General features: G+C 36.2%; 10 protein-coding genes and 1 long non-coding RNA gene across 12 annotated transcripts; 5 read left to right on the top strand and 6 right to left on the bottom strand.

Moving 5' to 3' along the window:
- Positions 1-1,437: 1,437 nt before the first annotated feature.
- Positions 1,438-2,533, bottom strand: LOC139096320 (serine protease gd-like; the record flags this gene model as incomplete). Its single annotated transcript, XM_070648011.1, has 3 exons — positions 2,202-2,533; positions 2,067-2,143; positions 1,438-2,000 (listed from the first exon to the last, which is right to left on the bottom strand). Coding segments are annotated over exons 1-3 (972 nt in total), but the record flags the coding sequence as incomplete, so codon positions are not given.
- Positions 2,534-10,745: 8,212 nt separating this feature from the next.
- LOC139096313 (adhesin Ata autotransporter-like) lies at positions 10,746-12,561 on the bottom strand. Its single transcript, XM_070648006.1, has 2 exons — positions 12,404-12,561; positions 10,746-12,332 (listed from the first exon to the last, which is right to left on the bottom strand). Exons 1-2 carry the CDS (start codon positions 12,418-12,420, stop codon positions 10,784-10,786), a joined length of 1,566 nt encoding a protein of 521 aa, XP_070504107.1. The 5' UTR covers positions 12,421-12,561; the 3' UTR covers positions 10,746-10,783.
- Positions 12,562-14,079: 1,518 nt separating this feature from the next.
- LOC139096318 (uncharacterized) lies at positions 14,080-14,976 on the bottom strand. Its single transcript, XR_011544964.1, has 2 exons — positions 14,868-14,976; positions 14,080-14,796 (listed from the first exon to the last, which is right to left on the bottom strand). It is a non-coding gene; the product is annotated as an uncharacterized lncRNA (long non-coding RNA).
- Positions 14,977-16,255: 1,279 nt separating this feature from the next.
- LOC139096317 (zinc finger protein ZFP2-like) lies at positions 16,256-22,924 on the bottom strand. The gene is made up of 3 exons (XM_070648009.1): positions 22,590-22,924; positions 16,841-18,249; positions 16,256-16,550 (listed from the first exon to the last, which is right to left on the bottom strand). The coding sequence occupies exons 1-3, from the start codon at positions 22,741-22,743 to the stop codon at positions 16,299-16,301; spliced, it is 1,815 nt and encodes a 604-aa protein (XP_070504110.1). The 5' UTR covers positions 22,744-22,924; the 3' UTR covers positions 16,256-16,298.
- Positions 22,925-29,693: 6,769 nt separating this feature from the next.
- On the top strand, positions 29,694-31,459 carry LOC139096319 (brachyurin-like). Its single transcript, XM_070648010.1, has 3 exons — positions 29,694-30,204; positions 30,613-31,028; positions 31,156-31,459. The coding sequence occupies exons 1-3, from the start codon at positions 29,932-29,934 to the stop codon at positions 31,457-31,459; spliced, it is 993 nt and encodes a 330-aa protein (XP_070504111.1). The 5' UTR covers positions 29,694-29,931.
- Positions 31,460-32,063: 604 nt separating this feature from the next.
- Positions 32,064-35,292, top strand: LOC139096323 (brachyurin-like). The gene is made up of 3 exons (XM_070648013.1): positions 32,064-32,855; positions 33,690-33,768; positions 34,809-35,292. Exons 1-3 carry the CDS (start codon positions 32,108-32,110, stop codon positions 35,023-35,025), a joined length of 1,044 nt encoding a protein of 347 aa, XP_070504114.1. The 5' UTR covers positions 32,064-32,107; the 3' UTR covers positions 35,026-35,292.
- Positions 35,293-36,580: 1,288 nt separating this feature from the next.
- On the top strand, positions 36,581-38,081 carry LOC139096324 (brachyurin-like). Its single transcript, XM_070648014.1, has 2 exons — positions 36,581-37,375; positions 37,833-38,081. The coding sequence occupies exons 1-2, from the start codon at positions 36,643-36,645 to the stop codon at positions 37,997-37,999; spliced, it is 900 nt and encodes a 299-aa protein (XP_070504115.1). The 5' UTR covers positions 36,581-36,642; the 3' UTR covers positions 38,000-38,081.
- Positions 38,082-39,103: 1,022 nt separating this feature from the next.
- LOC139096325 (uncharacterized) lies at positions 39,104-42,204 on the bottom strand. 2 transcript variants are annotated; one of them, XM_070648017.1, is made up of 5 exons: positions 42,054-42,204; positions 41,890-41,993; positions 40,969-41,016; positions 40,377-40,465; positions 39,104-39,763 (listed from the first exon to the last, which is right to left on the bottom strand). In XM_070648017.1, the coding sequence occupies exons 1-5, from the start codon at positions 42,143-42,145 to the stop codon at positions 39,377-39,379; spliced, it is 720 nt and encodes a 239-aa protein (XP_070504118.1). In that variant the 5' UTR covers positions 42,146-42,204; the 3' UTR covers positions 39,104-39,376. The 2 variants fall into 2 exon arrangements, with proteins under 2 accessions (XP_070504118.1, XP_070504116.1); XM_070648015.1 differs by having other exon boundaries at positions 41,890-42,204.
- A 1,496-nt stretch (positions 42,205-43,700) lies between these two features.
- Positions 43,701-46,277, top strand: LOC139096321 (uncharacterized). The gene is made up of 3 exons (XM_070648012.1): positions 43,701-45,026; positions 45,372-45,448; positions 45,514-46,277. The coding sequence occupies exons 1-3, from the start codon at positions 43,804-43,806 to the stop codon at positions 46,140-46,142; spliced, it is 1,929 nt and encodes a 642-aa protein (XP_070504113.1). The 5' UTR covers positions 43,701-43,803; the 3' UTR covers positions 46,143-46,277.
- Positions 46,278-47,312: 1,035 nt separating this feature from the next.
- Positions 47,313-49,177, bottom strand: LOC139096314 (ovochymase-2-like; the record flags this gene model as incomplete). Its single annotated transcript, XM_070648007.1, has 3 exons — positions 47,313-48,022; positions 48,089-48,165; positions 48,396-49,177. Coding segments are annotated over 3 exons (1,485 nt in total), but the record flags the coding sequence as incomplete, so codon positions are not given.
- A 4,278-nt stretch (positions 49,178-53,455) lies between these two features.
- On the top strand, positions 53,456-55,240 carry LOC139096316 (kelch domain-containing protein 4-like). The gene is made up of 4 exons (XM_070648008.1): positions 53,456-53,658; positions 53,718-54,375; positions 54,437-54,582; positions 54,664-55,240. The coding sequence occupies exons 1-4, from the start codon at positions 53,545-53,547 to the stop codon at positions 55,237-55,239; spliced, it is 1,494 nt and encodes a 497-aa protein (XP_070504109.1). The 5' UTR covers positions 53,456-53,544; the 3' UTR covers position 55,240.
- The last annotated feature ends 6 nt before the right edge of the window (positions 55,241-55,246 follow it).

Here is a 55,246-nt window from a genome sequence, read left to right as displayed (position 1 = left end):
TTCCACAGAAAATTATCAAAATATTCACATTCATTTTTGGATTTAAAAAATGGTTTTTTTAACAATTTTTTAATCAAACTCAACTAAAAAACAGCGATCTTAGAGACGGGAGAGCAGCACACAAACTGAGAGAAAATACAGCAAAAAATTGCAAAAACAGAAGATTCAGTCGATCACATGTATCTTGTATAGAGATTCTGTACATAAATTTGGATGTGTTTTTATTGACGGGGTCGTTTGCTAATTAAGTAACAATTTATTTTATTTATTCAATTCGAACCTTAACCATTCTATACTCTCCATTCTCTCCACTTCCCTTCCTTCCACATCCAACATTTAGACACATAAATGGCAAAATTTACATTCTAACAGACATGATCATTGAACCCTAATTTATCACCCAGACTACGTTTTTCAAATGAATGGCATAGCTTGTTTCTTTACCATTGGTCAGATTAAACAGGAATACATGGGATATAGAATGATTCATTTTATCCGTTCTTAAATGGTCATGACTGTGTTCGAATGTTCATTTGACATTTAAATGTCAGAGAATCTTATTCTTTGCAGCAATGCCTTGATCTGTGTTAAATGTAGATTAAAATTGTCAGGTGCCTGTGAATGGGTGCCAAGCTGTATCATGGTAGCTTTTTGCTTTGTCTAGGCTTAATCTATAGTAGGTATGCCTATGCCTAGACTATTCCATATCAAGTATCTACTCAAATCTACGCTAGGTTTTCTTACGAAAAGGCATGCTTATTATAGCCTTGGCAAAACCTAAACTATTGATTTTGACTAGGTAGTGTCTTTGCCTATCTATTGCCTTTGGCTAGACAAGCCTTGAAGGAAGGCAAATTTGTTTGACTTTCAACAGGTAATGCCTGTAATAGACTTTTTACTTTGATAGCAAATCGATAGGTGTTGGAAGGAATAAGAAAGCATCAAATGAAATGGAACAAGAAGAATGTACGATTAAGATTTGGAAATGAAATAATCCATAAGATGTTTGCTCAAGTAGAACATCTTGTCATAGATCAGGTAACGTAGTGGAGCCATAGTGTTCTACTGTAGCACAACTTGGGAATGCAATAATCAAATTACAGATGGATATGACAATAAAAGTGTGAAATTGTTCTCTAATTTGTGCTTATTATCCTGCAAGATTTAAAAATGTCAAAAATAAAGCAATTAATTTATTATTGTAAAATTTTATAACTTTTATTTCTAATCACCAAAATTATTACAAAAATATTAGCAAAAATGACAAGATTAATATACTTATGTCCTTAATATAATAGGCTGGACAGATACTTTATGATATACCATGACAACCCGGCTAATAAGATATAACTCAATTGGATCGATTTCTGACTATTCAAACCGATCAATAGAGACCCCATTGATCCAATCAATGTATTTAGTCACATCCGTAAATACCGAATAAGTGTCAACATTGCATCCATAAGGTCCGCCAATTAATGATGATGACACAACTCCTTGAAGATAATAAGAAGTTCCATCAGACACAAATAATCCACTTCCACTGTCGCCATTGCAAACTCCAACACCTCGTCCAGGTCCACCACAAAATGTTCGTCCACTGGAAAGTGCCGCAAGTGCTTGATTGTTCTCAAAACAATCTTTATTACTGTGAATCGGAGTTTCAATCATTTTTGGTATATTTTCATGGATTTTTGTACCGTCTTCACTTTTTCCATATCCAACAACGACACCAGTTGATGCAGATGAAGCCCGAGTGAGACAAATTGGTTTAATATATCCACTAAATGTGACTTCTGAGTCCAAAACCAGCACAGCAATGTCAGCATCATACGATTCAGTTAAAGTATTCCAGTCAGGATGCATATTGATACTTTGAACGGCATGAGAAGCTCTTCCGACTTCAATTCTCTTGTCCAGGTCGTAAGTGCCAAGTCGAACAATGATTTCACGTGCCAACGTCGGCTTTTCTGCATCTTTCTCTTGAATGCAATGTGCAGCTGCAATGAGTTATGTGAGAAGGATGGTTAAGTGTCTTTTCCCAAAGCTTATATCCTTAGACTTACCTGTCACCACTTTTCGACTAGACACAAGCGTACCACCACAAAATAGTTCACCAGATGATGTAGAAAGGACTGCAATCCTAAGAAGAATGAAGGTCGACATTTTATAAGTTTTGTACATAAAACTGCTGGACCTACCATGGAAATTTACCCTTTGCAACAAATCTGCCACCAACAATATTTCCAACTCCTTTGACAGGCTGTCCACATTGATAGGTACCAACATGCTGATTTTCGGTTGTTTTATAATTCTCAAAACATGTTTTTAGTCCAGCTTTGATGTTTTCAATTCCGAATAAATTTTCATTACTGCATATGTTGTCTTCCAAACCAATCACAGTAACTGCTGTATTATCAATTAATTTCTCATCAATTTGGTTGATTCTGTTGCTTTGCAGATGGATTTCTTTTAATTTCTTATGAACACCAAAGGATGCAGCATCAATTGTAGTTAACTTGTTACTAAGCATGCTTACTTTTACCAAATTTCTTAAAGGTTCAAAAGTATTGCGTGGCAGTTTTGAGATTTCGTTAACATAGAGGTACAGATTTTAGAGGTTATGTAGACCAACAAAGGAATCTGAATTAAGGAGCTTGATTCTGTTATTATAAAGGGCAAGATCCTTCACATTGATCAAAAACTCAAATGACTTATCTGGAACTACAACAATTGAATTTTCACCTAAATGCAACCATTTTAAATTGACCAGATTTTTAAACCATTTTGGATCAATTGACTGTAGCGAGTTATTGTATAGACTAAGATATTCAATCTCAATCAGTGGATTAAAAACATATGATGGTAAAAAGTTAATTTGATTCCCATCTAAATATAATAAAATGAGATTATTTAGGGATAAAAATAAATTTTCTGGCAATGTTGTCAGTTGACTGTCTATAATCCATATTCCTGAAAGATTTGAATTTCTGGCCAACAATTCATTGGGTATGGAGTTAAGTTGAGTACCATTTAGACTCAAAACATCCAAATTTTCACACTTTTCTAATGAATTTCCATCAATTGAGTAAACAGCATCTGATTGTATAACTTCAAGATTTTTAAATTTTTGACAATAAATTGACGAAAATGTGTTGATGCTGCTATCGTTAGGAATGTACAAATATTTGACATCATCATCAGTATATCCAGAGTTATGTCGTCCGTTGATTGTTGTCACTTTGTTAATAGAACTTTTTATATTTGCGCTTAAGTAGCAGGAATAGTATTGTTTATTCCGATTTAGGTAACCAGTATTCTTTAAATATCGTAGGCGATAATCACAGTCAACTGATTGAGCATCAATAAAACATTGTATCCACAAAATTAAACAGAAAATTATCAACATATTAACGCTCATTTTTGGTGGTAATTAATGAATTTTAATAACTTTTTTGTAATTCAAACTCGACTAAATAGCTGCGATCTTTACCGTCGATGAGCAGTACAAAAACTGAGAAAAGACTACAAAAAAATCTCAGAACACAAGATTACAGCAACCACACAGAAGAGTCAATGACATATTGTTTTTGTTTTGCCAATACCATTCGTAAATTTTTGGATACATTTTTTAAGCCGGTTCTGATAAAAAAATATTTTTATTCATGTGGTCACTCACCAGGGAAGGCATTATTTTGAATTAATATTAATCAGGTCTTATGATGCAATGTGAAGAGCTGATAAGTGGTTCGGATCTCACTGAAAATTGTAGATATAAAGGATGTGACAAAAAAGGCAAGCCTAATTGACACCTCAATTCTCTAGCTCCTGATATTGTTCCATCCTCTGATATCACCCAAACCCCTGTCAATCACAGTACATCCATAAACTCATAATTTTCTTATCAAAATCACAATAAATTGAAGATTACTTGCTACAGAGCAGTGGTTCCAACCCCAACCCATCTCATATCCACAACTCTGTCCACAAGAATTAATGGAGCTTCGTCTACAGCACGTCTGAACATGATTTTAACGTTAGATTTGGATTATCAGGTTCCTTCATTTATTTGTCAGTTAGGCCTACAAATCCTGGATTTATTCTGGTTTTTATGCTTTTATAATTGTCACAAATTTCCCTCATTTTTGATCAAAATTCTTCAATTTTCAAGGAGGTCTTGTGTCTATTTACTCAAATTATTCCTGATCTATCCCAACTCAACCTAATCTTCTTTCTTGCTTACTTCGCTGACTGTATATATCAATTGTGATCCATGGTATTACTTAGTTGACGTCTGAAGCTGACTCTATTGGTGGCAACTGCTTGACAATTACTGATGTCAAGTGCATTAACATCCTTAAAGGCATTATTAATTGGAGCTTTGCTAGGTCTCGTAACATTGTGTTCTGTCCATCGGTGTCTATTAATCATTGACTCTAGAAAGGATGATTAGTGATCCTAAAACAATCCTTAATACATTTCCACTGGAACTGCTCATAAAGTAACAAAAACAATAAAATAAGAACAAATTTTTGCACTGATTAAAAATCGTAGCTTTATTCATGTATGTTAAGTGCCTTCATAATTTTTGACAATTTTTGGTCTAATTCATCAAATTTCCGGTCTTGTTCCTTCATTGCCTTCTCAATCTTGTCAGTTCTGAATCTCAATGATGATAAAAGTCCAGCATGATCAATCGTGACTGCATTTTTAATGTTTTGAAGAATTTCTAATTTTGTGTCGATGTCTTCATTGCAGTTCCTTAAGTCATCTTTCAATGCATCGCATTGCTGAGTGTTGGTTCCATTTGTAGCAAGGATCATCAAATCTGCCAAATTTTCTGTCATTTTGTCGACTTTGGACTCTAGTGCTGAGCATGTCTCCAGTTTTGAGCTTTCTGTTGTTGTTGTTGTTGGTTCCGTTGTGGTTGTGGGAGTTTTGGCTTCCTGTTGTGCCTTTTTGACTTGATCAGCTCTTATGCCTTGAAGTTTGTCTCGGAAGAAAATTGGAAATTTTGAATTTTTCACCTCATTTTCCAATTTTTCCAGTTTTTCCTTGAGTTGTTCTGAACTTAATGCTGAAGATTCAGCTTCGAGGTCCTTGACTTTTTGCTCCAAATTTGAATAATTTGAAGTTGTGCATTTATCCTTTGCTGTTTTGATGACGTTTTGAACAGCTGTTGAATTGTTGGAAGCATATATGTTAATACATACATTTGAGGTAAGGTACAAAGTCTTCAGATTAGTCAACTTGTCAAACACATTTGGATCAATGTGCGAAATTTTGTTAGAATATAAATAAATTTCATTTAAATCAGGATTAAACTCGAATAAATCTTTTTCCAATATTTCTAAACTATTTGCTGACAAAGCAAGATACTTTAAATTTGGGAAATGTTTCAAGTCACTCTGATGAATTTCCTTAAGTCCAGTGGATCCAATGTAAATTCCTTTAAGATTTTTGAAGATTTTGTTCAATCCACGTGGAAAAAAATGAATTTGTCCTTTACTACGAACATAAAAAGCCTCAACATTATCATTATTATAGCCAGCCAGATGTGTGCCTGTCACCGAGTTAATTTGTGCTGCATCAAGTGAAGTTATTCTGACTGAATTTTTAACTTCGCAACGATAAACTGTCCCTAAATAGCTCCAATAATCTGATTTATATTTACAATCAAGTGATGCTGATTGTGATGATCCAGGAAGTGCCAAAGTCATGCACAGAAGCAATCTAGTCGAATAAGTTAAAAATAGACAATTAAGCATCAATAAAGCTGAAGTAGATGACAATTCTCCAGTGTTATGCTCCCACGGAGGACAAGGACTTGAATATCAAAGAAGTCTTTTATAGTCAACTTGACCAGGCGCTCGCAAAAGTTCCAAAGCAGGATATGGTGGTCTTAATGGGAGACTTTAATGCCAAGGTTGGAGATTCAAATGAGGATGTGGAACATGTCATGGGCAAGCATGGACTTGGAACAAAGAACGAGAACGGTGAATTGCTCATTGAATTATGTGGAAATCACAATTTAGTGATTGGTGGTACGTTGTTCCAGCACAAGGAATGCCACAAAGTCACTTGGAAGTCACCAAATCGTCGAGACCAAAACCAAATCGATCACTTATGCATCTCACAAAAATGGAGCAAAGCACTCTTAGACGTTCGCAACAAACGTGGAGCTGATGTTGGTTCCGATCACCACCTAATTATCGGGAAAATACGCTTCTATTTTAAACGATTAAAAAAGAACACAAACCCGAAAAGAAGATTCTGCCTCACGAAGCTTAAATCTACAGCGACCAGAACCCGGCTTGTCTCCCAAATTAAGGAAAAAGTCTCGAATGGCAACATCAACTCAATAGAAGACAGATGGAGGCAAATTAAAGAAAGTATCGTGAACACCTGCGATGCTGAGTTAGGGAGGAAAAAGAAGAAAAGTGAGGATTATATCCGAGAAAGTACTTGGAATACCATTGGCCAAAGGAAGGAAGTGCATGTGAAAATCTTAGCAGCCAACGAGTCAAGAGCCGAAGAGCTGAGTCAGCAATACTCTCTGCTGAATAAGAAAGTCAAACGGGAAATAAGGAATGACTGGAGGCGACATCTCAATGAATTGGCCGAGAAAGCGCAAGCTGCCGCCGACGTTGGTAATATGAGGGATCTTTATAGCACCATTAAAGAGCTTGGGATGCAGTCAGGCAGAAAGCAAGTCCCAATCAAATCCAAAGAGGGAAACACACTTGTCACCATCGAAGAGCAAGCGGCCAGGTGGAAGGAGCATTTCGAAGAAGTCTTAAATGTTCGACGTGAAGGCATAAACGTGGAAGCAATTGAAAATCCACCAGCTCTGTCGATTAACACGCGTTCACCGACAAAAAGCGAGATCATCGACGCAATAAAGAGACTGAAGAATGGTAAAGCTGCGGGCATGGATGAGATACCGGCGGAGGTCCTTAAAGCTGATGCGAATGCAATTGCAGGCATATTGAAGCCGTTATTTGATGACATTTGGGCCCTAGAGCAGTATCCGGAGGATTGGAAGGAGGGGCTCATAGTTAAGCTTCCCAAGAAAGGGGATCTGAGTTGCTGTAACAACTGGAGAGGGATCACCCTGCTATCAGTGGTAAGCAAGGTATTCATGTCAGTGATCCTCCAGAGATTGATGGGGCCAATCGAGAGTCGGTTGAGGAAGGAACAAGCGGGATTTCGTCCATACAGATCGTGTATCGATCAAATAAGCACGCTCAGAATCATCATTGAACAGTCAATTGAATGGCAATCAGCTTTATATCTAGTCTTTGTTGATTACGAAAAAGCATTTGACTCGATAGACAGAGAGTGTATATGGACGGAGTTGCGCAACTTAGGAGTACCCGAGAAGATCATCAGGCTAATCAGTGAAGCTTATAGCGGTTTCAGATGTAGAGTAATGCATGACGGTGTGCAATCGGAACCATTTGTGTCACTAACTGGAGTCAGACAAGGCGACTTACTATCACCATTATTGTTCCTTGTGATCATGGACAAAGTAATGAGGGCAACAACGAGAGGCAAACCAAGGGGAATCGTTTGGTCACTCAACGAACGTCTTGAAGACCTTGACTATGCAGATGATGCCTGTCTGTTAGCACACACACACATGGACATGCAAGAGAAGCTCAAGGACCTCGAATCAGAATCAGCAAAGGTGGGCTTAGTGATTAATGTAAAAAAGACGGAAGAAATCCGAGTAAATGCTAGAAACAGAAACCCACTGGTTGTCGGACAACAAAACATCAAGCGTGTAGAACATTTCACTTACTTAGGAAGTAATATCTCAGCAGATGGCGGCGCGAAAAAGGACGTGGGCATGAGAATTCAGAAGGCGAGAGGGGCATTTTCAAAGCTCTCGAATGTCTGGAGATCCACCAGTATAAGCAAGTCCTTGAAGATGAAAATCTTCAATGCATGCGTCAAGTCAGTGCTGCTCTACGGTTGCGAAACTTGGCTTGTAACCAAAGAAATCCAGCAAAAACTTAGAGTGTTTGTCAACAGCTGCTACAGGAGAATTCTTCGAATTTGGTGGAATGGGAATCCAGAAGACTGGCCATCAAATAGCGTTTTATTGAAAAGAGCTGGACAGGAGGACATTAATCAAGAGATTCTCATGCGAAAGTATGGCTGGATAGGTCACACACTTCGAAAACGCAACGCAGTGCAAAATGTCAATGCGGGTGAAGAAACACAAGTTTGTTTTACCGCCCTAGGATGGAATCCACAAGGGAAAAGGCGTCCTGGAGCTCCAAAAGCAACATGGCGTAGGACGGTATTAAAAGAATGTCAGTTAGATGCAAAAACGGAGAATTTGTACAAACTTTGTGATAAGGCCAGCAACAGAGTCAGATGGAAGGCCTTTTGTAGAAACCTAGGCTCCACATCGGAGCATGGTTCCAGAAAGAGAAAGCTGAAGTAGATTAACAAATTTAACTCACATAATTATTTTGAACATTTCCACAATTTTATGTCCAACACAAAGTCCGGATTGACCAAATCAAGGCACAGCTCACAGCTTCTTCAGAATGATCCTCAACTTAAGTCAGATGATTTAAAAGTGAAGCCACAACAGCACAGGAACTGATTTTATACAAAATAATCTCCCAAAAACACACGCGACTAGTTTTTGAGAGTATTACAGCTGTTGATAAGTCAGCGTTGATAAGGATTTTGTGCTGATTTTGATGCTGTTGCTAATCATTAGATGATTTACTTTGTTTTGTATAATTTTTATGAATTTATGGATCACAATTTGGGGTCAAATAACTTTTAATTTAAATCTGACTGATTTTGATGCTTAAAACAATGGCATAGTAATTAGAACAATACTTGAGTGCCACAGCACACTTCAATTGTAGAAAATTATGCAGCACATCTGAGTATCCGTTAATTCATACTATTGTACTGTGTACAGCTTTCGACGACAGCCACCAAAATTATAAATTTATTTTGGATAAAACAGGTCACCAATATACATAATTGTCCAAATTAAGGATTGAGATTAGACAGGCTTTTGATGCTTAAAACAAGAATTCCTGGTCTCCGACTTGTAGGTAACCATTTATAGGACATCATATCCATCATGTCTTGACTGATTTAATGTTACTCATGTCCTTAGCTGATCCGTCACATGATGACTTTGTTATTGTCCTTGATAAAGTCATCTATAAGTCAATAACATTGACAATCTTATTTCATGTCCATAATCTGTTCTTATCATTTAAATTGCGTAATGCTGTATGAATTTAAAGATTATTTCTATATACTCAAATTATTCCTGATCTATCCCAACTCAGCCTAATCTTCTATATTATAAATACATAATTTAATCACTGACTCTACTTACTTACTTACTTCACTGACCGTACATATCAATTGTGATCCATAGTATTACTCATGACTCTATCGCTGGCTTCAATCTGTCAATTCCCTTTACCAAATGTAATGCTGTCACTAACGACAGCTTCCTTCCAGGTAGGGATTTCAATACCGGACCAAAATCTCAATCCCGGGATTACGGTATTGGGAAATTCTGGTATTGGGAAATTCTGGTATTGGGAAATTCCGGGATCCCGGGATTGATACTGATATTATAATTTACTCAAAATCCAGTAACAAATTATACTTAAAACGGCTCAAAACAACTGAAAATAACTAAATTGGAATTAAATTTAGGTTGAATTGCTATTTGAAAATGAATTTAATTCAAAAACTGACTTATTTAGCTCCACTTTAAATAAGTTTCAAGTTCATATTGATTCATATGTAAAGACAGATTCCAGGCTTTCATATTCGGTGTTAATTCCGACTAGGATTTTCAATACCGGTATTGAAATGTATTCAATATCGGTATTGCATATCAGTATTTGATTCCAATCAGTACCGGTATTCCAAACCCTAATCCCGACAAATTTTAACATTTCTATATGAACAGAAAAATTGCTGTTAATCAGTTGATAAATAGCTAATCTAATGAAAATGACTATGATTTGTTTTTGGATTAGTATCTGTCTTGTACCAGTCTTGAATAAGTACAACAAGATATTGTAAATGTGTAAAAAAAGATTTTTAAACGTTTATTAGTCAAAATTTACAATTTTTAATCAAAAAGTAGAGCTAATGAAAAATTTTAGTTAAGGTTTAAATTTTTTTTGCAAAAAAAAAATCAATTTTAAATTTGAATATTTAATAAAAAAAATTGAAAATCCTAGCTCTTTTATCATTCATAAAGTCGGACCATGTTTAATGAAGCTTCTTCAGGTGTTGTACGTGACAGCATGTGTTCCGCATCGAATACCTTATCAAGACTCTATATATAACTTGACTTAAATCAGCATAAAGCGGTCAAATGCCTTCAGTGGATTAAATGGTAGAGCGTTGGTCTTACATGACAAAAATCCTGGATTCAATCTCAGGTCATGTCAAATTAACATTTTCAAATCTATTTATTGGTTCAGATGCCACTATAAACTGCAGATCTAAAGGGTGTGTTGCAACAGATTATTAATTGCAGTGACTCCAGGCTCATAAGATTTGGTCTTTCAAGCATTATATATAAGCCCTGCGTGCCTGTGGGTAGGTGCCTAGCTGTACCATGGTAGATTTTGACTTTGTCTAGGCATTGCCTATGAAAAGCCAAACAAAGCAGACTAGGCAGTGTGACCTTTGTCTAGATATTATTAAAAATAATTTAAAAAAAAGGAATAAAATTCAATTTGAACAAATTTTTGCACTTTTTATTGTTGCTTTATTCATTAATGTTAAGTGCCTTCATAATTTTTTGGTTTTGTTCCTTCATTTCCTTCATTGCCTTCTCAATCTTGTCGGTTCTGAATCTTAATGATGATAAAAGTCCAGCATGATCAATCGTGGCTGCATTTTTAATGTTTTGGATCTCTCTGAGCATTGCTGTTTTGGTATTTTGAACATTTTCATCAAGAATTTCCAATTTTGTGTCGATGTCTTCATTGCGGTTCCTTAAGTCATCTTTTAGTGCATCGAATTGGCTGTTGTTCATCTGTGCAGCAGTTTTGGTCAATTTCTCATCAATTTTTGCAATGATTTGACTCATTTTTGTGTTGATGTCTCCAATTTGGGTCCTTAAGTCATCTTTCAGTGCATCAAATTGGCTGTTGTTCATCTGTGCAGCAGTTTTGGTCAATTTCTCATCAATTTTTGCAATGTTTTGACTCATTTTTGTGTTGATGTCTCCAATTTGGGTCCTTAAGTCATCTTTCAGTGCATCGAATTGGCTGTTGTTTACCTGTGCAGCAGTTCCACTCAATTTCTCATCAATTTTTGCGATATTTTGACTCATTTTTGTGAAATTTTCGTTGATAAGTGCTGCACATTTCTGAGTGTCGGTTCCATTTGTAGCAAGGATCATCAAATCTGTCAAATTTTCAGTCATTTTGTCAACTTTGGACTCTAGTGCTGAGCATGTCTCCAGTTTTGACCTTTTTGCTGTTGTTGTTGTTGGTTCCGTTGTGGTTGTGGGAGTTTTGGCTTCCTGTTGTGCCTTTTTGACTTGATCAGCTCTTATGCCTAGAAGTTTGTCTCGGAAGAAAATTGGAAATTTTGAATTTTTCACTTCATTTTCCAATTTTTCCAGTTTTTCCTTGAATTGTTCTGAACTTAATGCTGAAGATTCAGCTTCGAAGTTCTTGACGCTTTGCTCCAAATTTGAATAATCTGAATTTGTGCATTGGTTCTTTGCTGTTTTGATGATATTTTGAACAGATGTTGGATTGTTTTCAGCAGTCATGTCAATACATGCATTTGAGCTAAGGTACAAAGTCTTTAGATTAGTCAGCTTGTCAAACACATTTGGATCAATGTGCGAAATTTTGTTAGAATTTAGATATATGTTCTCTAAATTAGGATTAAACTCGAATAAATCTTTTTCTAATATTTCTAAACTATTTTTGGTCAAAGAAAGATGCTTTAAATTTGGGAAATCTTTCAAGTCACTTTGATGAACTTCCTTTAGTCCAGTAGTGTAAATGAAAATTGCTTTAAGATTCTTGAAGATTTTGTTTAATCCGCGTGGAAAAAAATGAATTTGTCCTTTACTATGAACCTGTATACCCTCAACATTATCATTATTATAGCCAGCCAGATGTGTGCCAGTCACCGCATCGATTTGTGCTGTATCAGTTGAAGTTATTCTGACTGAATTTTGAACATCGCAACGATAAATTGTCCCTAAAGAGCCCCATCTAGCTGATACATATTGACAATCAAAAGATGTTGACTGTGATGATCCAGGAAGTGCCAAAGTCATGCACAGAAGCAATCTAGTCGAATAAATTAAAAATAGACAATTAAGCATCAATAAAGCTGAACTAGATTAACAAATTTAACTCACATAATTATTTTGAACATTTTCACAATTTTATGTCCAACACAAAGTCCCCAAATGCAGGATATAAATTGAAATTGTTGACCAAATCAAGGCACAGCTCACAGCTTCTTCAGAATGATCCTCAACTTAAGACAGATGATTTAAAAGTGAAGCCACAACAGCACAGGAACTGATTTTATACAAAATAATCTCCCAAAAACACACGCAACTAGTTTTTGAGAGTATTAGAACTGCTGATAAGTTAAATCCGGATTCTGAGTGGAATAAACCAGCGAGAATTTTACCATTGATAAGAAATTTGTGCTGATTTTGATGCTGTTGCTAATCATTAGATGACTTTGGTTATTTGTATAATTTTTATGAATTTATGGATCACAATTTGGGGTCAAATCACTTATTTATTTAAATATGACTGATTTTGATGCTTAACAACATTGACATGGTAATCAGAACAAAATAACAACAGGAACGCAGCCAGGTATGCTGTACATTTATAGGTATTTAGTTCTCCTCATCCCTGAATATATTTTCAATCTAATTTGATGCCGTCACTCTTGTTCTTATCATTCAAATTGTCCACACTGCTGTAAAGTATCATTTTTGAACCCATTGACCATCCACAGATTGTGACTGCTTCTTTATTAATCATATTTTTTATTTAAATTGTCTTTAATGTTGACTGTCATGATTGTGTCTATGTCGTCATGTCCAATCGCTTGTTATGCTTCTTTTTACTTTGATTCCCACTTGTGTGACGTTAATTAAGATGAGGAATGACCGTTGTACATCTGTAAATTAAGGATTGAGATTAGACAGACATTTGATGCTTAAAACAAGAATTCCTGGTCTCCGACTTGTAGGTAACCATTTATAGGACATCATATCCATCATGTCTTGACTGATTTAATGTTACTCATGTCCTTAGCTGATCCGTCACATGATGACTTTGTTATTGTCCTTGATAAAGTCATCTATAAGTCAATAACATTGACAATCTTATTTCATGTCCATAATCTGTTCTTATCATTTAAATTGCGTAATGCTGTATGAATTTAAAGATTATTTCTATTTACTCAAATTATTCCTGATCTATCCCAACTCAATCTAATCTTCTATATTATAAATACATAATTTAATCACTGACTCTACTTACTTACTTACTTCACTGACCATACATATCAATTGTGATCCATAGTATTACTCATGACTCTATCGCTGTATTCAATCTGCCAATACCCTTTATCAAATGTAATGCTGTCACTAACGATAGCTTCCTTCCAGGAGTTCTTTGGTCTACCACGGGCTCTTTTATCATTCATAAAGTCGGACCATATTTAATGAAGCTTCTTCAGTTGTTTTAATAACATGTCCAGCACATCATTACCTGTTCATTTTGACTCTTTTCATACCAGCCTCTCGTTGGAACTTGGTGTGGTTAGACTAAATGCAGTACTTGACAGCATGTGTTTAACAGATAACAGATAATAACAGATAATATTTAAAAACACGTGTGATGACCCCTAAGCTTATAAAATTGTGATCCAAAGTTCTCCTAAATTCTATAAACATTAATTCCAACTGAATATTGTGGATCAATAAATTTATTGTGCCTTTTTAAAGCTGATTAAAGCTGTTCATTATTAAATACAATTAAAAAAAAAGCAATAAAATTCAAAAAATTAAATGAAAATTCGAACAAAATTTTGCACTTTTTATTAGTGCTTTATTCATTTATGTTAAGTGCCATAATAATTTTTTTCATCAAATTTCCGATCTAATTCCTTCAATAATCTGAAGTTGTGCATTTATCCTTTGCTGTTTTAATGACATTTTGAAGGGCTGTTGGATTGTTGTCAGCATCCATGTTAATACACACATTCGAGCTAAGGGTCAAAGTCTTTAGATTAGTCAGCTTGTCAAACACATTTGGATCAATGTGAGAAATTTTATTAGAATGTAAATAAATTTCATTTAAATCAGGATTAAACTCGAATAAATCTTTTTCCAATATTTCTAAGTTCTGTCCATTCAATGAAAGATACTTTAAATTTGGGAAATGTTTCAAGTCTTTTTGATGAATTTCCTTAAGTCCAGTAGAGGCAATTATAATTGCTTTAAGGTTCTTGAAGATTTTGTTTAGTCCGTGTGGAAAAAAATGAATTTCTCCTTTTACATGAATAACAAAACCCTCAACCTTGTCATTTTTAAAGCCAGGCCAATGATTACCAGTCGCCGAGTCAATTTGTGCTGCATCAGGTGAAGTTATTGTGAGTGAATTTTGAACATAGCAATGATAAACTGTCCCTAATGAGCTCCAATAACTTAATGAATACATACAATCAATCGATGCTGATTGTGACGATCCAGGAAGTGCCAAAGTCATGCACAGAAGCAATCTAGTCGAATAAGTTAAAAACAGACAATTAAGCATCAATAAAGCTGAAGTAGATTAACAAATTTTACTCACATAGTTATTTTGAACATTTTCACAATTTTATGTCCAACACAAAGTCCGGATTGACCAAATCAAGGCACAGCTCACAGCTTCTTCAGAATGATCCTCAACTTAAGACAGATGATTTGAATGTGAAGCCACAACAGCACAGAATCTGATTTTATACAAAAATTATCTCCCAAAAATACACGCGACTAGTTTTTGAGAGTATTGGAACTGCTGATAAGTTCAATCCGGATTCTGAGTGGAATAAACCAGCGAGAATTTAAGCGTTGATAAGGATTTCAAATTTATTTTGATGCTTTTGTTGACCCCTAATGTGATTGACGTTGACAATTAAAATGTATTACTTTTTTCTGTGCAGCACCTAGAATAGTCAACATAAAAATATCATCATCTGTACATTATAAGGCATTAAATTAACTGTTTTACCTTACCATATCAGGTGTATCATTGTATCAATAACATGCCATGTCAGCATCACTGCCAGTGTTATTAATACCTGAGCTTAGCTCATGCTATCATAATCCAGTTTTAAGTGACATACAACAAAATATCGGATTTGGATATAAAGAATAAAAAATTTGCTCAAAATGTACAAAATTAATATTTTTATGCCAGACAGTTTTGATGTCAACTAAATAACGCCGACTGACTCTGGAATATAAGAAGAATATTTAATTTGCTTGAATGGGTTTGGGAGTCACACCTTCTCACTATTTGTCCTTAAATTGACGGTTATGGAAGGACACAAAAGGAAACGAACAGAAACGAATCAATATGAACAAATACGATCATAGACGAACTGGCACGAATAGACACGAACAGAAACGAAACAACACAAATGGATAAAGACGGACATTAGCGCATTAATGCTCGTACAGACATTGACGGTTACGAACATATGCAAGCGAAAACAAATGAATGAGAACGGATAAAAATGGATACAAACATAAACGAACGGATACGAGCAAATACGAACAGAAACGACAAGCATGAATGGCTATGAACTGACATCAACTGACATGAACAGACGGACAGAAACAGATTTTCAAGGACAAACTGTCGAGATTTAGCAAGGGTCAGACACTCCAAAAGTACAGTAATGTACTTACTGTACTTGTTGAATTTATATGAAAGGACAGTAAGTATTGTAATGTACCTACTGTACTTACTGTACATATATGAAAAGTACAGTAAGTACAGTACTGTACCACTGGAGTGTCTGGCCCTTGAGATTTAGATAAGAGAGTTGGATTTGTTATGGATGGACATTTATTGAGCATATTGTAAAAATAGTGAACTGTCTGCTCCCAGTGGATAGTTACAGATAGGCTGACTGCTCTAATGGATAATAACAAGATACATGACATGCTCAACATAATAAAATAATAGCTCAGTTCCTTTAATACTTAATTAATTTTATTCTCTTATTCTCATATTTTACATATACTCAATATTCTCATTATTGTAATCATCCTCAATGTCATCCTCAGGAATTTCCTCCTTCCTTCTTATTTCCTTCAATAAATTTGAGTCTCTTTTGTAATGTTCCATTTGATGATCTTTAAGTTGTTTAAATTTAGCAAAGCTCTGTGTGCACATTGTGCATGAATAGACATTTGGACCCAAGTGGACTTTGAGGTGCTTGATGAGATCGTTGGATTGAGCGTAGGCCTTGACGCAGTACTCACACTTTAAAAGAAAGGAATTTAGAAGGCATTTTGTGGTCTGATCACTTATTACGTATCGTAATTCCTTTAAAAGCTTTAACCCGAGCAGCACAAATCGGTTAGTCGATCAACAAGGTACCGGATTCGGTTTGTATGAATCATGCCAGTCTAGTGCTGGGTATTGGATCGATTAACCGACTTGTGCTATTCGGCCACCCCTAACTGGCAAAGAGACCATAAAAGCATGCTTTATGCCTATTCAGGTACGTAACAAGTGGACAGCCCCATAACAAAAAACTACAAGATATTCACCTTATATGGCTTCTCCTGCGTATGAATCCTCAAATGTCGTTTCAATGGACCTGATGCCACAAACTTCATATTACAATATTCACATGAGTAACTCTTCTCATTCCTATGAATCTTCATGTGTAGCTTTAAAGTTTGAATTTTTGTAAATTTTGCCGGACATTCGCCACATGCAAATTTCCTCTCATTTGTATGAGTTGTCATGTGTGAATCAAGTCCAGCCTTAACAGCAAAACGTGCCGGACATAAGGTACATTCGAATGATTTAATGCCCAAGTGTCGGAACAGATGCTTCTTAAGATACTCAATTTCGGAAAATTTCTTATCACATTTATCGCATTCGAAGCATTTTGATGAGTTTTGATTGTGTGTTGACTCATGTAGTCGTAGCTTGTGTGCCTTCATAAATGACTTTTTACATCCAGGATGAGTGCAACTGTGCGGTTTAAATCCTTTATGACGTAAAACATGATCAATAAAATCATCACCAAATCCAAACTTTTTACCACAAAATGTACACTGATTTGTGGCATTTTCAGCATGTAGCTTTGAATGTCGAATGACATTTGCTAATTTTGGATAATTACGATTACACAGTCGACAATTTACTTCCGAATTTTCACCATATTCTTCACGATGTGCCTTCATATGCTCATTACATTCCTCATAATCAGGCAGCTGTGCTAGACAAATTACACATGTAAACATATGTCCAACTGGATGTTTAATCTTTGAATTCTCACAATCATCACTATGGATGTAGCTGTGCCTATCAAGTTTAACTTTATCCCAAAATCGTTGAGGACATTCTAAACATCCAAATGGTCGGTGCTGATTGACGCCATTAAGTCGACTTTTCTTGTCATGAACCGACATGTGACGTTGAAGCTTCGATGGAGTTTCAACTTTTTTGCCACATTCTTGACATTCATGCTTGTATTCACGTGGTGGAAATTTTGGAAGTACTGATGGATCTAAAATGTCTTTGTGGACTAGAAAATGACGTCGTAACTTCCATGGTGATTCAAACTTTTTACCACAAATTTTACAGTCATACTTCCTTCCGATTGTTGTTGCTGAGGATTGCTTGACATCGACTTTCTCAACATCTGCACGATGATTGTTGGCTACATGAATAGCAAGCTGTTCTGATGACTCAAATGCCTCTTGACAAAGTGGACATTGGAAATAATTCTTTTGAAGATCCAAAAATTCGTCGTCTTTGACAGCCTCGATGATGATTTCCTGCTGAGTCTCCTCAATTATTGATTGTGTTTCTGTGATTTCATCGATTTTAGCTTCATTGTCTTTAAGCTCTTGGATCTCTGTGTCTGACTTGATGCAGGTCTCTCGGAAGTCATAGGCTCGCATTGCATTGTCTTTGCATGTGTCGCAGATTGATTGTGGGTAGCCTGGAATCAAGAATTAATGTTAATCTCAGTGTCTCAGTGTCTCAGTGTTTCATTGTCTCAGTGTCTCAGTGTCTCAGTGTCTCAGTGTCTCAGTGTCTCAGTGTCTCAGTGTCTCAGTGTCTCAGTGTCTCAGTGTCTCAGTGTCTCAGTGTCTCAGTGTCTCAGTGTCTCAGTGTCTCAGTGTCTCAGTGTCTCAGTGTCTCAGTGTCTCAGTGTCTCAGTGTCTCAGTGTCTCAGTGTCTCAGTGTCTCAGTGTCTCAGTGTCTCAGTGTCTCAGTGTCTCAGTGTCTCAGTGTCTCAGTGTCTCAGTGTCTCAGTGTCTCAGTGTCTCAGTGTCTCAGTGTCTCAGTGTCTCAGTGTCTCAGTGTCTCAGTGTCTCTGTGTCTCAGTGTCTCATTGTCTCAGTGTCTCAGTGTCTCAGTGTCTCAGTGTCTCAGTGTCTCAGTGTCCCAGTGTCTCAGTGTCTCAGTGTCTCAGTGTCTCAGTGTCTCAGTGTCTCAGTGTCTCAGTGTCTCAGTGTCTCAGTGTCTCAGTGTCTCAGTGTCTCAGTGTCTCAGTGTCTTAGTGTCTCAGTGTCTCAGTGTCTCAGTGTCTCAGTGTCTCAGTGTCTCAGTGTCTCAGTGTCTCAGTGTCTCAGTGTCTCAGTGTCTCAGTGTCTCAGTGTCTCAGTGTCTCAGTGTCTCAGTGTCTCAGTGTCTCAGTGTCTCAGTGTCTCAGTGTCTCAGTGTCTCAGTGTCTCAGTGTCTCTGTGTCTCAGTGTCTCATTGTCTCAGTGTCTCAGTGTCCCAGTGTCTCAGTGTCTCAGTGTCTCAGTGTCTCAGTGTCTCAGTGTCTCAGTGTCTCATTGTCTCAGTGTCTCAGTGTCTCAGTGTCTCAGTGTCTCAGTGTCTCAGTGTCTCAGTGTCTCATTGTCTCAGTGTCTCAGTGTCTCAGTGTCTCAGTGTCTCAGTGTCTCAGTGTCTCAGTGTCTCATTGTCTCAGTGTCTCAGTGTCTCAGTGTCTCAGTGTCTCAGTGTCTCAGTGTCTCAGTGTCTCAGTGTCTCAGTGTCTCAGTGTCTCAGTGTCTCAGTGTCTCAGTGTCTCAGTGTCTCAGTGTCTCAGTGTCTCAGTGTCTCAGTGTCTCAGTGTCTCAGTGTCTCAGTGTCTCAGTGTCTCAGTGTCTCAGTGTCTCAGTGTCTCAGTGTCTCAGTGTTTCATTGTCTCAGTGTCTCAGTGTCTCAGTGTCTCAGTGTCTCAGTGTCTCAGTGTCTCAGTGTCTCAGTGTCTCAGTGTCTCAGTGTCTCAGTGTCTCAGTGTCTCATTGTCTCAGTGTCTCAGTGTCTCTGTGTCTCAGTGTCTCATTGTCTCAGTGTCTCAGTGTCCCAGTGTCTCAGTGTCTCAGTGTCTCAGTGTCTCAGTGTTTCATTGTCTCAGTGTCTCAGTGTCTCAGTGTCTCAGTGTCTCAGTGTCTCAGTGTCTCAGTGTCTCAGTGTCTCAGTGTCTCAGTGTCTCAGTGTCTCAGTGTCTCAGTGTCTCAGTGTCTCAGTGTCTCAGTGTCTCAGTGTCTCAGTGTCTCAGTGTCTCAGTGTCTCAGTGTCTCAGTGTCTCAGTGTCTCAGTGTCTCAGTGTCTCAGTGTCTCAGTGTCTCAGTGTCTCAGTGTCTCAGTGTCTCAGTGTCTCAGTGTCTCAGTGTCTCAGTGTCTCAGTGTCTCAGTGTCTCAGTGTCTCAGTGTCTCTGTGTCTCAGTGTCTCATTGTCTCAGTGTCTCAGTGTCCCAGTGTCTCAGTGTCTCAGTGTCTCAGTGTCTCAGTGTCTCAGTGTCTCAGTGTCTCATTGTCTCAGTGTCTCAGTGTCTCAGTGTCTCAGTGTCTCAGTGTCTCAGTGTCTCAGTGTCTCATTGTCTCAGTGTCTCAGTGTCTCAGTGTCTCAGTGTCTCAGTGTCTCAGTGTCTCAGTGTCTCAGTGTCTCAGTGTCTCAGTGTCTCAGTGTCTCAGTGTCTCAGTGTCTCAGTGTCTCAGTGTCTCAGTGTCTCAGTGTCTCAGTGTCTCAGTGTCTCAGTGTCTCAGTGTCTCAGTGTCTCAGTGTCTCAGTGTCTCAGTGTCTCAGTGTCTCAGTGTCTCAGTGTCTCAGTGTCTCAGTGTCTCAGTGTCTCAGTGTCTCAGTGTCTCAGTGTCTCAGTGTCTCAGTGTCTCAGTGTCTCAGTGTCTCAGTGTCTCTGTGTCTCAGTGTCTCATTGTCTCAGTGTCTCAGTGTCCCAGTGTCTCAGTGTCTCAGTGTCTCAGTGTCTCAGTGTCTCAGTGTCTCAGTGTCTCATTGTCTCAGTGTCTCAGTGTCTCAGTGTCTCAGTGTCTCAGTGTCTCAGTGTCTCAGTGTCTCATTGTCTCAGTGTCTCAGTGTCTCAGTGTCTCAGTGTCTCAGTGTCTCAGTGTCTCAGTGTCTCAGTGTCTCAGTGTCTCAGTGTCTCAGTGTCTCAGTGTCTCAGTGTCTCAGTGTCTCAGTGTCTCAGTGTCTCTGTGTCTCAGTGTCTCATTGTCTCAGTGTCTCAGTGTCCCAGTGTCTCAGTGTCTCAGTGTCTCAGTGTCTCAGTGTCTCAGTGTCTCAGTGTCTCAGTGTCTCAGTGTCTCAGTGTCTCAGTGTCTCAGTGTCCCAGTGTCTCAGTGTCTCAGTGTCTCAGTGTCTCAGTGTCTCAGTGTCTCAGTGTCTCATTGTCTCAGTGTCTCAGTGTCTCAGTGTCTCAGTGTCTCAGTGTCTCAGTGTCTCAGTGTCTCAGTGTCTCAGTGTCTCAGTGTCTCAGTGTCTCAGTGTCTCAGTGTCTCAGTGTCTCAGTGTCTCAGTGTCTCAGTGTCTCAGTGTCTCAGTGTCTCAGTGTCTCAGTGTCTTAGTGTCTCAGTGTCTCAGTGTCTCAGTGTCTCAGTGTCTCAGTGTCTCAGTGTCTCAGTGTCTCAGTGTCTCAGTGTCTCAGTGTCTCAGTGTCTCAGTGTCTCAGTGTCTCAGTGTCTCAGTGTCTCAGTGTCTCAGTGTCTCAGTGTCTCAGTGTCTCAGTGTCTCAGTGTCTCAGTGTCTCAGTGTCTCAGTGTCTCAGTGTCTCAGTGTCTCAGTGTCTCAGTGTCTCAGTGTCTCAGTGTCTCAGTGTCTCAGTGTCTCAGTGTCTCTGTGTCTCAGTGTCTCATTGTCTCAGTGTCTCAGTGTCCCAGTGTCTCAGTGTCTCAGTGTCTCAGTGTCTCAGTGTCTCAGTGTCTCAGTGTCTCATTGTCTCAGTGTCTCAGTGTCTCAGTGTCTCAGTGTCTCAGTGTCTCAGTGTCTCAGTGTCTCATTGTCTCAGTGTCTCAGTGTCTCAGTGTCTCAGTGTCTCAGTGTCTCAGTGTCTCAGTGTCTCAGTGTCTCAGTGTCTCAGTGTCTCAGTGTCTCAGTGTCTCAGTGTCTCAGTGTCTCAGTGTCTCTGTGTCTCAGTGTCTCATTGTCTCAGTGTCTCAGTGTCCCAGTGTCTCAGTGTCTCAGTGTCTCAGTGTCTCAGTGTCTCAGTGTCTCAGTGTCTCAGTGTCTCAGTGTCTCAGTGTCTCAGTGTCTCAGTGTCAGTGTCTCAGTGTCTCAGTCTCAGTGTCTCAGTGTCTCAGTGTCTCAGTATCTCAGTGTCTCAGTGTCTCAGTGTCTCAGTGTCTCAGTGTCTCAGTGTCTCAGTGTCTCAGTGTCTCAGTGTCTCAGTGTCTCAGTGTCTCAGTGTCTCAGTGTCTCAGTGTCTCAGTGTCTCAGTGTCTCAGTGTCTCAGTGTCTCAGTGTCTCAGTGTCTCAGTGTCTCAGTGTCTCAGTGTCTCAGTGTCTCAGTGTCTCAGTGTCTCAGTGTCTCAGTGTCTCAGTGTCTCAGTGTCTCTGTCTCAGTGTCTCAGTTGTCTCAGTGTCTCAGTGTCCCAGTGTCTCAGTGTCTCAGTGTCTCAGTGTCTCAGTGTCTCAGTGTCTCAGTGTCTCAGTGTCTCAGTGTCTCAGTGTCTCAGTGTCTCAGTGTCTCTCCCAGTGTCTCAGTGTTTCAGTGTCTCAGTGTCTCAGTGTCTCAGTGTCTCAGTGTCTCAGTGTCTCAGTGTCTCAGTGTCTCAGTGTCTCAGTGTCTCAGTGTCTCAGTGTCTCAGTGTCTCAGTGTCTCAGTGTCTCAGTGTCTCAGTGTCTCAGTGTCTCAGTGTCTCAGTGTCTCAGTGTCTCAGTGTCTTAGTGTCTCAGTGTCTCAGTGTCTCAGTGTCTCAGTGTCTCAGTGTCTCAGTGTCTCAGTGTCTCAGTGTCTCAGTGTCTCAGTGTCTCAGTGTCACAGTGTCTCAGTGTCTCAATGTCTCAATGTCTCAGTGTCTCAGTGTCTCAGTGTCCACCAAACTCACCATCATCTAGTCCAATATTCAGTCCAGTTATTAGACTCAATATCTCATGAAGTTGCAGTTCTTTGTAGAAGCATTCAAATATGTTGTCCAGTTCATCAGTGTAATTCATGCAACATCGACAGCACTCATTAATTTCTATGTACGACACTTCCATTATTCAACATAAATTATTTTTTTGTCTATTTTGTTACTCAAAAGTTTGTGATTTTTGATGATATATAAGTGACTAACTTATTGATTAAAATGTCTGCAGTATATCCATTTATTATGATAAATACTTGATGATGTCCGGTAAAAAATCTCAAAAATATTTGCAATTTAGTTTTTATTTTGTATACAACATTTGTTGGTTTTTGTTTATTTATTTTGTAATCTTTTGAAATCCCTTTTGGCGCGATCTTGTGTAGCTGCGACTTAGTTTGAATTTGAAAAAACCGTTATTGATTTGAGACATTGGACACAACATGCCGTGGTTCTTCAGTCACACATTTTTTGAATAGCTTTTTCTTATTCAAACTCAACTAAAGAGCAGCAATATTTTGGTAGATAAGCAGCACATAAACTTCCTTAGGTAAACAGCACACAGCAGAAGATGGCAATGATGTGGAATTGTTTGAATAATTGTATATTTTAGCAATATAAAATTCTTAATTGCTGTTTAGTTTATGATGAATAATGACATAGGAACCTCAGAGCTTCAGTTTGAAGAAACCAGAACATTAATATTCCAGTGTGAAGGCACCTGAACCTTAAAAATTCTAGTGTGATAGCACCTGAACCACAAAACGTAAGTGTAAAGGAACCTGAACCTCAAAACTCCAACCTGAAGGCATCTAAGTCTCAAAACTTGATTGTAAAGGCACCTGATCATAATAAGCTGTCATGTATGACTGAACTGTTCACCCAAAATTTTGGTCACTTTATTTATGCAACACCAATTTTAAGTCTTAATAGTAAAACTCTCAAAAACATGAATAATCCAATAAAATTCTGAAATAATTTAACAACATTAAATTTTGATATCTCAAACATGAATCCAATTACAGAAATTCCGCAAGCACTAAGCCACAAAACAAATCCAAACATTAAGTCATTGAGTGTCAGGACTTTTGGATCATTATGAGAATCTGGTACGTATGTCTTATAAAGCATCCATATATGATAATTAATTAAATGCATTGGAATTCCAGCTGGAATTAATTTCTCAAGTAATGCATTTAAATGCTCATAAATAAAGTCATTGTAATTGATGAGTAAAGCTAGAATTGGAAGATCATAATGAAATCCTTTAAGTAATGATGATGTTCCTTGACATCTAGAACTAAGTCCAAAATGCTGTAAACCTTCCATAAAAAATGCTAACTTTGAACTTATTTGGTTATAGTTTTCACAGAAAAGTTGAGTAAAGTAAATACAATCGACAAATTTGATGTGTTTCCTGAAAAAAAAGATAAGAAATTTTGACAAGTTAGTTTAAGTTGAGAATGAGTTCAGTTTGAGGATAAGTTTAGTTCAAGGATACGTTTAGTTAGAGGAAAGGAATAGTTGAAAAATGAGTTCAGTACAACAATAATTTTAGTTGAATGATAAGTTCAGTTTAAGAATGAAATCAGTTTGAGGAGAAGTTTAGTAAGAGGACAAGTTCCGTTTGAGGTTAAGTTCAGTTTAGGGATGGGCCCAGATTAAAGATAGGCTTAGATTGAGAATAGATTCAGTTTCTCAGTTAAGTTCAAATTGAGGATAGATTCATTTCTAGGTTAATTCAGTTTTTGGTTAAGTTCAGTTTGAGGATACGTTCAAGTTGAAGATAAGCTCAGATTGAGGATAGGCTTGACTTGAAAACAAGTTTAGTAAGAATACAATTTCAGCTTGAAGGTTAATTTCAATTTGAGGTTTTGTTAAATTTAAGGTTAAATTCAGTTTGAGGTTAAGATCAGTTTGAGGTTAAGTTCAACTTAAGGATCAGTTTAATTCGAGATTCAGTTCAGTTTGAAAATTAGTTCAGTTTGAGGATGATTTCAGAATTTGTATGAGTTATATTTGAGGTTAAGTTCAGTTAAAGGATAAGTTCTGTTAAAGAATGAGTTCAGTTGAAGGATAAGTTAAAATAATATTTACCAATTACTCTGTTTCGGAATGATTTTCTTGAGTATAGCTTGATGTCCTTGATCACATGACACAATTGTGTAGTTTAATTCAATCAAATCCTCAATAGTACTTGGCGGTGGCTTTCTCATATCCGATGTCATAAATTCAAACAATTTACTTTGATAGCATGTCCGAAAAATAAGACAAAATATGATAAACAGCATAAGAATTAATCGTGGAATTGTGGATGTTGGTAGCTTCATTTGTGATATTCCAAAAAATATGTGAAAAACATTAAGCGTTGGTGTCTCAACTTCTCGTCCAACAAGTGAATACTTTAAAAATTTTGATATAAAATGTGCAATAAAAATGACAAAAAAGGCAACAGCAAATGTAGTAAGCAGAAATATCCAAGTCAGGTAGTCAAAAGGCAGGAACAACTTTTCATAATTTGAGTAAAAGTCAGTCGGAGTAACAGCAAGAATTGCATATTCCTCAAATATCAAGGATGTTATAAAACCCAAATTATTCTCATCAGCATCAAGTGTCGCCTGAAACATCATAAATTGTGGATATGGCATAAAGCTATATGCTGCAGAATCCATAATATCAAATTGAAAAATCGGATAAAAATTCAATTTTTTTGACAACATTTCAAAAATGTCAACTGTAAATCCTTGAACGCCAACTTGTAAGGCTGTATTGACCACAATGCTTGAGCAATTTAACGGATCATTTTTAAGGCATTCCGAAATTTTTGAATTTTCCTCCTTAAAGTACAAAAATGGTCCATAAAGTTCAGTTATTGCGAATGTACAATTGTTGAATGTTTGGAATTTTTTGTGGATTTTTAACTCATTTTGCCATTTTTTGGTGACTTTATCGAATGTATTGAGATGAATGCGGGTAGGCTGATTGCATCGGCTAGGCTCAAAATTGTCATATGTGAATAAATCAATTTCTGTCTTAAAATTCATAAATGTGTAAATAAATGACTGAAAAATTGTCTTTCCACTATTGTATGTCCTCACGACAGGCACAAAATGTAAAATTTGCTCTGAAAAGACCAAAAAAATTAATTCTTTTGGAAATTTAATTTTTAATTTTACATTTTGATGAAATTTTTTGGTAAAAAATTCATCCTGAAAGAATAAAATTGTTGACTTTTGTATTTCATGATTCCAGTTGTGGATGTCCTTTATATGGACAAATGTTAGTGCTGTTTGATTTCCAATTTGACTCAAAAATATGGAAATTATATCTCGAAGGTTGTCTGTCTCATTTCCATAAAGTATCACGTCAAATTCTATTGATTTTTGGATGTAAAATACTTGACACACTTCTGTGATTGCTGTCGATGTCGCTAACGTGTTGGCATGTGAATTATGGCATTCATATAGCTTAAATAGCATTAATATCAAAAAATTATTAAATTTCATTATTTTATTCCTTGCGGCTATAAATCAAACTTTTATATCCTTTATTTATACTCAAATGTAAGAATTAAGAAATATAAAATTGAATTTTGAATTGAATTATTAATTTAGTGATCAAACAAGTAGTAAACACAGAAATGTGGGCATGTAACGCACAACAAAATTAACATTATCAAGATTTAGTATCAAACATCAGGACAATAACCTCAAAAAATACTCTAAAATTGAGAATCTAACCCTAAAATTCAGAATCTAACCTCAAAATTCAAAATCTAACTTCAAAATCCAGAATCTAACCTCAAAATTCAGAATCTAACCTCAAAAATCAAAATCTAACCTCAAAATCCAGAATCTAACCTCAAAATCCAGAATCTAACCTTAAAATCCAGAATCTAACCTCAAAACCCTGACTCTAACCTCAAAATTCAGCATTTAACCTCAAAATTCATTATCTAACCTCAAAATTCAAGATATAACCTCAAAAAACAGATTTTAACCTCAAAATTTAGAATCTAATCTTAAAACCGAGAGTCTTACTCCAAAATTCAAAATTTAACCTCAAAACACAAAATCTAACCTCAAAATTCAAAATCTAACCTCAAATTTCAGAATCTAACCCCAAAACCCAGAATTTAACCTCAAAACCTAAAATCTAACCTCAAAACTTTGAATCCAACCTCAAATTCCAGATTCTAACCTCAAATCTTAAAATCGAACCTCAAAATTTAGAATCTAACTTCAAATCTTAGAGTCTAACCTCAAAACTCAGAATTCCAACCTTAAAATTCAAAATCTAACCTCAAAACACAGAATTTAATTTAAAATTCAGAATCTAACCTCGAAACCTATAATCTAACCACAAAATCCAGAATCAACCTCAAAATTCAGAATCCAACCTCAAAACTCAGAATCTAACCTCAAATTTCAGAATCTAACCTCAAAATTCAGAATTTGACCTCAAATCCAGGAACCTAACCTCAAAATTTAGAAACTAACCTCAAAACTCAGAATTGAAGAGCTTTTAGTTTAGAATTTCTAAATTTTTCGAGGTTAGTTTCATAAATTTCGAGGTTAAAATCTAAAAAATGAAGTTTTTCATATAAATCAGTTCCAATCAGGTCCACAAGTTACAACACAACAGTCCTCAATCTCAAATTCAATAACCTCACAAACATCCACAATCCAATTAGTATTTTCAATCGAAATCTCATCCTAAACAGAATAATTTCAATAAAAAATCCACAAATTGAGAATCCACAGGCAACAAGCCACATGACAAATCCAAAATTAAGATCCTCAATTCTCAAAACTTTTGGATTTTTTACAATTTTTTTCTCATATTGCTTAAACAGAATTGACTGATGAAAAGCCATCAAATATTGAGGAATTCCGAACGGAATTGTCTTTTCCAAAATGTCATTAATAAATTCCGATATGAGACTATTCCGATGTGTCAGCAGTGCTGTCAATGCCGTATCCTTTCTGACATTTTTGAGCTTAATTGCCGAACCACGACACAGTGAATTAAATGTCGAGAACTGGACATCCTCCATAAAAAATGCCAATTTAGACTTGACATTGTCATAATATCGACAGTAAATCTGTGCATAATCCTGACAATCAGCTATAAAGTCAATTCGCTGTTTTGATTCCTTAATCATATCCAACAGTGCAACTTGATGTCCTTGATCGCATGACACAATTGTAAAGTTTTGATCCATAAGATCCTCAATTGTATTTGGTGATGGCTTACGCATATCCGATGTCATGAACTCAAACATTTTACTTTGATAGCATGTCCGAAATATCAAGCAGAATCCAATAAACAGCAGGACATTAAAGCGCGGAATTGAATTTTTTGGCAACTTAAATTGTGAAATACCAAAAAATGTTTGAAGGATGTTGAGTGCTGGATGTAAAGCCTCACGTCCAAAAAGATAATATCTAACTTTTTTTGGCATAAATTTGACCATAAAAATGACTGAAAAAGCCACAATAAATGTCAGTGTCAGCAGTGTCCATGTGACGTCATCAAATGGCAGCAACAGCTTCTCAAAATTTGAATAAAATTCACTTGGTGTGACTGCAAATAGAAAGTATTGACTCATTGAGAAGACAGTTGGTGACATTGGGGATTTTAATGTCCAACTGACAGTTCCGATGTATATCTTGACTGTTGGAATTGACTGATGGACTTTAAATCTTTGATTCTGTTCGCTGACAAATTGAAAAATTGATGAAAAATTGGCAACATTTTCAGCTATTTTAAAGATGTCGTAAGTAAATCCTTGAACCTGAAATGTCTGTGCGAAGTGAGTCAAAAGTGGAAAGCAGTTCCGATACCGGAAACGGATGCAGTTCAGCAGTGCTTCATTATTTGCATTAAAGTATAGGAATGGTCCGTAATTTTCGGATATCATCAGTGGACATTTGTTAAAATTTGTAAATTTTTTGTGATTTTTGAGCATATGCAGCCACTGCTGAGTGACTTTACTGTAAAAATTGAGGATCAACTTGGTCGGTTGATTGCAATGTCCAGCCTCAAAATACTCAAATGTATAAAATTCAATGAATTTTGACTTATTGACAATATAATATTGATATGAGTGGACATATGTGACGTCATCGACGTAATTCATTATAATTGGATCATATTGACGGAACTGATCAAAATACATCAAAAATTTAAATTCCTTCCGGAAAATGTTGGATAATTTGGAATATCTTGTGAACATCCAGATGTCATTGACATTACTGAAGAATACAAGTGCTGAATTTTGGAGTTGACCATGCCACATGCTTGAATTCTCAAAATATTCTAAATTTATTAAAATTTTACCCTGAATTTGGCTCAGAAATCCATCAATTATTGTATTTATGCGGACTGTTGGCTCACCATAGATGAATATGTCAAAATTTATTGATTTTTTGATGAAAAATTCCTCACAAATGTCCTTAAGTGCTAATGAAATAAGCTCCAGTTCTGAGTAGTTGATGTGGATGGAACACAATGTTGGAACTACACAGGAGATCAGCAATGCCATTTTAATTAAATTCATTAACTTTTCTTTTTTTGATTGTCAAGTTGGATTTTATTTGTTTTTATTTTTTTATGGAAGTTCCAGTATTGATTCTTGGATGTGGAATGGAAAGTCGAATACAGTGAAAATTTTTGAGGTTATGTTGATGATTTTTTAGGTTAAATTCCAGATTATTTGAGGTTAAATTCAAAATTATTTGAGGTTAAATTCAAAATTTTTGAGGTTAAGTCCAATAATTTTTGAGGTTATATTCAAGATTATTTGAGGTTAAGTTCAAGATTATTTGAGGTTAAGTTCAAGATTTTTGAGGTTAAGTTCAAAATTTTTGAGGTTAGATTTCAGATAATTTGAGGTTAAATTCAAGATTATTTGAGGTTAAATTCAAGATTTTTGAGGTTAAATTCAAGAATTTCGAGGTTAAGTTCATGCTTTTTAAGGTTAAATTTAAGGTTTTTTAAGGTTAAATTCAAAATTATTTTAGGTTAAGTTCATAATTTTTGCGATTGCAAAGCCCTTATTCACCACAATCACCACACGGTTATCACCTCTCAATCACACTACATGTATCACATGGCAATAAATTTATCATCAACTATCACAGTAATAGCCTCATAATAACTTTGATAAGACAAATTGCATATAGCTTGTTTATTCGACTACATTTTCATGTGCTAATCTTATCAAGGGAATTTCCCTAAAGATTAAAGCTTCTCTCGCAATATTTTCTTCAACAAGCTGTCATTAGTCGATGAAATATTCGCGTGAATCAACCTTAAAATGATGTTAAAATTAATTTTTATATTTTTATTAAGTTTTTATATAATTTTATGTGATATGGATGAGCCAATAGATCCAATAAATCTAGAATATTATCAACAAGTTGTGCAAAATAGAACAGTTCAACAAGATATAGCTAAAGCTAAAGACCGCAAAATTATTAATGGTTCGCCAGCAATTTTGGGTCAATTTGATTATTACGTGCTTGTTTATAGTCAAAATAAAAGATATTTGTGTGGTGGGACGTTGATTAAAGTGAACTGGGTTCTGACGGTAAGAAAATTTGACTTTTCATTATTAAAAATATGAAATTTTTAACGGTATTTTAAGATTTGAATTTTTAACGGTTTTTTCGAGATTTAAAGTTTTAACTGATTTTAATTTTTGAATTTTAAAACGTTTTTTTAAAATTTGAATTCTTAACAGTTTTTCAAAATTTGAATTTTTAATGGCTCAAAAGTTGAATTTTTAACGGTTTTCAAAAATTTGAATTTTTACAAGATTTTCAAGATTTGAATTTTTAACAACTTTTTAAAATTTAAATTTTTAACGGTTTTCAAAAATTTGAATTTTTTTCGAATTGTTAAAAATTTAGTTTTTAACGGTTTTTTTTTAAAAAAAATTGAATTTGTAACAGTTTTTCAATTTTTGTATTTTTAACTAATTACAATCTAATTTTAGGCTGGACACTGCCTTGATGGAGTCATAAATGCAGAAGTTCACTTCGGAATCATCAATCGATCATCAAGTCCTGAAAGAATTTTAAAAATTGAAAATGTCAATCACTTAATAATTCATGAACAGTTTGATCCATCTGCACTGTTCAACGACATTGCCTTAATTTATTTAGAAAAAATGTCAAGTTTGTGGCTAGAATCATCATCAATTGGATTTATAGAACCAAAGTTATATGACCTTGACTTGACAAACCAAACAGCTGAAATTTGTGGATTTGGAAGGACGATTGACAACGGTGCATCAAGTATGACCTTGAATTACATCAACATACCAATTATGGACTATGAAAAATGTGAAAAATTTTATCATCTTGATGAAAATAATATTTGTGTTAGTACAACGAGTGGTGAGTCCCCATGGTAAGTTGCTTAGTCATTGTGACGGGGAGTGGGTAGGGGTTTTGGGGGTCAACCCCTCCTACCCTTCCCAAATTCCCACCTACACCCCTGATTCACACTCGAATTAATCACTTTACTCATTTTGTAGCAACGGAGACTCCGGTGGCGGTGTGGTAGTCACAACCGAAGACAATCAGAAGCTACTCGTCGGCATTGTCTCATTTGGAACGGTTTTGTGTACCATAAAATATCCAGTTGTCCTCACAAAAGTCAGCAATTATATTCAATGGATGGAAGATAAGTTTAATTACTTTGATAATCCGACGGAAAAGATATTAACGACAACGCCGACAACAACGCCTGGGGCTTGTGGAACTGTGTATATTGATGTTCGGTTGATTTGTGTGCTATTGACCACTTTGATATTTATTAATGTAAATTTGGTAATTTAGAATAAATTTTAATTAGAATTGTTTAGAAATTTGGCGGATTTTTAATGATTTTTTTTATGAAATATGACAGAATTCTGACGGATTTATGGCAAATGTGACAGAATTTTGACAGATTTATTTGACAAATGTGACAGAAATCTGACGAAGTTTTGGCATTATTGGCAGAATTTTGACAAATGTGCCAGAATTTTGGCTGATTTTTGATAAATATGACAGAACTTTATCGGATTTTTGGCAAATATGACAGAATTTAGGTGGAATTTCGGTAAACATGTCAGAATTTTGGCTGATTTTTTTTGGAAAATGTGACAGAATTTTAGCGGATTTTTAGAAAATTAGACAGAATTTTGACTGATTTTTGCCAAATATGACAGGATTCTGTCAGATTTTGACCAAAATTACCCAAACTACAATCGATTCTTCTTCAATTCATCGAAAACCGCACTCAACAGACAACCTTATCAATGACTTATCAATGATAATTTCAATTCATGTCATTAACATCAATTCTTACCTTTCACAACTCAACACAACCACAATGTCTTATCAACTGAATTCATTTCCATTGATTAGATATGAAATACAACCACGATCACAATAAATCCAAATTTTTATTCAGTCAGTCTAGTTTAAAATTTCAATCAAGAAATGTCAATGCCAATTTTTCTTGCAATTTGTTGCTTATTTGTGCTAACAAAATGTGAAATTTTAGAAATGCCGCCGGAATTTCTCAACGCAAAATCCCCAATGGAGTCACAATTTAACCTAAAAGTAATCGACTACAACTTTCCAGGCTTATATGACAATGTCTTAGCCAGTATTGAGGCACGAATTGCTGGCGGTGAGTCAACAAATGCCGAAAAATTTCCTTATCAAGTTCTCATGTACATGATCGATAAAAATGGCTCAAATTTCATTTGTGGTGGAAGTTTAATCACATACGAATGGGTGCTGACTGCCGCACATTGTCTTCATGGATTTGTAAGCATTGCGGTGTTCCTTGGCGTATCTGATCGTGTCAATGGACCAGCTGTGTGGTCGGGTAATGTCACAAGTCGGAATCAACTGTTTGTTCATCCACAATACATTCCAACAAGTCATGCAAATGACATTGCACTTGTAAGGTTGGAAGGAATTGATGCTGGCATTTTGGATCATAAGAATGTTGAGACAATTGCAATTCCAACAGCTGCTGAAGCTAATATCAATCTAATTGGCATGAGAGGAACTGTCAATGGATTTGGATCAACTGCCGACACAAATAAGGCATCAAATGAACTCAGATTTGTAACAATGCCAATAATATCCAATCAGCAGTGCCAAATGACATTTGGGAATTTTATTAAGGAGACAAATGTTTGTATGAGCGGGAATGGTGGAAGGAGTGTATGTTCTGGTGAGTAATCGAACAACTGATTAGAATTATGACATACTGTGGAATGTGATATCGCCTTTGACGCAATTGTGACTCAATTTAGATCTGAATCAAGGAATTATTTGACTATAATTAAACTTTTTAAATGATAAGATACCAAAATATTGTTGCAAAATTGTAGAATTTAGATGACTTATTTTGGTTTAGTCATTCAAGGTTGATATTAGAAAGTTGAGGAATTTTTAGGAAGGTTTAGACATCAACCCTGAACATGTCTCTTGGGACCATGTAATGACATATATAACATTAGATTATCGATATTAAGGAACGTTCAGAAATCACTTAACCAATAAAATAGTGTACCCCTCTTACCATTGTAGCCAGGGTTGTTACAACATATTATGTTTTAGAGAATGTGTACGCATATGTGCGCATAGGGAAAAATGTGTGGATAAATGTGGATATTCACACATTTTCCACACATATCCACACATTTTTACGTGTGACATATTTTCAAAACACACCAGATTCTGCTTTTAACAACCCTGATTGTGACAGAATCATGAGTCAAAAGTTGAAGTCCTTCCTCAGCAGACATTGAGCTCTCAAGAGCAGAGCTAAGACCAACGATCGTCAAGTATATTAGGTTGTGCAAGCTCTTGAGAGCATAATGGTCAGAGTATACCTTTTCATACAGTTACTATATCTTCAATATAAATTCAACAAGACTAGTACTGGTAGTTTTGGAGTGTCTAGCCCTTGTGAGAGTATCATATGTCACTGTTAGAGCTAACTGCAACAAATATATCCAAAGATTTATCAACAATTTATCAAATATTTCTATTTGAATTTCAGGTGACTCAGGAGGACCATTGGTGGCTGAAATCTCTCCAGGAGAAATTGTCCAAGTTGGAATTGTCAGTTTTGGTCACAAGTAAGTAAACACTCTCGTCAATAATATTGACAGCAATGAGATTATAATCCTGTAACATACTGTAATAGTATGGTGAAATGGCATCAGTAGCCTAAATGGTAGAGCGTTGGCCTTACGTGCCAAAGGTCCTGGGTTCAATCCCAGGCCATGTCTAATTTTCGAAGCTCTTTTTCCATTTCACCGGTCTAGTTATGAAGCTCGGTTCGTGTGTTGGGTGGAGTTTTGAGGTCTTTGGCACATAATGTGTCTCCACTGCTAGGTATACAAGGATATACTAGTATTTGGATGACTTTCATTACGAAATCTTGCGCACACGTATTGTAACTAGGTACATTGCATGGTACATCAGGTCTTATGACGTACTCGTGTCTTTGCAATGTGCAGAGCTTGCAAGTGGTTCGGATCCCACTATAAACTGTAGGTCTAAAGGGTGTGGTACAACAGATTTAAAAAATCGCAGTGCCTCCAGCTCATAAGGCTGGGCCCTTCAGTCATTATATAACATACTTAACCAATGTATCATGGACAGTCGCATAAGACGTCAACAAGTGTCAACAAGTTCATAATTTGCATACGTCTTAAGCCACTGTCTATGCTACACATACATGCATTTGGAGATTACACATACATTTGGAAGCCTGTGTGGCCTGTCAACTCTATCATATAAGTATGCATGAAAAAACACAAGTTGATCTCAAAAGTGTCGAGCCAATTTTTCTTGGTTTGAGGTGTGCTGTGGCACAATAACGCTGAAAGACAAAGAGACTGCTTTTGGGTACCAAAGCGGTATTTCTGTATTTTGAAAGCATACTCTTTGCCTGTTAGGGTAACCCACAGTCATGATTTAAGGTTACCCATCACTGCTCTATAAACCCCAATATTTTGAGGGTTTTTGATCCAAAAATGAGGATTTTTATCAAAATAGAGCACAAAACCCCAATCTCCTCCTTAGATATCATTTAATGGCACATGACTTTATATCCCGACAAACTCAAAATCGATCAAAAATCAAAAAATCACAAATCTTTTCTCAATTTTAGACACGGTTGCACGCTAGGCCATCCAGGAGTCTTCACCAGAGTAACAAGCTACCTAAAATGGATTGAAGGACATACTGGAAAAATAAATCGGATTCGATCAAGCACAATTAATCCTATAGATGGTCAAAATGATAATGGAAATGGCAATTCAGCAACTTACATTGTGATAGGAAAAGTCTTTTTAATTTTGACAATGGTGACTCACTTATTGCTATAGATAAAAAATATTTGTAAATAATTTAAGGCTAGGATTTTCCATATCGGGATTAAAATGTCTTGAATACCCGAGATAACACACAATTCAATCCCAGGATTGAAAACCTGATTTAATGCAAAGTTCGAAGTTGATTCGGACTTTTTGTAATACAAAAGTCAATTCAGCTTTATGCTTACTCTGATTTAACAGTTCATTTTTTGTAAATCTTATCGAATTAGAGTAAATTATAGACAAATTTTGATAGCTTTAAATAGATTTAATTGAACTTAATATTAAGTTTTGTAAAAAAAAAATAAAAAATTAAAAATCAGTCAATCTAAAATGCTTACTTACTTACTTACTTCCTTGGCTGAGGCGCACGAGAGCCTATTACCGCGCGTAGGGAAGACAGCTCTATCCTTCGAAACCTTCTGCCAGTTCGGGATATTAAGGACTCAAGCGTCCTTTTCAACGCATGCAATCCATGAATTCTTCGGTCTTACTCGCGATCTCTTGCCATCCACAAAGTCTAAATTAGTTACCTTAAGGACTGGGGCGTTTCTGTATATGTGACCTGCCCATCTCAAGCAAATCGCACGTAGGACTGTCACTATATCTGCATCCTGGAATAACAGATAAAGTAGAAATGAAAGTAAAATGCTTAACACTTGGAATTGGTAATTGGCAAGCGATAGCCAGCGATAGAGCCATCTTCAGGCGCTGAGTAAAGAAGGCCAAGGATTACACTTGATCTATATGGCCAGCGAAGTAAGTAAGTAAGTAACACGAAAATTATTGAAACCAAGAACGAGATCGGGATAGAAGCAGGGACTCCAAGGGAATTTGAAGTCTCAGAGTATATACTTACTTATGACCGTCCATAACGATTGTGATTCTTAGCATCTGAAACACCAGTCAACATTTCACAATATTCAATTCCATATAATATTTTTAATACAAAATAAAGCACCTTAAAACATGCACATGTCCATACCTAAAGATACATCGTATGGGAGAAGAAGGTGAAGATGGCAATGGTAGGAAGTAAACTTACAAACTAAGAAATAACTCTTAAATTCCATTTAAATCTTAGAATCACCGATAAGTCGTTCCCAAGCAGCACAAATCAATTAAATGCATTTTCCGCCTTCAAATTGGATCGACAAAAAGACATCCCGGTGACATTGGAACAACTCTGTATTTTACGATTAATACGGTGACGTAGCTGTGTCCTAGCAAACACGCTGTGGTGTTCAAAGTCTCTAGTAGGTCTCAATAATTCCAAAAAGTCTTTATAAATCAAAAAAGAATTACTACATATAGCCCAAAAATAAAAAATAATCCTTGACCCCCATCCTAAATTAAGCTCAATTTCCAGTAAACAATTCAAAATATTGATGAATCTTCACCTTCAAGTCCCGCAATTTATCATTCCAAATAAGTCAATATTTCGCATCATTACAAAATTTTTTTTCAATTATTATATCAAATTGCCTATCGGGTAAGTTCAATTATTTTAGTGATAATGATTGATAACATTTGCGTCTTTAATAAAACGGCTGCAAAATATCGAAAAGTGAAACATTTTTATTAAGTTTGTTGGTGCAAAAAGGTTGAATTGTAAAAAAAGTAGCAAATATGCTGAAATTATTCACAATTTTCGTCGCAATTTCCTCAATTTCCGCTCAAGTTCCAGTCAATGAAGGCTGGCGGATGGTATCGTCTCCATGGGATGCAGCTAGATTCCGGGAAGTCATGAATCGAGTTCTTCCAAAAGTCTACAAAAATCCAGTAACCAGAACAGGACGAATTGCAGGCGGTGAACTTGCCTATCTCGGTCAGTTCCCATATTATGCATTTTTATACAACATTGACACGTACGGTGATGCTTACGTCTGTGGATCTTCAATAATATCACACAATTGGCTACTTACGGCTGGACATTGTCTGGATGAAATTGTCAAAACATCAGTTTATGTTGGAATAATTGACAGAGTTAATGGACCTGCTGTATGGACATTGGATGTTACACCGACTAATTTCATCATCCATGAGGATTATTTCGGTATTGTCAATGATATTGCATTAGTAAGGCTTGTAAGATCAATTCCACAAAATCAATTTGTCAATAATGTTGCATTGCCTAAAAGAAGTGACTCATCTGTGATTTTGGATGGAAAAATTGGAACTGTTTGTGGATTTGGAAGAATTGATGATGTTAAGGCACAGCCATCACAATTTTTGAGATTTTTAAATCAAGAAATTGTTGCTAATTCAGCTTGTGCGAAGCTTTATGGAAGTGTGCATGTAAAGAGTACGAATTTGTGTTTGAGTGGAACTGGGGGAAGGTCGACGTGCTCTGGGGATTCTGGTGAGTCATGCTGATATAAATGAAGATGTTTATGGGATCTATTTGGTGTTGTAACTAGGTTTTTGAGTGTATATGCTTCAATTCTGAGGTTTAAGTTGACTAGGACATTATGTCCATTTAGTCGATTTTTTACTTGATGACATAATCCATGTCAACTTTGTGTTCTACTTGCCTAAGCCTTACTCAACCCTTAACCAACCCTTACCCAACCCTTACCCAGCCCTTACCCAACCCTTACCCAACCCTTACCCAACTCTTACCCATAGATATACAATTACTCCAACATCTAGCCTAAAGAAGGCAGCTTATCATAGCACCCACCCTAAGGTATACTCGATAGTATGCAATTAAGGTAAAAGGGGTCGAGACTTCGAAAAACCCTAATAAACTAGTTACAACCCTAAATGGCCATCCACCAATTACTAGCAACAACTCTAATTCCTTTCTAATCTTCCAGGTGGTCCACTAGTCACTGAGATCACCGAAGGTCAAAAGACACTAGTCGGTGTGGTGTCATTTGGAGCTGAGCAAGGGTGTACGTTAGGATATCCAATTGTATTTACCAGAGTGACAAGTTATCTTGATTGGATTGAAGCTAAAAGTGGAATTGTAATTTATAGTTAGGGAAATGATTTCAAATTTTTTAAGTTTAAGGTTATGTTTTTTATATTTATAATTAAGGCAATAAATGATGAGTAATTGGAAATGATTGATGTTCATGAGTCATTTGATATCATATTTCACTACTTGTTCAAACGCAATTGACACACGCAAAAGTCACAACTCAAGTGGATTGTTTTCTTTGAATCAACAAGTTGTATGAAATCCCGACAAAAAGATAAAGAAATACTATTGTTGGATAGTCAATTAAGAAACTTTTTTGATAAATAAATAGGGGGTTGCTTACTTACTACGCAGCCGCTATCAAGTGACCGACCCATAAGTTGATATGAATTGTCATCTCCAAAGCAGAGTTCGATGTCGACTCAAGCCGACTCGACTCTAGACAAAATCTGAATCGACTTCGAGCTCTGATCATCACAAGGATAAGATGTGGTTGCATTTGTACTCTATTTACAGCTGGCAACTATGCTTTCTCGAAATCCCGGTCCAGATAAATTTTCGGGATTGGGATCGGGATTGAAATTTTCGGGATTTCTCGGGACTACCTACAAATGGTAATTCTCAATCCCAATCCCGACTTTTGAAAATTTCGGGATCCCGGGATATCCCGATCCCGATGGCTAGAAAGCATACTGGCAACTAATAGATGTGCATTTGTTTGCATTGCATTTGTTATTGGTAATTTGTTTGGCCATCGATTTAAGCAAGTTAGTAACTAGGTGTGTATACCGACCCGCCCTGCACCACCCCCTTTCCCAATCAGCAACCACAGCATGTTTATGAACTACAACAATTTATATTGAGCTTCTAAGTTCCTTTATCCAATGTCACACCATAGTTGACAGGACTTCTAGTTAGATAACATGCCACATTGTGTTATTGTACCTAACCTCCAAAATCTGAGAAAACAACAAGTAAGCATGCTCATTGGTATCGTTAAGTGCTCATTAGGCATATGCTTGTTAGTTAGCGAGTGCTATGCCTGGTTACTTAATACTTCCTGGCCGGTTTATAATCCGACATAAGGTTGACTACCTGCAGTCACTCCCAATCGCGTAGATAACCGGAATAGTCATAAAATCCATACTCTAAATCCATATTAAATACCACAAAATATTAATAATCTTAAATGAGTTTATTTGCCAAAAAAGTCATCAATAATTACATCAATTTTTTTAATAAATTACCTAAATGCCTAAAAAACCTTAAAATTAAGTATTGTAATAAGACTAGAAAATGAGGTTTGTTCATGATTCAATTCTCAACTGATTCCAGACTGAAATCAGCCATTCTGTTGCCATTCGAGCATATTCTCGTCTTGTAGTCAACACGACGCTCTAACGACTACATTATGCTGCTTGGGCAACTTCCACTCAATCACTTTGTCACTACAACTTCCAAAATTTCTTGCTTCTTTCCATCAAAGTCCTCTTTTGGCCTCAGCACTTGAAGTTCATGAACATTTTCAGTCTCTCTTTTCTCTTTCCTTTTACTGACTCGTCTGCTTTCATTTCGTCTCTCGAATGTCTTTGGCGAGCTTCTTAACAATTGCGGAATGTCTCTTGAAAATGTAAATTTACCTCCAACATCCCTAAAGTATGAATAATTACAGATGGCTGGATAAAATTTGACAGACGCAAATATCGAGCAATTTCTGACCATCACAAAATTCATATTGAATAATGCTGCAAAAATTGATATGAGGGACATCCATATGATGAATGAGTCATAGATGATGTATGGAATTGCAAAGTTCATTGTTCTCTGGAATGGAAAATTAATGACGAATTAGTTTAGTATGTCAAAGATAAGCTTAGATTGAGAGCATCCGTATAAGAGAGGTATTCAGAGAGGAGGGGATATGGGAGAGAGAATGGAGAGAGGATGGGGAGAGAGAAGACGTTGAGAGAGAGGACAGTGAGAGAGGACGGGAAGAGATAGGACGGGAAGAGATAGGACGGGAAGAGATAGGACGGGAAGAGATAGGACGGGAAGAGAGAGGACGGGGAGGGAGAGGACGGGAAGAGATAGGACGGGAAGAGAGAGGACGGGAAGAGAGAGGACGGGAAGAGATAGGACGGGAAGAGAGAGGACGGGACGAGAGAGGACGGGAAGAGAGAGGACGGTGAGAGAGAGGACGGGAAGAGAGAGGACGGGAAGAGAGAGGACGGGAAGAGAGAGGACGGGGAGAGAGAATGGAGAGAGAGAACGGGAAGAGAGAGGACGGGGAGAGAGAGGATGGGGAGAGAGAGGAGAAGGAGAGAGGACGGGAAGAGAGAGGACGGGGAGAGAGAGGGCAGGGAGAGAGGAGGAGAGAGGAGAGAAGGGAACAAGATGAGGTTAAGGATTTTGGAGGGTCTAATAAGTAAAAACTTACCTTAGCAATTCCCAAAATAAACAAAATAGTCAAAACAAAGTACGCAATGAAGATAAACATCAAAATTCCATTGATAGCCATTGTTTGAACTAAAATAAATAAATAAAAAAGTAAAAAATTAATTTCAAGTTCAATGTATGCCTCCAATTTATCATTTATGACGTCACAAATGCCTCAACTTCATTCATATTTCGATTAAAACGACTATAATTTTTGTGTTCTTACACAAATGAGCAAGTGTGTGTGACGTCATAGTTTGTGTTTTGAGTAATCGACTATAAATACTGTGCTCTATAAAGCATCTATCAATTAGGTAGCATTATGGAGGATAGGGAGGAATGGGGGTCTATCTAGAGCAATGGTGGACAACCTATTTTATTTCGCGGCACTCATTGGTATTAAGTGTCGACCAAAATCGCTCAAGGCATTTTTAGAGGCCCACAGGTTGCCCACCACTAACTTAGATTGTGGGCTCTAGAGACTAAGACTTGAAAGAACTAACTACTTCCATGATATAAAAGAACTCCGACAATATGAATGAATTTTAAAGTCTATTTTTGTTTAGTTGATAAATATTTGTTTGTATACTTACAGCGATATTCCTCATCGATGCCGTCAGTATCATCAACGGCTGACTCATCTGAAAACCAAAAGATAAAAATTCAGCATTTTTTTATTTGGACAATATTTTTATCTTTTTTGGGTAAAAATAATTATTTAGTTTGTGGAATGAGACATCATAAAGCTGTGATTATATTAGCAAATTATGTACTTTAGTGACATAATTGGAACTGATTGTAGTTGTCTTAGATCACGGTTCAAGGTCTTGGATTTAATGAGGATTCAAACATTGTTTACAATAGCTATATTCTATATCTTATTACAGTGGCGGGCATCCTTTAATTTTTCAAGGAACACCTAGGTGGTAAGCCACGGCTGGAACCGTACACAGGCTAATTTGAGAAAATCTGACATTAAACCCGTGATTCTTGGATTCATAAGACTGGATCTGTCCTTGAATTTAGCTTTAAACAATCATCAAGTCAATCCCATGCCGGTTAATTTGGTTCTGTTCCGTTCATAATTGTTGAATGGACTAAATAACATAAATTTGTTAATTGATCAAAAGTCCGACTCCAGTTAAGAGTGACTCTGACTTGGTGCGGAATTTAATTTTAATCTTGCGTTATTTAAACCGAATCTGGCACTAAGTCAGAGCCACACCAGCCTAGAACTAGATTTATGATCAATAAACTGACTTATCGATTAGGATCTGACTTGGTATCGGGTTTTAGATAAATTTGGTACTATTTGAACTGAATCCGGCAGCAAGTTAGAGCCCCACCGGTCTGGTAACGGATTTTTGATCATTTAACCGACTTGTCCTATTTGGGTTGCTTGCTGCAATCCAAAACGAGCAATCCAAGAATTTGTAAGACTGAATTTTCACAACCGTGAATTCATCAACAATGCACATCATTCCACAACTGTCACTAATCATATCAGTACTCACATCCCATCTCATAGTCATAATCCTCCTCCTCAGGCTGTCCAAAAATCATTTGAAAATACCAATTGTCCTCAATGTGCTCCTCATACTTGTATAAATCATAATTACTAAAAAATGCACTTTCATTATCAACAGCTGCATATGATAAAAATGCCCAAACACCCAACTCAAATGACGTCCAAATTAGTACACCAATTTTAAGGTCAATACACAGCAGCCACTTTTTAACACGCGGTAGACCCGATGCTTTAGGATGCATATTACTAATTAATTAATTCAATTCCTTAACAATCGATGTGAATTCATGAAATTTTTAAAAAGAACTGAGACATTAAGTCACAATTCTATTTGGAGTTTTTTTTTGGTATTGGCAAGCTTCTGTGGCTCTTCGCTTATCACCGAAAATTTATCTTTTTTCAACCAAAAAAATATTTATTCGTTTCTATTGATGATGATAAGAAAATTTTCATTGTGGTTGTGTAGATTGCGATTAAATTGTTGTAGGTCTTGCTAGTTTGCGAAAAAAGACAAAACATTGTTGACTGATATTAAGTCATAATTTTATGACGTAAATAGTCATAAAGATTGGTTCTGTGCAAACAATCGCTCAAATGTCGATACTAAAAAGTTGAGTTTTTGGAAGCTAAGTTATAATCCCTCAAGGATGGCGAATACGGAACACATAGAGCCTAGTGCTTCACTTAGCCTAACACCACTAAGTATCAACTCCACCTCGCCGTGGTGAGAGGCCGTTAATCCAAGCCTCATAGTGGGGCATAGACGTACGGAATTCTGGTTAATCAAGGTTGGCCTAGCAAGCCGCCATCCTTAAATCAAAGCTACGAAACCTAAAGGAAGGAATACCGGATAAGATCTATCAATGACGACCATGGCTTTAAGGTCAGCAGCCAGAACGTGAGAACCCTAACAGGACCGGAAGCGTTGTCATCCCTAGTGCTGGAGTTAGGGCACAACAAGTGTAACATCATAGTCATCCAGGAAACGAAATGGAGTGGCCAAGAAATGTTTGGGTGCCAAAGATTCAGAGTCTTCTTCAGTGGCGGAAACAGAGGCAGTTTTGGAATCGAGATGTCGTCTTTCACCCAGCCATAGCTTCATTTTGATCAGCAGGCTTGCTAGCTCGCTGACTTACTGGTTGGATGAGGCACAAAATCTCAGAAACCAAACATCGTGGAGACCTCTAGTTTGGAACATTAGCTTATTGTTTAGTCTGGTAGCTTAAAACCATAATTATATTAAAATTTTGAATATTTTTTGACCGGTATTTTCCATAAAAATTAAACGTTATTTTTCATATAATTTTTAACTCGTTTGTAAATGTTGGTGTATTTGAATTTTATTTTACTAGTCAAAACTGGTTTACTAAAAAAAAGTTGAAAGTCTTGGTGAGACTTAAGCGCATTTATGTCCTGCGTTCAGTATTCATTTTTTTTTATTTTGAAAATTACGGTCAACAAAAATTGGAATATTTCACAAAGGGAAAATTTGGATTTTTTAAAAATTAAATAAAGCATTTAGAGAACGTTTTAAGCTGCCAATCCAAGTGATTAGCCAGTAACTCAATAGTACTAAACTATTGCTTCAATCCCGAGCTCTTAACGATGACTGCTTGCTAAGATCCCACGCCTCAACCAGTCAGCTGTTCAAAGTGGTGTTAAGCGTAATATTTTTTTTTCAAAAATGCACTTAAAACTCGAAAATTTATGAATGGGGATTTCCAAGCAAAAAACAAGTTTGTTGACTGTATCTTCTGTTTTTGTTGTTGTATTTCTGTTTGTCTATTTTTTTGTTGTGTTCTTTCAGTTTGTGTGCTGCTCATCTTCGGTAAAGATTGGTAATCTTAAGTTGAGTTTGAATAAGAAAAAATTCATAAAAAATCAGTTTTTAATACCAAAAATGAATGTGAATATTTTGATAATTTTCTGTGCAATTTTGTGGATGCAAAGCTGTGTTAATGCTCAATCAGCTGACTGTGACTATAAAATACGATATTTAGGGACTTCAAGTAACACAAATCAGAAAAGACCTTACTATTACTGCTACTTAAACACAAATAAAGAAGGTTCTGTCAACACAGTGACAACAATCAATGGACAACATGATTCTGGATATACCGATGATGACGTCAGAATGCTTTACATCAGAAAAGGCAACAACATAAACACAATTTCATCAATTTTTTGTCAAAAATTTAGGAACCTTCTATATATAGGATCAGTTGCTAAAATCAATACATTTGATGGAAATTCATTGGAAAATTGTGAAAATTTAGATAATTTGGATCTAAAGGGAACTCAGCTTAATTACATACCAAATAATCTGTTGACTAGAAATTCAAAACTTTCACAAATATATCTGACCGGCAGTCAAATCACAACATTGCCTAGAAATTTATTTATATCCCAAAATAACCTAAAAAAATTGTATTTACAAGAAAATCAAATTGAATATTTGCCATCAAATATTTTTAATCCACTGATTGAACTTGAAGAACTTAGTCTACAAAACAACAAGCTACAGTCAATTGACACAAAATGGTTTACAAATTTAGGTGATTTAAAAAAGCTGTACTTGAGTGAAAATCCAATTGCGGAAGTTCCAGATAAATCCTTTGAGTTCTTGACAAATTTACAGGATCTTTACCTTGATAAGAACAGAATTAAGCTGCTAAATTCAAATTCTTTTGTTGGTCTACATAACCTCAAAATTCTAAGCCTTCACAGCAATGAAATCTCAGAGTTGCCACTCAATACATTTGAACCTTTAAGAAATTTGGAAATATTGTACTTGGATAGCAACAAGTTAAGTATAATTGATGCTGCATCCTTTGGTATTCATAAGAACTTAGTTGAAATCTATGTTGGAAGCAACAGAATCAATCAAATTGATGAAAAATTCATTGACAATACAGCAGTTAATCAGATAGATGTGAAGAGCAACATATGCAGCAATGAAGAACTCACAGGAATTACAAACATCAAAGCTGGACTGAAGACATGTTTTGAGAATTATAAAACAACCGAAAATCAGCATGTTGGTACTTATCAATGTGGACAGCCTGTCAAAGGAGTTGGAAATATTATTGGTGGCAAAAATGCCAAAAGGGGAAACTTTCCATGGTAAGTACAACAAAAAAATTTGGCCGCAGACTGGTTCTAACTCAACAAAAAGTTACTATCGCCATCTCAGAGTTATGCTGGTTTGGTGCTGGATTTTAGATTGATTATTTGACTTGTCCTATTCAGGATATAGTCATTCTAATGCTCGAATTCTATTTGGGATGAATTTCAATGATAAACCTGAAACTAGAGTTTTAAGGGTTCCAAAGTGGAGGTGCCTTCAATGAGGTACGAGCTCCCATAGTCCTGCCAACTCTAACCAAAACACAGATTAGAATTTGACTCCGACCACTGACTTAAATTAATACTCAAAACTTATAAAATGTTGACTATCATTCTTCACAGGGTTGCAGTCCTGACTAAGCCATCTGGCGAATACATTTGTGGTGGAACACTTGTGAATAGCCGAAAAGTTGTAACAGGTAAGTCTAAGGATGTAAGCTTTGGGCCAGACTCATAACCATCCTTCTCACAAACCTCATTGTAGCTGCACATTGCATTCAAGATAAAAATGAGGAAAAACCAAAATTGGCACGTGAAATTGTCATTCAACTTGGAGCTTATGATCTGGACAAAAAAGTTGAAGTTGGGAGAATTTCTCATGCTGTTCAAAGTATCAATATGCATCCTGACTGGAACACTTTAACTGAATCTTTTGATGCTGACATTGCTGTGCTGGTTTTGGAACGAGAAGCTGCATTAAGTGAACTTATCCAACCAATTTGTCTTATTCAAGATACATCTGCATCAGCTGGTGTCGTTGTTGGATATGGAAAAAGTGAAGACGAAACAAAAATTCACGAAAAAATCCCAAAAAGGCTCGAGATTCCAATTCACAGCAACGAAGACTGCTTCTTTTACAATAATTTATTAGCTAAACTGTCAAGTAAGCGAACATTTTGTGGAGGAACTGGAACTGGAATTGGAGTTTGTCGTGGTGACAGTGGAAGTGGATTATTTGTGACTGATGGAACTTCTTATTATCTTCGTGGAGTTGTTTCATCATCATTAATTGGTGGACCTTATGGATGTGATGTTGACAATTATTCGGTATTTACGGATGTGACAAAATATATTGATTGGATCAACGGGGTGTCCATAAATCGATTTGATTAGTCACTTGAGTCTGGCCAGTCATGATATGTCATACAATATCAGTCCAGCCTATCATATTAAGGACATATTAGCCTTGTCATTTTTGTTTTAAATTGGTAGATTTGTAATAAAAATTGTAAATTTCAAAAAAAATAATTGATCAATTAATTTTTTATGTCAGGGCTTTATTTTTGACTTTTTAAAATCTTATATGCTAGTTAAATTTCAGAATCAATCAAAAGCAGACTTGGCAGGACTCCAATATATTGTATGTGCATAGTGCACTGGTTTTAAAAATTTCATCTTTATTTCCATTGAAATTTCATGAATTAGGTTCACTTTGACTACAAATTTGGTCTTTACATAGAATTATTGGACGAGCTTTGCGTTGAATTGTCTTTTGGCGAATCCATCAAATATTTGGAAATTGATGATCAAATTGTATTCATCTAACAAAGTGGATATAAGAATATTACAGTTCCTAACATATCAATCGGGATTATATGGATAAAAAAAATGGGAACGCCTAAGACGTATAGGTACTCAAACACACGTGCCGATCATGGTTCTATATTTTGCAAGACATGGAATAAAAACAGCATATTGTGCAGTTATTAATAGTTTGCATTTTCCGAGTTCAGGAAGTTGTTGTCCAGTTATTTTTAATTATTATCAAGTTATTGCACTTTTTTAGCTAAATGTTCATGAATGAATAAAGTTTGTTATATATACACACCTGATACTTACTTACATACTTCGCTGGTCGTACAGATCAGTTGTGACCCATGACCTCCCACAGGACTCACCTGAAGCTGACACCTGATATATCAGCTTTAAGTGGTATGATATATTACAAGATAGTATGCTAAGCTACCTCATCCTTACAAAGAAGTTACTAATGAAATAGCATTAAGTGACAGAAAAGTTGAATAAATTTCTAGAAAATGCACCTCCAATATCGGCTTTACGGCATTACCTCAACTACTTTTAATGCGGTTTTCGACATTTTGTCAGTAACTTTTGTCACCATCTTGGTCGAGGATGAGTAATTTTTTGAAGTTTTACTATTTTAACTTGGGAAAATAATGCAAAAAACCGTTTTTGTTAAAATGAAAAATTATTTTATTAAAATTTTTTTTAATTTTTATTACAATTCACCCAAATTAGTACAAAAATGTTAGCAAAATTGACAAGTTTAATATACTTATGTCCTTAAAATAATAGGCTGGACAGATACTTTATGATATACCATGACCGACAAAAGTCAAGTGATTATTAAAATTGATTTATTGACACCTTATTAATCCAATCGATATGTTTGATTACATCCGTAAATACCGAATAAGTGTCAACATCACATCCATAAGGTCCACCAATTAATGATGATGAAACAACTCCACGAAGATAATAAAAAGTTCCATCATTCACGAATAATCCACTTCCACTGTCACCACGACAAACTCCAACACCTTTACCGGAACCGCCGCAAAATGTTCGTCCACTGGAAATTTTAGCCAAATCAAAATTTTTCGGGAAGCAGTCTTTATTGCTGTGAATCGGAGTTTCAATCATTTTTGGGATTTTTTCATGAATTTTTGTTTTGTCTTCACTCTTTCCATATCCAACAACGATACCAGTTGTTGCAGATGAGGCTTGAACAAGACAAATTGGTTGAATAAATTCATTGAAATTGATTTCTGAGTCCAAAACCAGTACAGCAATGTCAGCATCATAAGCCAAAGTGTGTGTATTCCAATCAGGATGAATATTGACACTTTGAACAGCATGAGAAATTCTTCCGATATCAATTTTTTTGTCCAGATCATAAGCACCAAGTTGAATGATGATTTCACGTGCCAATTTCGGCTCCTCACCATATTTCTCTAGAATGCAATGTGCAGCTACAATGATGGAGGTGAGAAGGATGTTTGAGTGTTTGGTCCCAAAGATTATATCCTTAGACTTACCTGTCACAATTTTTCGTCTATTCACAAGTGTTCCACCACAAATATATTCACCAGATGTTGTAGACAGAACTGCAACCCTGAGAAGAATGATAATCGATAAGTTAAAAGTTTTGTAGATTAATCTAAGCAGAGCTCAAAGTAAAATTCAACTCATATAGAATTCGAGCTCTAGTATGAGTGTAAACAGAGTAGCATTCGGTTAATCGATCTAAAATCCTGTACCAAGCTAGCCTAAATCTGGCTAGGTCATCGAATAACCGATAAGTCTAAGGATAAGAAGAAGGAACACTAAACATGCTGTACTCACCATGGAAAGTCACCCCTTGTGATATTTTTGCCACCAATAATATTTCCAACTCCTTTGGCAGGCTGTCCACATTGACGAGTACGAAGTTGCTGAATTTTTGTTGCTTTATAATTCTCAAAACATGTCTTTAGTCCAGCTTTGATCTTTACAATTCCCGTGAGCACTTCTTTGTTGCATATGTTGTTCCACATATTAAGCACGCCAGCTGCTGTATTATTAATGAATGTCTCATCAATTTGTTTGATTTTGTTATATCCCACGTAGATGTCAACTAAGTTCTTATGAACACCAAAGGATGCAGCATCAATTATACTTAATTTGTTGCTATCCAAGTCCAACAATGTCAGATTTCTTAAAGGTTCAAACGTATTGAGCGGCAGTTCTGAGATATAATTGTAGTCGAGTCTTAGAATTTTGAGGTTATTTAGGCCAACAAAAGAATTTGAATGTAGCAGCTTAATTCCGTTGTTCTTAAGGCGAAGTTCGTCTAAATTTTTCAAGAACTCAAAGGATTTATCAGGAACTTCAACAATTTGGTTTTCATCTAAATACAGCTTTTTCAACTTGCCTAAATAAGTGAACCATTTTGCATCAATTGACTGTAGCTTGTTATTTTGTAGACTAAGTTCTTCAAGTTCAATCAGTGGATTAAAAATATTTGATGGTAAATCTTCGATTTGATTTGAACCTAATCCTAAAACTTTGAGCTTTTTTTGGGATAAAAGTAAATTTCTAGGCAATGTTGTGATTTGACTGTAAGTTTGGCATTTTTGGTCAGCAGTTCACTTGGTATGTAATTAATCTGTGTTCCCTTTATGTGCAAAATATCCAAATTTTGACATTTTGCCAGTGAATTTCCATCAATTGATTTAATGACAGCAGTTGACTCTATAATTTCAAGATTTTTGAATTTTTGGCAAAAAATTGATGAAAATGTGTTCATGTTGATGTTGATTTTATCGATATAAAGGTAGCTGACGTCATTATCAGTATGCTTAGAGTCATGTTTTCCGCTGATTGTTGTCACTTTTTTGAGAGAACTTTTTATAGTTGTGTTTAAATGACAATAATAGTAGGATTTTGTCGAATTTGTTTGAATAAAACTTGCAAAATCTCGTGTGCTATAGTCACAGTCAGCTGATTGAGCAACAACACAGCTTTGCATCCATAAAATTCCACAAAAAACTATCAAAATATTAACACTCATTTTTGGTAATAAAAACTGATTTTATGACTTTTTCTCAATCGATCGCTTAAGAGCATCGATCTTTACCGGAGGTGAACAGCACAAAACTAAGAAAGCACATAAAAAAAATCCTAACACACAAAATTACAAAAACAAAAACAGAAGATGCAGACCATAACATGTATTTGTTTGGAAATTCCTTTCTTAATTTTGGAGAATTTTTTTACTAAGCTTGATTTATTGGAAAGATCTTTATCATGGGGCAGCTTGCTGATTAAGTAACGCAAAAAATAAGAAATTTTATTTTATTTATTCTTGAGCTCTGGAGTCGATATCTTCGGTTTTATTTCAGGTGTATTATCTTACCATACCAGCTGAATCACAACACCATACCGGACCTATGGTTTCCATTCCTGAGATTCGAATCCTTAACCACATCAGTACTTTAACATTTCTAACCCACAAACCCCCTCCCCTCCAATTCCGTGCATGATCATTTTACCCCAATCTTTCACCTGAATCATATTTTGTTATCCCTTGTGTCTTTGACATTTGTCAGACTCAACGAAAATAGAGAACACAATTTCAATATTACTCAGAGAGGATTTCTCTCAATTTATTATTATTCTCAACATATTTGAGGGATCAAGCTCTGCTGTGTGCTTTGTAGCTAGGTCGGTGATATGGCATCTGTGGCGTAAATGTCAAAGCTCTTTGTTGATTTAACCGTTCTAGTTACAAAGCACAGTTCTTGTGTTGGATGCAATTTTGATGTCCTTGGCATATACTGTATCTCAACTGCTGGGTATACAAGGATATTAGTAATTGGATGATTTTCTTTATTATATCTTGGACAAAATTTCTAACTAGGTACATTGCAAGATACATCAGGTCTTATGACGTCCTCGTGCCTTTTCAATGTGCACAGTTAGCAAGTGGTTCGGATCCAACTATAAACTGTAAATGTAATGGATGTGATACAACAGATTTTTAAACTCAGTGCCTCCAGGCTCATAAGACTGGGTCCTTCAAGCATTATATACATAAGCTAATGAAGACGTTGATTGGTGTATTGATTTGGCCATTAGAATTATTGGATGATTGTTATTTAATTCCTGAGACGCATGTCAGATTTTTGATTTAGACCATGGAACCTAAAAAAGACAATTCTTATCAAAAACACAAAAATAAATGTCAAAATAATTTGCAATTTAATTTTAAATTTATTATTTTTATCATATTTTTACAATCAAAATTGGGAACGTTTGTTGTGTAATTGATTTTAATACTTAATTGAACTTAATTGTATATAGCATTCGTTGCGACAAATGTCGCTAATGATTTCATTTTGATTGGCTGTCTGGCTGAGTGAGACGCGATACCTCAACAACCAGACATCCTAGAGAACTCGGATTTAAAGCATTACTGGCTTATTGTTTCAAATATTGTGAGTTTAGGAATGAAAAACACTAAATTTTGTGGTTATCGGATGTCAATCAATTACTGTTCGTTTCGCAGAAATGCGTCCAAATTCCTTACTAAGGTACCGTTGTGTAAGGTTAAGGTTATGTAACGCACTAGGGAGGATCAAAGAAAAGTCGATTTTTCAAGTTACTTAATTAGAGAACGAACCCTAAAGTAATTCATGTGAGGCTGATATCATAAGAAGAGGCTTCGTTGGTCTGGACACAAGGCAAGTAAAAGCTCCATTAAATAAGATCTTTAAATCTGACACTATTGATGATAAAAGAACTCCTGGAAGGAAGCTGTCGATAGAGACAGTATTGCATTTGGTATTGGTAATTGACAGATGGAAGCTAGCGATAGAACCAGCTTTAGGCGTCACCTGAGGGAGGCCATGGATCACAATTGATCTGTTCGGCCAGCGAAGTAAGTATGTAAAGTGATGATCGACAGCATAATTCTCGGAGGACACACGGTATAAAGATGACCTCAGTTAAGACGTCATGGGGTCGGTCATGGGGTAGGTCATGTGCATTCCGCAATCATTATCAGCAGCATCTTCATATAATTTGAGAACATTCAATCTATTTAAATTCTTTTTTGTCTTTTGAAATCATTTCCATTGATAGCTTTACTGTAATAATATTGTCATCTTTATCATCATAAAATCTCATCAACGATTGATACTTTCCAGCTGGAAATACTGACAATGACATTTTAAAGTCAATATTTATATTTTTGAGATGTGTATATCCCTGAAAAATTACAGAAATTTGTGTTATGCTTGATATTTTGTGAACTACTTTAAAGACATTGAGAAAATTGTTGGCAAACTGTGTGGCACGGTATACTTAAGTCTTATAAGGCTTACTATTGTGCCACAGCATACAGGTTGTCCACCAAAGCCCTAAAATGTCACCTAACATACCTTATATGGACATGCATGTATATAATCCTTTAAATCAGGAATGTTACTCATGATCCATTTAAAAACAATATTTGTGCCTGTTCCATTAAGCACTGAGCATATTTCAAATGTCGAATTGATGATTGATCGATGGGAATTGGATATAGACCTATAAGTTAAATCATATGCCATATTTACATAGAATAATGGTCTAGTCAGATTTACATATGCATTAAATGTTGTATTTGTACGACTTATAGCTTTAATGTAGCATTTAGATTCATGCAAGGATTTATTAGATGCAAAACATGAAATACCTGTCATGCGTATGTACGGTTCAAAATTTTTGTTGGCATTTCGGGCTGTGTCAGTTAAATAAACTGAATAAATCAAAATCACAAAGCAAATTTTTAATTTTAACATTTTTGATGGAAAAACCAAAAAGAAATGAAGCCAAAAAGTTGGAAACAATTAATGCTGTATGGAAAACATTTATTGAATTTAATTGGTTATTTATAATCAGAAAATTGTGATAAATTATATGAATATTCACACCGTATTCACACCGTACTCACTTTTTTAGTGGATTAGTAATGGAAGAGCTACGCTCGACTGATTTGAGCATACTGCAGTTCTTATATAGATCACTATACAAGAGGGGCTGAGCTTCGCTCGACTGACTTATCTAGATTTCAGTACTTATACAGATCACTGTACAAGTCGGAATGAGCTTCGTTCGGCCATCGTTAGCTTCGCTTGACCATCGTGAGCTTCACTCGACCGTCGTGAGCTCCTCTCGACCATCGTGAGCTCCGCTCGACCATCGTATTTCCGCTCGACAGTACCGTGAATTACAGTACTTATATAGATCGCTATACGAGTCAGGCAGTTTAGACAGTTTAGGTTGATTGCCGTCCTAACATAGATTTCCATACGAACCGTGCTGAGCTACGCTCGACCAAGTTGGGTAAATTATAGTACTGATATAGATTCAACCCCATTTTTATTTGGGTTCTCAGATGCAATGGGGTAACCTACTTAACCCTACCATACCATGTATTTTGCATTATTTTGTAATTATATTGATACTAAATATTGGCTTTATCAAGGACATCAAGGCATTTTGTAGAAAATTTAGAATGGTGCAACATATCATCGATCGCCGTTCCGTTGCTATAAGCTAACCCTACATTATATTTTAATTGATACTAAATATCCCGAGTGGAACAAAATGCGATTAGTCTACAGTACGTTTAAAGTTCCACAGATGTCAAGTTTATTACTAGACTAGACCTAAGGTTGACTAATCACAGCTTGTTCCACTCGGATTTAATATAATTAAGTTAAAATAATTATATTTTAGTGTTAAGTATGAAGTATTAAGTTGAGGGAAAAATCTTCAGCATTTCTGTAAAAATAACGGTCGTAAAAAATTCAAAACTCTACAAATTGCAACACATGTTGTTCGCATCACTTGATAATCTTTTGTTTTGGTTCTGTTCATCACACCGGTAGAAGTACAAATTTTCTAAAATTTAATTACTTGAGAATTGTGAAGCTGTAAAGTCAAGCTAATCCATAAAACTCCAAAAATGGGCAAAAAGGACAAAAAGAAGAAAAAAGGTTTTGGAATTGAAAAAACAAATGCCAAAAATGACAAGAAGCTGCAAGCAAAACAAAAGAAACTTTTACAGAAACTCGGCGAGGTAAAATAAGCAAAAATCTCAAATTTACAGGAACTAAATTCCAATAATTCAAATTTCAGGATGACATCGAGCACATGGTCCAGTCCCTCCAAACCCAAACCCAATCAGAATCCTCAGAATCAGTCTGTGCACCGCCATCACCACGTTCAAACCTCGCTGTTGCATCCTTAGATGACATGATTTACTTCCATGGCGGTGAATTCTTTAATGGCGCTAAAGTTGAATGTTTTGGTGACTTATTCAGCTACAATACCAATAAAAATGAATGGAAAGTCATCAAATGCTCACCATGTCCAACACCCCGAAGTGGACATCAAATGATCAGCACAGCTGCAAATGGCGGTGAATTGTGGATTTTTGGTGGTGAATTTGCATCACCATCAGGCTTACAATTCTATCATTATCGAGATTTATGGAAGTATTCAATAACCAGTAAGAAATGGGAGCATGTAAAGGCACCAAATGGACCATCAGCCCGTAGTGGACATAGAATGATTTTACATAAAAAGAGAATTATTTTATTTGGTGGATTTCACGACAATAATCAGACATTTTTATATCACAATGATGTCTGGATGTTCTCAATGGATAAGTATACATGGACAAAGATTGATACTGATGGAATTGCACCGACACCGAGGTCAGGTGTTGGTTTAGGTGTTGTTAATGATGAGAAACTTGTCGTATTTGGTGGATATACTAAGTCAAGTGCTAAAGGTGAGGATATACACCAAAATTCTATAAAAGAACATTATTCTGATTTGTTCCTTATTCTTAGCTGGAAGTGAACGAGGTCAGACACATGCCGACACATTCATACTTCAAGAAACACCTGGAAAATGGAAGTGGAGCTCAACGAAACCAGGTGGAAGACGACCAACACCCAGAAGTGGTGTAGCATGTGTAACAGCTCCAAATGGAAAGGTATGAGCTTCCTTGACATTCTGTCACAGACCTAACTCTTTTAAGACACAAACTTAACAAATTCTCAATTATTCCCAATAGATTTTCATCTTTGGTGGCGTCATGGACACAGATGAAGACGACGAGAACCTCAGAGGACTATTCTCCAATGAAATTCACTTCCTCGACATTCAAGGTGGCAGCATGGCATGGAGAAAAGTCGAATTGAAGAAAAAGAAGGAAGCAGATACAGAAATGTCTCAGGAACCAACTCCAACACCATCACAAACTGTCAAAACCACAACAGATGGAATATTTACAGTCACTGTCGCAGGACCAAAACAAGAATCATCCTCAAGTGCCAATACCTCACAATTAGACGTCGGTGGACCATCACCAAGAATGAATGCAGCTATTGCTGTGGTTAAACATAATTTATGGATATTTGGTGGAAGTTATGAGCAAGGAAGTCGACAATATACATTATGTGACTTTTATTCATTAGATGTCAATAAATGTGATGCATGGAGGACATACATTGGAAATTTACCATCATTACAGTGGCTTGGAAGTGACAGTGAGGATTCATCGGACAGTGACAAGAGTGATGATGATGAGGATGATGATGACAGCGATGATAGTGAAGATGAGTCGAGTGGAGATATGGATACAGATTGAGGATGCT

The sequence above is a fragment of the Chironomus tepperi genome, unplaced genomic scaffold (genome assembly GCF_022539635.2).
Source record: "Chironomus tepperi strain 1889 unplaced genomic scaffold, CSIRO-AGI_Ctep_v1 contig_385, whole genome shotgun sequence".
Classification (NCBI taxonomy): domain Eukaryota; kingdom Metazoa; phylum Arthropoda; class Insecta; order Diptera; family Chironomidae; genus Chironomus; species Chironomus tepperi.
Note: the sequence above shows the minus strand (reverse complement) of the source record. Positions and strands in the feature narration are given on the sequence as shown.

Bases quoted from the DNA above. Each gene is read 5' to 3' on its own strand.
- LOC139096324 (XM_070648014.1), top strand. From the start codon at position 36,643: ATGCTGAAATTATTCACAATTTTCGTCGCAATTTCCTCAATTTCCGCT. The intron at 37,376-37,832 runs GTGAGTCATGCT...CTAATCTTCCAG, and splicing joins GACGTGCTCTGGGGATTCTG to GTGGTCCACTAGTCACTGAG.
- LOC139096319 (XM_070648010.1), top strand. From the start codon at position 29,932: ATGATGTTAAAATTAATTTTTATATTTTTATTAAGTTTTTATATAATT. The intron at 30,205-30,612 runs GTAAGAAAATTT...ATCTAATTTTAG, and splicing joins AAGTGAACTGGGTTCTGACG to GCTGGACACTGCCTTGATGG. The intron at 31,029-31,155 runs GTAAGTTGCTTA...CTCATTTTGTAG, and splicing joins ACGAGTGGTGAGTCCCCATG to CAACGGAGACTCCGGTGGCG.
- LOC139096325 (XM_070648015.1), bottom strand. From the start codon at position 42,145: ATGCATCCTAAAGCATCGGGTCTACCGCGTGTTAAAAAGTGGCTGCTG. The intron at 40,466-40,968 runs GTAAGTATACAA...TATTTATTTTAG, and splicing joins CATCGATGAGGAATATCGCT to TTCAAACAATGGCTATCAAT. The intron at 39,764-40,376 runs GTAAGTTTTTAC...TTTCCATTCCAG, and splicing joins TTATTTTGGGAATTGCTAAG to AGAACAATGAACTTTGCAAT.
- LOC139096323 (XM_070648013.1), top strand. From the start codon at position 32,108: ATGTCAATGCCAATTTTTCTTGCAATTTGTTGCTTATTTGTGCTAACA. The intron at 32,856-33,689 runs GTGAGTAATCGA...TTTGAATTTCAG, and splicing joins TGGAAGGAGTGTATGTTCTG to GTGACTCAGGAGGACCATTG. The intron at 33,769-34,808 runs GTAAGTAAACAC...TCTCAATTTTAG, and splicing joins ATTGTCAGTTTTGGTCACAA to ACACGGTTGCACGCTAGGCC.
- LOC139096316 (XM_070648008.1), top strand. From the start codon at position 53,545: ATGGGCAAAAAGGACAAAAAGAAGAAAAAAGGTTTTGGAATTGAAAAA. The intron at 54,376-54,436 runs GTGAGGATATAC...CCTTATTCTTAG, and splicing joins TACTAAGTCAAGTGCTAAAG to CTGGAAGTGAACGAGGTCAG. The intron at 54,583-54,663 runs GTATGAGCTTCC...TATTCCCAATAG, and splicing joins TAACAGCTCCAAATGGAAAG to ATTTTCATCTTTGGTGGCGT.
- LOC139096321 (XM_070648012.1), top strand. From the start codon at position 43,804: ATGAATGTGAATATTTTGATAATTTTCTGTGCAATTTTGTGGATGCAA. The intron at 45,027-45,371 runs GTAAGTACAACA...CATTCTTCACAG, and splicing joins AAAAGGGGAAACTTTCCATG to GGTTGCAGTCCTGACTAAGC. The intron at 45,449-45,513 runs GTAAGTCTAAGG...ACCTCATTGTAG, and splicing joins TAGCCGAAAAGTTGTAACAG to CTGCACATTGCATTCAAGAT.
- LOC139096317 (XM_070648009.1), bottom strand. From the start codon at position 22,743: ATGGAAGTGTCGTACATAGAAATTAATGAGTGCTGTCGATGTTGCATG. The intron at 18,250-22,589 runs GTGAGTTTGGTG...TCTTGATTCCAG, and splicing joins GAATATTGGACTAGATGATG to GCTACCCACAATCAATCTGC. The intron at 16,551-16,840 runs GTGAATATCTTG...TTTCTTTTAAAG, and splicing joins CGCAGGAGAAGCCATATAAG to TGTGAGTACTGCGTCAAGGC.